Source organism: Triticum dicoccoides, chromosome 3A (assembly GCF_002162155.2).
Source record: "Triticum dicoccoides isolate Atlit2015 ecotype Zavitan chromosome 3A, WEW_v2.0, whole genome shotgun sequence".
Classification (NCBI taxonomy): domain Eukaryota; kingdom Viridiplantae; phylum Streptophyta; class Magnoliopsida; order Poales; family Poaceae; genus Triticum; species Triticum dicoccoides.
This window is the reverse complement of record NC_041384.1, coordinates 588,873,215-588,945,303: the sequence shown is the minus strand read 5'-3', so window position 1 is coordinate 588,945,303 and position 72,089 is coordinate 588,873,215. Positions and strand designations below refer to the sequence as shown.

At 45.5% G+C, this 72,089-nt stretch overlaps 2 protein-coding genes and 1 non-coding gene across 5 annotated transcripts; all 3 read right to left on the bottom strand.

The window, feature by feature from the left end:
* Window positions 1-14,352: 14,352 nt before the first annotated feature.
* On the bottom strand, window positions 14,353-16,367 carry LOC119269407. Its single transcript, XM_037551238.1, has 2 exons — window positions 16,076-16,367; window positions 14,353-15,889 (listed from the first exon to the last, which is right to left on the bottom strand). The coding sequence occupies exon 2, from the start codon at window positions 15,847-15,849 to the stop codon at window positions 14,494-14,496; it is 1,356 nt and encodes a 451-aa protein (XP_037407135.1). The 5' UTR covers window positions 15,850-15,889; window positions 16,076-16,367; the 3' UTR covers window positions 14,353-14,493.
* An 8,819-nt stretch (window positions 16,368-25,186) lies between these two features.
* Window positions 25,187-25,260, bottom strand: TRNAI-AAU. The gene has a single exon. It is a non-coding gene; the product is annotated as a tRNA-Ile (tRNA).
* A 3,493-nt stretch (window positions 25,261-28,753) lies between these two features.
* LOC119269405 (ubiquitin-conjugating enzyme E2-17 kDa-like) lies at window positions 28,754-33,999 on the bottom strand. Of its 3 annotated transcripts, XM_037551235.1 has the most exons (6): window positions 33,842-33,999; window positions 32,590-32,629; window positions 30,969-31,047; window positions 30,186-30,313; window positions 29,710-29,814; window positions 28,754-29,126 (listed from the first exon to the last, which is right to left on the bottom strand). In XM_037551235.1, the coding sequence occupies exons 1-6, from the start codon at window positions 33,997-33,999 to the stop codon at window positions 28,983-28,985; spliced, it is 654 nt and encodes a 217-aa protein (XP_037407132.1). In that variant the 3' UTR covers window positions 28,754-28,982. The 3 variants fall into 3 exon arrangements, with proteins under 3 accessions (XP_037407132.1, XP_037407133.1, XP_037407134.1); XM_037551236.1 differs by lacking the exons at window positions 32,590-32,629; window positions 33,842-33,999 and adding an exon at window positions 32,080-32,207 and having other exon boundaries at window positions 28,757-29,126; XM_037551237.1 differs by lacking the exons at window positions 32,590-32,629; window positions 33,842-33,999 and adding an exon at window positions 32,080-32,147 and having other exon boundaries at window positions 28,757-29,126; window positions 30,969-31,050.
* Window positions 34,000-72,089: the final 38,090 nt, after the last annotated feature.

The window sequence follows — 72,089 nt, the reverse complement described above, 5'->3', positions numbered from 1 at the left end:
GCGGGACCTGGATGCCCATATTGGCTCCTACATATTCTACGAAGATCTTTATCGGTCAGACCGCATAACAACATACGTTGTTCCCTTTGTCATCGGTATGTTACTTGCCCGAGATTCGATCGTCGGTATCCAATACCTAGTTCAATCTCGTTACCGGCAAGTCTCTTTACTCGTTCCGTAATACATCATCTCACAACTAACATATTAGTTGTAATGCTTGCAAGGCTTATGTGATGTGTATTACCGAGAGGGCCCAGAGATACCTCTCCGACAATCGGAGTGACAAATCCTAATCTTGAAATACGCCAACCCAACATCGACCATTGGAGACACCTGTAGTACTCCTTTATAATCACCCAGTTACGTTGTGACGTTTGGTAGTACCCAAAGTGTTCCTCCGGTAAACGGGAGTTGCATAATCTTATAGTCATAGGAACATGTATAAGTTATGAAGAAAGCAATAGCAACATACTAAACGATCGGGTGCTAAGCTAATGGAATGGGTCATGTCAATCAGATCATTCAACTAATGATGTGACCTCGTTAATCAAATAACAACTCATTGTTCATGGTTAGGAAACATAACCATCTTTGATTAACGAGCTAGTCAAGTAGAGGCATACTAGTGACACTTTGTTTGTCTATATATTCACACATGTATTATGTTTCCGGTAAATACAATTCTAGCATGAATAATAAACATTTATCATGAAATAAGGAAATAAATAATAACTTTATTATTGCCTCTAGGGCATATTTCCTTCATATGATGCATACCATAATGTCTCTTATCGAATTACCACTATCGTTCATGGGTTAGGCATTAGAGACAACCACATTCACTTTAAATAGGGCACCACGTAATTCCGATGAGATGACACCGTATGAATTATGGTTTAGAGAAACCTAAGTTGTCGTTTCTTAAAAGTTTGGGGCTGCGACGCTTATATGAAAAAGTTTCAGGTTGATAAGCTCGAACCCAAAGCGGATAAAATGCATCTTCATAGGAAACCCAAAACAGTTGGGTATACCTCCTAATTCAGATCCGAAAACAATATGGATTGTTTCTAGAATCGGGTCCTTTCTCGAGGAAAAGTTTCTCTCGAAAGAATTGAGTGGGAGGATGGTGGAGACTTGATGAGGTTATTGAACCGTCTCTTCAACTAGTGTGTGACAGGGCACAGGGAGTTGTTCCTGTGGCACCTACACCAATTGAAGTGGAAGCTTATGATATTGATCATGAAACTTCGGATCAAGTCACTCCCAAACCTCGTAGGATGACAAGGATGCGTACTACTTCAGAGTGGTACGTAATCCTGTCTTGAAGGTCATGTTGCTAGACAACAATGAACCTACGAGCTATGGAGAAGCGATGGTGGGCCCGGATTCCGATAAATGGCTTGAGGCCATAAAATCCGAGAGAGGATCCATGTATGAAAACAAAGTGTAGACTTTGGCAGAATGGCTCGATGGTCGTAAGGCTAATGAGTACAGATGGATTTCAAAAGGAAGACGGACAATGATGGTAAATGTCACCATTAAGAAAGCTCGACTTGTCGTTAAGATGTTTTCCGACAAGTTCAAGGAGTTGACTACGATGAGATTTTCTCACTCGTAGCGATGCTAAGAGTCTGTTGGAATTATATTAACGATTGTTGCATTTATGAAATCTGGCAGATGGATGTCAAGACAAGTTTCCTTACTAGTTTTCGTAAGGAAAGGTTGTATGCAATACAATCAGAAAAGTTTTGTCAATCCTGAGGATGCTAAAAGGTATGCTAGCTCCAGTGATCCTTCTAAGGACTGGAGTAAGCATCTCGGAGTTGGAATGTATGCTTTGATGATGATCAAAGATTTTGGGTTTGTACAAAGTTTATGAGAAACTTGTATTTCCAAAGAAGTGAGTGGGAGCACTATAGAATTTCTGATGAGTATATGTTGTTGACATATTGTTGATCAGAAATGACGTAGAATTTCTGGAAAGCATATAGGGTTATTTTGAAAGTGTTTTTCAATGGAAAGCCTGGATTAAGCTACTTGAACATTGAGCATCAAGATCTATAAGGATAGATCAAAATGCTTAATGGTACTTTCAAATGAGCACATACCTTGACATGATCTTGAAGGTGTTCAAGATGGACCAGTCAAAGAAGGAGTTCTTGCCTGAGTTGTAAGGTACGAAGTTAAGACTTAAAGCTCGACCACGGCAGAATAGAGAGAAAGGACGAAGGTCGTCCCCTATGCTTGAGACGTAGGCTCTTCAGTATGCTATGCTGTGTACCGCACCTGAGGTGTGCCTTGCCATGAGTCAGTCAAGGGGTACAAGAGTGATCCAAGAATGGCTCACAGGACAGCGGTCAAAGTTATCCTTAGAAATTAGTGGACTAAGGAATTTTTCTCGATTATGGAGGTGGTAAAAGAGTTCGTCGTAAAGGGTTACGTCGATGCAAGCTTGACACCTATCCGGATAGCTCTAAGTAGAGATACCGGATACATATAATGGAGCAACAATTTAGAATAGCTCCAAGTAGAACAGTTATTTGGAATAGCTCCAAATAGGGCGTGGTAGCTGCATCTAGGAGATGACATAGAGATTTGTAAAGCACACACGGATCTGAAAGGTTCAGACCCGTTGACTAAAACCTCTCTCACAAGCAACATGATCAAACATAAAACTCATTGAGTGTTAATCACATAGTGATGTGAACTAGACTACTGACTCTAGTAAACTCTTGGGTATTAGTCACATGGCGATGTGACCTGTGAGTGTTAATCACATGGCGATGTGAACTAGATAATTGACTCTAGTGCAAGTGGGAGACTGTTGGAAATATGCCCTAGAGGCAATAATAAAAGTATTATTATTATATTTCCTTGTTCATGATAATTGTCTTTTATTCATGCTATAACTGTATTATCCGGAAATCGTAATACACGTGTGAATACATAGACCACAATATGTCCCTAGTGAGCCTCTAGTTGACTAGCTCGTTGTGATCAACAGATAGTCATGGTTTCCTGGCTATGGACATTGGATGTCATTGATAACGGGATCACATCATTAGGAGAATGATGTGATGGACAAGACCCAATCCTAAGACTAGCACAAAGATCGTGTAGTTCGTTTGCTAGAGCTTTGCCAATGTCAAGTATCTCTTCCTTTGACCATGAGATCGTGTAACTCCTGGATACCGTAGGAGTGCTTTGGGTGTATCAAACATCACAACGTAACTGGGTGACTATAAAGGTGCACTACAGGTATCTCCGAAAGTATCTATTGTTTTATGCGGATCGAGACTGGGATTTGTCACTCCGTGTAAACGGAGAGGTATCTCTGGGCCCACTCGGTAGGACATCATCATATGCGCAATGTGACCAAGGAGTTGATCACGGGATGATGTGTTACGGAACGAGTAAAGTGACTTGCCGGTAACGAGATTGAACAAGGTATTGGATACCGACGATCGAATCTCGGGCAAGTAAAATACCGCTAGACAAAGGGAATTGTATACGGGATCGATTGAGTCCTTGACATCGTGGTTCATCCGATGAGATCATCGTGGAACATGTGGGAGCCAACATGGGTATCCAGATCCCGCTGTTGGTTATTGACCGGAGAACGTCTCGGTCATGTCTGCATGTCTCCCGAACCCGTAGGGTCTACACACTTAAGGTTCGATGACGCTAGGGTTATAAAGGAAGCTTGTATGTGGTTACCGAATGTTGTTCAGAGTCCCGGATGAGATCCCGGACGTCACGAGGAGTTCCGGAATGGTCCGGAGGTAAAGATTTATATATAGGAAGTCCTGTTTCGGCCATCGGGACAAGTTTCGGGGTCATCGGTATTGTACCGGGGACCACCGGAAGGGTCCCGGGGGCCCACCGGGTGGGGCCACCTGCCCCAGGGGGCCACATGGGCTGTAGGGGGTGCGCCTTGGCCTACATGGGCCAAGGGCACCAGCCCCAAGAGGCCCATGCGCCTGGGGAAACCCTAAAGGAAGAGTCCCAGCAGGGGAAGGCACCTCCTAGGTGCCTTGGGGGGGGGGGGGGAGGACTCCTCCCCTGGCCGCCGCCCCTTGGAGATTGGATCTCCTAGGGGCTGGCGCACCCCCCCTTGGGATCCCTATATATAGTGGGGTAGGAGGGCCTCCCAAATATACCTTATGCCTTTGGTGCAGCCCCTGCCTCTCTCCCAAGTTCTTCTCCTCTCCCGTGGTGCTTGGCGAAGCCCTGCGGGATTGCCACGCTCCTCCACCACCACCACGCCGTTGTGCTGCTGTTGGATGGAGTCTTCCTCAACCTCTCCCTCTCTCCTTGCTGGATCAAGGCGTGGGAGACGTCACCGGGCTGTACGTGTGTTGAACGCGGAGGTACCGTCCGTTCGGCACTTGATCATCGGTGATCTGAATCACGACGGGTACGACTCCATCAACCCCGTTCACTTGAGCGCTTCCGCTTAGCGATCTACAAGGGTATGTAGATGCACTCTCCTTCTACTCGTAGCTGGTTTCTCCATAGATAGATCTTGGTGTTACATAGGAAAATTTTTGAATTTCTGCTACGTTCCCCAACAATATGCCCTAGAGGCAATAATAAAAGCATTATTATTATATTTCCTTATTCATGATAATTGTCTTTATTCATGCTATAATTGTGTTATTCGGAAATCGTAATACATGTGTGAATAATAGACACCAACATGTCCCTAGTAAGCCTCTAGTTGACTAGCTCGTTGATCAACAGATAGTCATGGTTTCCTGACTATGGACATTGGATGTCATTGATAACGAGATCACATCATTAGGAGAATGATGTGATGGACAAGACCCAATCCTAAACATAGCATAAGATCGTATAGTTCGTTTGCTAGAGTTTTTCCAATGTCAAGCATCTTTTCCTTAGACCATGAGATCGTGTAACTCCCGGATACCGTAAGAGTGCTTTGGGTGTACCAAACGTCACAACGTAACTGGGTGACTATAAAGGTATACTACGGGTATCTCCGAAAGTGTCTGTTGGGTTGACACGGATCAAGACTGGGATTTGTCACTCCGTATGACGGAGAGGTATCACTGGGCCCACTCGGTAATACATCATCATTATGAGCTCAAAGTGACCAAGTGTCTGGTCACGGGATCATGCATTACGGTACGAGTAAAGTGCCTTGTCGGTAACGAGATTGAACAAGGTATTGGGATACCGACAATCGAATCTCGGGCAAGTAGCATACCGATTGACAAAGGGAATTGTATACGGGGTTGCTTGAATCCTCGACATCATGGTTCATCCGATGAGATCATCGAGGAGCATGTGGGAGCCAACATGGGTATCCAGATCCTGCTGTTGGTTATTGACCGGAGAGCGATCTCGGTCATGTCTACATGTCTCCCGAACCCGTAGGGTCTACACACTTAAGGTTCGGTGACGCTAGGGTTGTAGGGATATGTATATGCAGTAACCTGAATGTTGTTCGGAGTCCCGGATGAGATCCCAGACGTTAGGAGGAGTTCCGGAATGGCCCGGAGGTAAAGAATTATATATAGGAAGTGCTATTTCGGCCGTCGGGACAAGTTTCGGGGTCACCGGTATTGTACCGGGACCACCGGAAGGGTCCCGGGGGTCCACCGGGTGGGGCCACCTGCCCCGGGGTCCACATGGGCTATAGGGGTGTGCGCCTTGGCCTATATGGGCCAAGGGCACCAGCCCCAAGAGGCCCATGCGCCAGGAGATCAAGAAAGGAAGAGTCCTAAAGGGGGAAGGCACCTCCTAGGTGCCTTAGGGAGGAGGGATTCCTCCCTTGGCCGCCGCCCCCCTAGGAGATTGCATCTCCTAGGGACGCCCCCCCTAGGCTCCCTATATATAGTGGGGGAAGGAGGGCCTCTCACACCACGCCTTTGGTGCCTCCCTCTCCCTCTCCAACACATCCTCCTCCTCCATAGAGCTTGGCGAAGCCCTGTCGGAGTACTGCAGCTCCATCACCACCACGCCGTCATGCTGCTACTGGAGCCATCTTCCTCAACCTCTTCTCCCCCTTGCTGGATCAAGAAGGAGGAGACGTTACACTGACCGTACGTGTGTTGAACGCGGAGGTGCCGTCCGTTCGGCGCTAGGATCTCCGGTGATTTGGATCACGTCGAATACGCCTTCCTCATCCCCGTTCTTTGAACGCTTCCGCGTGTGATCTACAAAGGTATGTAGATGCAATCCGATCACTCGTTGCTAGATGAACTCCTAGATGGATCTTGGTGAAACCGTAGGAAAATTTTTGTTTTCTGTAATGTTCCCCAACAGTGGCATCATGAGCTAGGTCTATGCGTAGTTCTCTTGCACAAGTAGAACACAATTTGTTGTGGGCGTTGATGTTGTCAACTTTCTTGCCGCTACTAGTCTTATCTTGCTTCAACGGTATTGTGGGATGAAGCGGCCCGGACCAACCTTACACGTACGCTTATGTGAGACCGGTTCCACCGACTGACATGCACTAGTTGCATAAGGTGGCTGGCGGGTGTCTGTCTCTCCCACTTTAGTTGGAGCGGATTCGATGAAAATGGTCCTTATGAAGGGTAAATAGAAGTTGACAGATCACGTTGTGGCTTTAACGTAGGTAAGAAAACGTTCTTGCTAGAACCCTATTTCAGCCACGTAAAACTTGCAACAACAATTAGAGGACGTCTAACTTGTTTTTGCAGCAAGTGCTTTGTGATATGATATGGCCAAAGTTGTGATGAATGATGAATGATATATATGTGATGTATGAGATGTTCATGCTATTGTAATAGGAATCACGACTTGCATGTCGATGAGTATGACAACCGGCAGGAGCCATAGGAGTTGTCTTTATTTTTTTGTATGACCTGCGTGTCATTGAGAAACACCATGTAAATTACTTTACTTTATTGCTAAACCTGTTAGCCATAGTAGTAGAAGTAATAGTTGGCGAGCAACTTCATGGAGACACGATGATGGAGATCATGATGATGGAGATCATGGTGTCATGCCGGTGACAAGATGATCATGGAGCCCCAAGATGGAGATCAAAGGAGCTATGTGATATTGGCCATATCATGTCACTATTATTATTTGATTGCATGTGATGTTTATCATGTTTTTGCATCTTGTTTGCTTAGAACGACGGTAGTAAATAAGATGATCCCTCATAATAATTTCAAGAAAGTGTTCCCCCTAACTGTGCACCGTTGCGACAGTTCGTTGTTTCGAAGCACCACGTGATGATCGGGTGTGATAGATTCCAAAGTTCACATACAACGGGTGTAAGACAGATTTACACGTGCAAACACTTAGGTTGACTTGACAAGCCTAGCATGTACAAACATGGCCTCGGAACACAGAAGACCGAAAGGTCGAGCATGAGTCGTATAGAAGATACGATCAACATGAAGATGTTCACCGATGTTGACTCGTCCGTCTCACGTGATGATCGGACACGGCCTAGTTAACTCGGATCATGTTATACATAGATTACAGGAGGGATGTCTATCTAAATGGGAGTTCATTGAATAATTTGATTAGATGAACTTAATTATCATGAACTTAGTCTAAAATCTTTACAGTATGTCTTGTAGATCAAATGGCCAACGTAGTCCTCAACTTCAACGTGTTCCTAGAGAAAACCAAGCTGAAAGACGATGGCAACAACTACACGGACTGGGTCCGGAACCTGAGGATCATCCTCATAGCTACCAAGAAAGATTATGTCCTACAAGCACCGCTGGGTGACGCACCTGTTCTCCCTGCAGAACAAGACGTTATGAACACTTGGCAGGCACGTACCGATGACTACTCCCTCGTTCAGTGCGGCATGCTTTACAGCTTAGAGTCGGGGCTCCAAAAGCGTTTTGAGAGACACGGAGCATATGAGATGTTCGAAGAGCTGAAAATGGTTTTCCAAGCTCATGCCCGGGTTGAGAGATATGAAGTCTCCAACAAATTCTTCAGCTGTAAGATGGAGGAAAATAGTTCTATCAGTGAGCACATACTCACAATGTCTGGGTTACATAACCGCTTGACTCAGCTGGGAGTTAATCTCCCGGATGACGCGGTCATTGACAGAATCCTTCAGTCGCTTCCACCGAGCTACAAGAGCTTTGTGATGAACTTCAATATGCAGGGGATGGAAAAGACCATTCCTGAAGTATTTGCAATGCTGAAATCAGCAGAGGTAGAAATCAAAAAGGAACATCAAGTGTTGATGGTGAATAAAACCACTAAGTTCAAGAAAGGGAAGGGTAAGAAAATCTTCAAGAAGGACGGCAAGGGAGTTGCTGCGCCCGGCAAGCAAGATGCCGGGAAGAAGCCAAAGAATGGACCCAAGCCCGAGACTGAGTGCTTTTACTGCAAGGAAAGTGGTCACTGGAAGCGGAACTGCCCCAAATACTTAGCAGACAAGAAGGCCAGCAAAACGAAAGGTATATGTGATATACATGTAATTGATGTGTACCTTACCAGTACTCGTAGTAGCTCCTGGGTATTTGATACCGGTGCAGTTGCTCACATTTGTAACTCAAAGCAGGAGCTGCGGAATAAGCGGAGACTGGCGAAGGACGAGGTGACGATGCGCGTCGGGAATGGTTCCAAGGTCGATGTGATCGCCGTCGGCACGCTACCTCTACATTTACCTACGGGATTAGTTTTGAACCTCAATAATTGTTATTTAGTGCCAAGTTTGAGCATGAACATTTTATCAGGATCTCGTTTAATTCGAGATGGCTACTCATTTAAATCCGAGAATAATGGTTGTTCTATTTATATGAGAGATATGTTTTATGGTCATGCTCCGATGGTGAATGGTTTATTCTTAATGAATCTCGAGCATAATGCTACACATGTTCATAGTGTGAGTACCAAAAGATGTAAGATTGATAATGATAGTCCCACATACTTGTGGCACTGCCGCCTTGGTCACATAGGTGTCAAACGCATGAAGAAGCTCCATGCTGATGGACTTTTAGAGTCTCTTGATTACGAATCATTTGACACGTGCAAACCATGCCTCATGGGTAAAATGACCAAGACTCCGTTCTCAGGAACAATGGAGCGAGCAACCAACTTATTGGAAATCATACATACTGATGTGTGCGGTCCAATGAGTGTTGAGGCTCGCGGTGGCTATCGTTATGTTCTCACCCTCACTGATGACTTGAGTAGATATGGGTATGTCTACTTAATGAAACACAAGTCTGAGACCTTTGAAAAGTTCAAGGAATTTCAGAGTGAGGTTGAGAATCAACGTGACAGGAAAATCAAGTTCCTGCGATCAGATCATGGAGGAGAATACTTGAGTCATGAGTTTGGCACACACTTAAGAAAATGTGGAATAGTTTCACAGCTCACGCCGCCTGAAACACCTCAGCGTAATGGTGTGTCCGAACGTCGTAATCGCACTCTATTAGATATGGTGCGATCTATGATGTCTCTTGTCGATTTACCGCTATCTTTTTGGGGGTATGCTTTAGAGACTGCCGCATTCACTTTAAATAGGGCTCCGTCGAAATCCGTTGAGACGACACCGTATGAATTATGGTTTGGGAAGAAACCTAAGCTGTCGTTTCTGAAAGTTTGGGGATGCGATGCTTATGTCAAGAAACTTCAACCTGAAAAGCTCGAACCCAAGTCGGAAAAATGCGTCTTCATAGGATACCCTAAAGAAACTATTGGGTATACCTTCTACCTCAGATCCGAAGGCAAGATCTTTGTTGTCAAGAATGGATCCTTTCTAGAGAAGGAGTTTCTCTCGAAAGAAGTAAGTGGGAGGAAAGTAGAACTTGATGAAGTATTACCTCTTGAACCGGAAAATGGCGCAACTCAAGAAAATGTTCCTGAGGTGCCTGCACCGACTAGAGAGGAAGTTAATGATGATGATCATGAAACTTCAGATCAAGTTGCTACTGAACTTCGTAGGTCCACAAGGACACGTTCCGCACCAGAGTGGTACGGCAACCTTGTCTTGGAAATCATGTTGTTAGACAACGGTGAACCTTCGAACTATGAAGAAGCGATGGCGGGCCCGGATTCCGACATATGGCTAGAAGCCATGAAATCTAAGATAGGATCCATGTATGAAAACGAAGTATGGACTTTGACTGACTTGCCTGTTGAGCGGCGAGCCATAGAAAATAAATGGATCTTTAAGAAGAAGACAGACACGGATGGTAATGTGACCATCTATAAATCTCGGCTTGTCGCTAAGGGTGATCGACAAGTTCAAGGGGTTGACTACGATGAGACTTTCTCACCGGTAGCGAAGCTAAAGTCTCCGCATTCTATGATTATGAGATATGGCAAATGGACGTCAAAACGGCATTCCTTAATGGTTTCCTTAAGGAAGAATTGTATATGATGTAGCCGGAAGGTTTTGTCGATCCTAAGAATGCTAACAAGGTGTGCAAGCTCCAACGCTCGATTTATGGGCTGGTGCAAGCATCTCGGAGTTGGAACATTCGCTTTGATGAGATGATCAAAGCGTTTGGGTTTACGCAGACTTATGGAGAAGCCTGTGTTTACAAGAAAGTGAGTGGGAGCTCTGTAGCATTTCTCATATTATATGTAGATGACATACTTTTGATGGGAAATGATATAGAGCTTTTGGACAGCATTAAGGCCTACTTGAATAAGAGTTTTTCAATGAAGGACCTTGGAGAAGCTGCTTATATATTAGGCATCAAGATCTATAGAGACAGATCAAGACGCCTCATAGGTCTTTCACAAAGCACATACCTTGATAAGATATTGAAGAAGTTCAATATGGATCAGTCTAAGAAGGGGTTCTTGCCTGTGTTGCAAGGTGTGAAATTGAGCTCAGCTCAATGTCCGACCACGGCAGAAGATATAGAAGAGATGAGTGTAATCCCCTATGCCTCAGCCATAGGTTCTATTATGTATGCCATGCTGTGTACCAGACCTGATGTAAACTTTGTCGTAAGTTTGGTAGGTAGGTACCAAAGTAATCCCGGCAAGGAACACTGGACAGCGGTCAAGAATATCCTGAAGTACCTGAAAAGGACTAAGGAAATGTTTCTCGTCTATGGAGGTGACGAAGAGCTCGTCGTAAAGGGTTACGTCGACGCTAGCTTCGACACAGATCTGGATGACTCAAAGTCACAAACCGGATACGTGTATATTTTGAATGGTGGGGCAGTAAGCCGGTGCAGTTGCAAGCAGAGCGTCGTGGCGGGATCTACATGTGAAGCGGAGTACATGGCAGCCTCGGAGGCAGCACATGAAGCAATTTGGGTGAAGGAGTTCATCACCGACCTAGGAGTCATACCCAATGCGTAGGGTCCAATCAAACTCTTCTGTGACAACACTGGAGCTATTGCACTTGCCAAGGAGCCCAGGTTTCACAAGAAGACCAGGCACATCAAGCGTCGCTTCAACTCCATTCGTGAAAATGTTCAAGATGGAGACATAGATATTTGTAAAGTACATACGGACCTGAATGTAGCAGATCCATTGACTAAACCTCTCCCTAGAGCAAAACATGATCAACACCAGAATTCCATGGGTATTCGATTCATCACAATGTAACTAGATTATTGACTCTAGTGCAAGTGGGAGACTGTTGGAAATATGCCCTAGAGGCAATAATAAAAGCATTATTATTATATTTCCTTGTTCATGATAATTGTCTTTATTCATGCTATAATTGTGTTATCCGGAAATCGTAATACATGTGTGAATAATAGACACCAACATGTCCCTAGTAAGCCTCTAGTTGACTAGCTCGTTGATCAACAGATAGTCATGGTTTCCTGACTATGGACATTGGATGTCATTGATAACGAGATCACATCATTAGGAGAATGATGTGATGGACAAGACCCAATCCTAAACATAGCATAAGATCGTATAGTTCGTTTGCTAGAGTTTTTCCAATGTCAAGCATCTTTTCCTTAGACCATGAGATCGTGTAACTCCCGGATACCGTAGGAGTGCTTTGGGTGTACCAAACGTCACAACGTAACTGGGTGACTATAAAGGTATACTACGGGTATCTCCGAAAGTGTCTGTTGGGTTGACACGGATCAAGACTGGGATTTGTCACTCCGTATGACGGAGAGGTATCACTGGGCCCACTCGGTAATACATCATCATTATGAGCTCAAAGTGACCAAGTGTCTGGTCACGGGATCATGCATTACGGTACGAGTAAAGTGACTTGCCGGTAACGAGATTGAACAAGGTATTGGGATACCGACGATCGAATCTCGGGCAAGTAGCATACCGATTGACAAAGCGAATTGTATACGGAGTTGCTTGAATCCTCGACATCGTGGTTCATCCGATGAGATCATCGAGGAGCATGTGGGAGCCAACATGGGTATCCAGATCCCGCTGTTGGTTATTGACCGGAGAGCGATCTCGGTCATGTCTACATGTCTCCCGAACCCGTAGGGTCTACACACTTAACGTTCGATGACGCTAGGGTTGTAGGGATATGTATATGCAGTAACCTGAATGTTGTTCGGAGTCCCGGATGAGATCCCGGACATTAGGAGGAGTTCCGGAATGGTCCGGAGGTAAAGAATTATATATAGGAAGTGCTATTTCGGTCGTCGGGACAAGTTTCGGGATCACCGGTATTGTACCGGGACCACCGGAAGGGTCCCGGGGGTCCACCGGGTGGGGCCACCTGCCCCAGGGGCCACATGGGCTGTAGGGGTGTGCGCCTTGGCCTATATGGGCCAAGGGCACCAGCCCCAAGAGGCCCATGGGCCAGGAGATCAAGAAAGGAAGAGTCCTAAAGGGGGAAGGCACCTCCTAGGTGCCTTAGGGAGGAGGGATTCCTCCCTTGGCCGCCGCCCCCCTAGGAGATTGCATCTCCTAGGGCCGGCGCCCCCCCCCCCTAGGCTCCCTATATATAGTGGGGGAAGGAGGGCCTCTCACACCATGCCTTTGGTGCCTCCCTCTCCCTCTCCAACACATCCTCCTCCTCCATAGAGCTTGGCGAAGCCCTGCCGGAGTACTGCAGCTCCATCACCACCACGTCGTCGTGCTGCTGCTGGAGCCATCTTCCTCAACCTCTTCTCCCCCTTGCTAGATCAAGAAGGAGGAGACGTTACGCTGACCGTACGTGTGTTGAACGCGGAGGTGCCGTCCGTTCGGCGCTAGGATCTCCGGTGATTTGGATCACGTCGAGTACGCCTTCCTCATCCCCGTTCTTTGAACGCTTCCACGCGTGATCTACAAAGGTATGTAGATGCAATCCGATCATTCGTTGCTAGATGAACTCCTAGATGGATCTTGGTGAAACCGTAGGAAAATTTTTGTTTTCTGCAACATTCCCCAACACCATCAGCCACCCACCACCGCCAACCAACCACATAAGCCGTCGGTTACCACCCACAGTCAATGTCTCCAAGACGACGCCTCCAAGGAGGTAGCGACGTACACGACGCCGTCGTCGCCCGATCCAGCAAACCAGATCATGGACTTTCGTCCGGAGACCCCAGACTCGAGGGATTTGGGTGAATTAGACTCCTCAGGAACGCGCCTACAGGGAGGAGAACGACACCAAAAAGCATCGCGCGTCACCGGCATCGACCGAGGTCTCTGCAAGGTTTTCACCTGGAGCCAAACACAAATGCCTCGCCTCAAAATCCGAAGACCGGGTCACCTCTGGCCGCCGCAGCAGGCCCTGGGAGGGGAGAGGAGCACCCCCACTGCGCCACGAGAAGAGGGGCCGCAAGAGCCGCCGCCATGAAGCCTGGGACCCCCTCCACCTCCACCCTCACATGAGCTGGACCAGCCGGAGCCGGCAGCAGGCACCACCGGCGCAGAAGCGCGGGATGGCGGGAGGGAGGCCGTAGGACACGGTCGCTCGCCCAGATCTGGAGCCACGCAAACCCGCCAAATCTGGGCCAGATGTACGCGCGCCCGCACCAACCCAGGGCGAGCCCGGCTCCACCGCACGGGCCGCCCAGCAGCCAACACCGGCAAACCCCGAGCCGCCGCAACTCGAGAGCCAGCCTAGCCGGACAACCGCCGCGCACCACCGCGAGATCCAGCAGCCGCCAGCCGCCAGGAGCTCCCCGCGCGGATAAAAAGGGTTGGTCCCGCCGCCGCCAGCTGCCAGCGGGCTTTGCCCAGTGACGTGTGCCGGCGGCGGCGAGGGAGGAGCGGGAGGAGGGGGTGGGCTTCGGCGGCGGGGGTCGGGGGTCCGCCCGAGTCACCTCCAGAGGAGACGACGCGGGGGCGAGTGCGCGCCTCCTAGGACCTGGTGTTGGTTTGGTGCAATGCAATGGAACCCCCCAGTTTGATTTAGTAGTATGTACACTAAAATAGCAGTATTTTGATGAATCAAATAACTATTCATCCTGGCTTCCAAAAAAGAAGAGAGAAAAACTACTCATCCTCCTCATCGCCCCAAAAGAATCAGATCTCTTACACAATAACAAAAAAATGAAGAATGGTTGTAAATATCCACAATTCAATTGCATCTTTACGCGCCAGGAGAAGCGGAAGGCAAATGTTTGCTCAGCTGTCCTCGTCGTCGTACCGACGGCTCCGGAGAACCGAGCTCACCGAGCTGTAGCCGAGCACGTGGTGGAGTAGCCCATGGTCGGGGCCCTGCCGTAGCTGCTCGCCGCTCAAACGGCTCCTCGCAGTTGCACGCGTGTTCTGCTCCTCCGCGTCGTCGGCGCCAAAACCAGCTGGCTGCGGCGCGGAGAATATCTTCCTCGGCCGGTCCGTCGTCGAGCCGCCGCCCCTCGCCGGCAGCGTCACCTCGAGCATTTCGTCGCAGCCGCCGCACTGCAGCCTGGCGAATTTGTCTACAGATAGGCCGGCCGGTAGCAGCAGTATCTCCTCGCACTTGTCGCAGAGGACGAACGGCGTGCCGCCCATGACCGGGCGGCAGATTAGGTGCCTCGCCGACGCCCCGCGCCGGCTGCTCGATGCCGATGCCGGTTCCGACACCGGTGCCAATGCCGACGCCGACGCGGACATCCACGAAGACAATGACGACGAGGTGTTGGGCTTGCCAAGGCGCCGGCCGCTGTCGGTGGCCGGCAATGCCTGGGCGAGCTGCGACTCGAGGCGGCGCAGGATGCGGGAGTCGCGCCGCGTGACTTTCTGAGGGGCGCTGTTGCTGCCAAGCGCGCTCTTGGGAGGCACACCAGGAGCGAGCCGGGGCGCGTCGACTCTGAGCGGCTCCTCGACGGCGACGATGAGCTTCCGGAGGTTCTCGAGAGCGTGCAGGAGGTTCTGCTGGAACCCCGGGTCAGCCAGCGGCGATCTCGAGGCCACACCAGCGGCCGGTCCATCCCCCACCATGCCCATCGCTGCCTCGAGTTCCTGCGAGTTGAGCGGCGACGCCCGGCGGCCGTAGGACGAGGCCGACCTCGTCCGCGGCACGTCGAACTCGCCGCCTCCGTCCTTGGGCGCGTCGAGGTCAGCGCTCGCCGGCCGCCTGGTCCTCCGGGACGCCGGCCGGAGCTCGCTCACGCGGCTGTGGAGCGGCGACCCGCTTCGCCGAACCTGATCCGCTTCGTCGTGCCGGCCCAGATCGCCGCTCCTTGGACCGGTCCTGATCGCGCTGTAGGGCCGGTACGCGGACGAGGAGGACGCGACCCCGTTGTCCCGGCTGCCCGGCTCGAGGTTTCCGCCATTGGGCGGATCCGTCTCGTCGGAGTAGGTGGACATGGTGTCGAAGGAGAGGATCTCGAGCTGCGCCAGCGAGTACTCGGTGTCGTCCGTGGGCTCCGGGTTCTTGCCTCGGATGGGCGTGCGGCACTTGCTGCAGTAGTAGATGACGGCCTGCGGGTCCTGGTAGATCATGGCGCGGCAGTAGGGGCACCGCCCGAACCGCCGCTTCACCTGCTCGCTCTCCATGGCCCCCGTCGTCTCCGGCCTCCTCTTCTCACGACACGAGCTGCAGGAAACGAGTTGGGTTAGCAATCATAGCATCTGGCATGTCGAATCAGTGGGCAGCTAGGGTTGGAGAGACCACCATCCCCCATATGCATCGAGATTTCTACATGATCGCGTCCTCTGTTATCCAACCTACCCTAGTCGGCAAGAATTCATGAGCAGGACCAAGAACTGATGGAGGGTTTACCTCGATCGATGCCGGTCAAATTCTCAGTCTCAGATTCCTCGTCTCTTCGTCCACCGCTCGCTGATCATTCGCAGCCCGATCTCCCACGGGCGCAGAGCGAAGAAGATAAAATAGCTCTGCGTATTTTCTTTTCTGCAACGCGGATCCCAAAGCAAGCAAGCAACCAGTAGGAGCAGGACGACCGGGCGAGGAAGCGAAGCAGCAGAAAAGTCTCCCTCCAGCTCCCGTGACAGCGAGCGCGGAAGCAGCCAGCGGGGAGAAGAGATGTGAGGATGACAATTCTCGACGAGGCCAAATAAGAGGAAGGCACCACACGTTTAGGAAGGGGCCGGAGGCGGAGGCGGAGCGCGGATCGCTGCTTCCAAACCCCCGCGTTGACGGGCGCGTTAGAGCAACGAGTGAATTCATTCGGTAGGTGCACTGGCGTTGAAAGCGAAGAATAGGGGACCTGGTCCTGCCTGCGAGCGCTCCCCCCTCTCCCTGAAGAATTCAGAAGGCGACTTTCCCACTGCCAAGTGCTACTTGGATCCTGGGAGTGGTACAGACCAGGGCATCTAACCACGTGCATCAAACCACCCATAAATGTCCGGACACTTTAAGCCCTTCAACGCCCGTACGTATGTTTGAATTCTTGCGAACTAGAAGCAAATTTGAACGCTAGAAACAAATCTTGAGAAGGTTTGCGGCGTCTGGATAGCTGCCACGTCAGACTCCGACACCCTTGCCCACACAAAAAACTCACCCGGAGTCCCGCTTTTCTCACCCGGTTCCTTCGTCCTTGTTGTATACCGGCGTGATCAGTCGTCGCTGCTGTACTACCCCTCCGCCACCCAGGCCTTACTGGACCTCCGCCTCTCCACCCGGGTGCAAGCCAACTTGCCTACACCTCTCTTCTACCCTTGGTCCGGCCGCCGCGCAGGTACCTCTGCACTTGCACATTGTCGACCATGTCGCAAACCACACTCGACACTGCCAAATGCCATAGCCAAATTTATTGACCTTTTTGTTCTTTACTTTGAAGCAAACACTATGAATTCGGCCTCGGAATACTTCTACGCCAAGTTCATGGATTCATCATCTTCAGATGAGGATGAACATGAGGATGAAACGACGATGAAGCACACAGTTACCTATGATGCCCAACGTGTGGAGGAGCGTGTTCTCAGTTTCAAGGGATCAATCAAGGGGCATTGAGTGCTGAATCGAAAGTTGGCGCATGAGCATATGATGTTGATGGTTGACTACTTTGTCCCCGATGCGCAATTCGAGTCCTTTTTCTGTTGTTGGTTCTGGATGAGCCGAACTGTGTTCAATCGCCTCTGCAATGGTGTTCGGCATATGATGACTTTTTTTATCCTGAAGAAGCATGTCATTGGAAAAAATTGTATTTTTTGGTTACTAGAAGGTAACGACTGCCTTGAGGATGCTTGCCTAAGGCACGATTGTCGATTCGTGGGATGAATACCTCTGGATGTCTGAAACCGCATGTCCCGAAGCCATGGTGGTTTGCTACTGCGGTGGTCAAGGTGTTTGGAGTAGAGTACTTGTAAGAACCAAGACACCGCACGTCTCATGGTACTACCGGAAGCAAGAAGGTGGCCAGGTATGGCCGAACCCCCGAATTCCATGCACTAGCAAGCAATGGACAAGAAGGAGCGAGAAAGGATGTCGAGAGGGCACTTAGAGTGCTCCAAATCTGTTTTGCAGTTGTCCGGGGACTTACAAACACATGGGATTCAGAGACATTATGGGAGGTGATGACAACTTGTGTGATCATGCACAACATGATTGAATGAGGGTGAGGAGTATGCCATGGTTTGAAATTTGAGCAAATGGGTGATCCTATCAAACTTCCCGAGTAGAATTCAGCGACGTTCGAGAAATTTATCTAAATGCATCAAGATTCATAATCAAGCAACTCACGAGTAACTTCAGAATGATTTGATTGAGCATTTGTGGACGATTCGAGGAAGGGACTAAAAAATATGTTCAAACAAGTCGAGTTCAAATTTTAACTATTTTATTGCAAAATTCCAAGTTTGAATTATTGTTGCATTGGAATATTTGCTCAGTGTTACTATGACGAAGGTTATCTTACTTATTTTAAGTGTTTCGAATACAGGATAAAAACACAAAAAATTATTGTATAGTGTTGGATGGCCACCCTCATCTGTTGTTCGTGGATATATCTAGATGTGTCTTTAGACATTTAGGTTGTATGTTTTGATGGATATTAGAGATACCTTTTTTCGAGAGAAATTTTCAGTATATTTATCAATCATGATATTAGAGATATCCTTACAAACGCTTTGTGCAGAACGTCTCTCCCAACTGTTGATACTCTAATTGATTCAAGCTAATTACTACTCCCTCTGTCCCATAATAATAGAGCATTTTATCCCAGTCTGGCAGCACGGCTTCATTCAAAGGTCGGGCAGGCTTATTCTCGTCTCGTCAAGACGGTGATCGCAGCCAGACCGGTTCATCAGCTCCTGGTGCTTGACCCCCCGCTTGGGTTTTGGAGGACATTAAAAAATGGATGTGATCCTTCTTTTGGGCTGGTAAGGATAAGAGTCATGGAAGGCAATGCCTCGTCGCTTGGGAGACGGTATGTAGGCCGATGAGCTTTGGTAGTCTGGGAGTGAAGAATTTGGCAGTGCAAGCACTAGCACTCCGTGTGCATTGGGAATGGCTTAGGAGAACGGACCCGAACATGCCATGGCAAGGCCTTCATCTGATGGTTGATGAGCAAGCGCGCGCAATCTTTGATAGCCTGGTCAAGATCACCGTTGGAGAGGGATCGAAAGTCCTCTTTTGGAAAGATCGTTGGATCCACGAAGTTGCGGTGAAGGACATTGCCCCGATGCTCCTTCAACTAGTCAGCACAAGAGATAAAAACAGGAGAACGGTGTGTGAAGCGCTCCTCGACAACGCCTGGGCGAACGATGTCCATCGTGAGCTCTCGTTCATGGCTCTGCGATGCATCACGCAAATACACAGCCAACTCCACTTACAAGAGACCTTGCATCAGATACACCCGTTCCCCGACGGCCGGCTGCATTTGGCGAAGCTGGGCGCCGCTCAAATGCAAGATCTTCATGTGGTTGGCCTGTCAGTACCGGTTGTGGACTTCCGACCGTCGCGCTCGGCATGGCCTTCAAGATGCCCCATCCCCTTGCTACACTTTCCTTCAGAAGGAGGACAATGCGGACCACATCCTCGCACAGTGTGTCTATGCTCGTGAGGTGTGGCACTCCTGTTTCAGTTCATGGAGCATCACCATACACACGCCAGACGCAAATGTTACGTTCTTGCAATGGTGGCTTGACCAAAGGAGACGATTCACAGGGAGGACCAAGAGAAGCGTGGACTCAATCACGTGGGCACTTTGGAAGTAACGCAATGCACGAGTCTTCAACAATAGGTCGAGACATAGATCACCCCTGCAGCTTAGAGATGAAATTCAAGATGAGATTTGAGGATTGGAAGAAGGCCGGTCTCGGCGGTGTCGGAGCTTTAGATCCTTTTACGAGAGAGTAGTCTACGAACTCTAGGGTTTAGGAGTGGTGTGTGTCCCCCGACGACTTGTTCGCATCTCGTTCGGGCTTTTATATATAAACTTCTGCCTTCTATAAAAATACGGTTGCCATTGGCGTATTTTAAAAAAAACTTAGCTTGAGCTGTTGAAAGGATGACCAGGATTAGCCCTTTCTGGCGTTATTTTACTATATTACGTGTAAGCCGTGGAGCATTTCGGGGTGTCCACCCGTACTTGTTCGCAGCTATGCATTGACGTCAAAGGGAGGACCAGGACCAGGATCATGATCAGGCTGCCGTCCGCGTTAATTAATTCACTAACCAGCGTCGTGAAAAAGGTCAGGCTCGTGTGAGGGTTGAGGCCGCGTCATGCATGCTCTACGCGCTCCCACGGTTCGGACGCGCTCTCTGCTCTAAACTTCCCTACCTACTTGTGGAAACTGAAAATGTATGCATGGTTCATACGGACAAAGCAATGGCACTTCGTATAGTTTACTTGCACTTTCGGACGCGTTCCCACCTGAATATTCGTCCAAAGAGTAAAGTCTGCTATAATATTGGCTAAGGGACTTTGATGCGTTCTTCTACTATGTCTGGGGTGCTTTATACTTCTGATAAACTTTTGTACTACCTCCGTTTCAGTTTATAAGTCCTACACGTATATCTAAGTTGCCAATTTTATCACCTTAATATAAACTATATAACACAAAAATTATACGGTTTGAAAATAGAGCATCTAAAGTTTATATTGGTATATTTTTTATAATATATGACTTGTATTAAGTTGGTCAAATTAACGACCTAGGGGCACGCGCACGTCCTGTAAACTGAGAGAGAGGTAGTAGTAGATCTAAGTTTTTTTATAAAATAAAAACAAAACATCAAAGCCACACTTTCCTAAGTCAATGACATGTGGGGTCCAACGGGCTAGCTCGATTAAACTTGTCTAACTTGTGGTGGGAAAGTGTGGCAAGTTTAGTATGTCAACTGAACACGCCGCCACTACTGCAGAAATGGCTACCAGTGACGGGCAAGGCTCACAGGGCCGCCCGTCACTGACCTCCTGCCACTGCTAACATGGCATCAGTAGCGATCGCGCGCCCTCCAATGGTAAAGGCCTAGCATTGGTGGGATTTACCTAGCGCTCGCCACTAGTAATCCACTAACACTGTTAATGGCACAAACTACCAATGGCGGGCGTCAATATTCACCCACCACTGGCTGGGAAAAGTACTTGTGGCGGTCCTTATTTCCTGCCCACCATTGGTATGAAAAAATATGGACCTCCCGGCGCCGCAGCGGTGGCACTCCATGGTGCGGCCTTGCCCACCTCAGGAAATTGGCACACACGCACGCAACATCTAGGGTGGCAATGCCGCCACACGCTAGATCCACCGTCCCGTGTCGCCTCCGTGCGCACGTCTGCACTCCATCCACTGCGCGCCGCTCCACTTCCACGACATCGATGCTCCCGTTTTCAAGCAGGTTGCACGTGACCTCGACACTGCTATCGGAGCATCATCTCCCACGTGGAATGGCTTCACCATTGAGCTTGCATACATGGACATGAGCACCATTGCATCTGCACGGATAAAGGCAAATAGAGTTAGCTGATGCAGCATCGGAACGAGACAATCGATGGTGCGGTCTGGTGGGGAAGAGAGAGGAGAGTGAGGCGGCACTGGAGCGTGCTTGGTGCCAGGGGAGATGGCCGGAGCCGGCCGGAATCGACCGGTGAAGATGAAGGCAAAAAGGGGATCGGAGCTTCGATCGAGCAAGAGAGAGAGAGAGAGAGAGAGAGAGAGAGAGAGAGAGGTGGATGTAGCCGGTGACCTGTGTGGCTCCTCTCCTCTCCACCATTCAAAAGAAGCGCGGATGGGAGCCACGTCATCAACCGGTGGGAGGGTTGTTTCTACCAATCAGAAGGAAGCATTTTGTCCACACCAGATCGCGAAAGTACTTGTGTACCCGCCACTTGTAACTGTATTAGCAGTGGTCGGCAAGCCAGTGCACCCGCCACTGCTATCTTTTTGCCTGTTTTTCTACTCTATGGCTTTTCCACGGTTACCACATTTTCGCTATTGCCATTTATTGGGTAAGGCACCACGTGGCAATCGTGGGAAAGTTGCAGAGTGAGTAATTTGGCATTTGGGCGTGAAATATTTTCCACAATCAACACACATCATTACATGTATCATTTCCAAATTTGGTAATTTTTGGGGTCCGTTTGCTATCTTTAAACCATTAAATGCATCTCTAGGCATTTAATGGATATAATCCAAATTTGAACTGCATGTACACTAAATAATAGCAAGGCACGAGCTGAAAAATCTTATTGGTGGTCTTTAGTATATATTTAGTCCTTGTGTAAGAAAAAAATAAGAAGTCTCATACACCATGTGACCGAGATGGTGTATATGTTTAGTATATGTCATACAACATGGTGGTTATTGGCATTTTATTTCGGAAAAATTCAAATGATGCCAGCAAATCATAAAACTTGGCATGGTATCATGATATGACCTATAGAGGCTGTGGTAAAAAATTGAGAATATTTCGTAAAAGTAGTCATGTAGACTACTTACAAACCGGACCATCTCTGAAGAAGAAATTAGGTTTCAAGAGGGAACGAGTCAGGTGCATGTAAATTGAGTGTTGCTTTGTCAGCTGACCTAAAAATTATTTCCGCACTCAACACACACCATTACATATATCATGTTAAAATTAGGCATTTTCCAGCATCAGTTTGCTATATTTAAGCAACTAAATGCATTTCTAGAAATTTTAAATAGACTGGTTTGCATGCGAACTGATAGCTCCTTTCTCAGTTAGTGTTCAAGCTTTTTCCACACTCAACATACACCATCACATGTGATATGCCAAAATTTAACATTGTTTTCAAGTCTTATCTGCAATATTTAAGCCTTGAAGTGCATGTACCTTCATTAAATACATTAAAAAAAATCTATGTAATGTCCTAAAAATAGCGGATAAACACTCGAAAGGGCCAAACTTTTACATGAAACTGTAAATGATGTACCTTTAATGTAGAATTTTTTTTCGGCCCTTAAGACTAAACCTAAAACACTAAAACCCTTCCATTATAAAAAATGGTAGAAAAAATACCGGCACAAAAAAAACTCCCGCCACTGGTAGAAAAAAGTTGCAGTGGCGGGCATAAAACTGTGCCTGCCACTGCTACTTGAGTTACTAGTAACGAGCACGTACTACTGCCTGCAATTGGTATTTTCTGAAAGATTTGCCTCGGGATAGAAAACACCAGTGGCAGACACGTATTGCTGCCCACCACTGGTAACATTTGTCCCAACTCAAATCTGGACACCTGCTACCAGTGTTAGGTGCAATTTGTCGTCCGCCACTAATAATTTTTCAGATTACCAGCGGCAGGCGCTATACTATGCCCGCAACTAATGTAAGTTCACCTATAAGCGAAATTGCATAGGAGCACCTACGGGCTCAACCCCCTGATATCCCACCATTGAATATGCATTGGGATTCACACCACTATATGTATTCATCATTTTTGTTGCATGTATGTTCTGAATTAGAGATGTATAACACTCTATTCTCTACATGCACTGGCCTACTCTACAACACGCTCCTGCTCTAGCCGCCAACATCCAACAACTAAAACTACATTTACTCAAGCAATGGTCACATCATCAGTTAATGCCTTTTCCATTGATTCCATCTATCCCCTTTCATCTTTCTTCAACTCTTTCGTCTCAAAGTTAAAAGCCATTTCACGAAATCAAACATTTCTACGGACAGGGGCACAAGTGAGTCCTTTGGTTTGAACTCCAAGAACAGATTCCAAGTCAAAGTTATCAAAATCCACTTTCTGGCCATTCCTTTGTATGAGTTTCTCTAAACCTTGGTACTTTTGAATATATTCTTTCCGATACTGCCAAGCTACTTAGGGTTATTCATACTTGGAGATTAAACCGAGTTTCAACAGTTCAAAACCACCATTACATTTGTTCCGGAACTGCCGACCTCAAATTCCACTTTGTCCAACCTTCTGTTGGTACTTCTGAGCATACATTTTCAGTGGCACTTCAGAGCTATCTCGAATCAGGATATAAGTTTGGTACATCCGCTTCTTTTCGTCCGGAACTTCTAAGCTACGACTTAGCTCTATTCTGCAGATTTTTTCAGTCTAACAGTTGCTCTGTTTTATGTGGTACTAACAAGAATTTGGTTTTACCGATACTTCTGAGTTGTTCTATCCTCACAAAAAAAAAAGTGCTACCTTTTTTTGTTTGGAACCATCGCTCATTCTCCCATTGGTACTTTTTGGGTTTCTGAACACTGTAGTGGCCATTCAATTTTTTTTTGAATTGTTCGATAGTTTCGCTAGTTTACTACTGGTGTTTTCGGGCCTTATTTACTTCTTCAATATCAAATTTTGAACTCTATATATATTCTCTTCCATACCCCTTTGCGGCTGAAATCACCACTCACCACCTCCATCTCACTCACAACATTCATCATTGTGAGCCACCACCCACATCCCATTCCACACAGTTCAATCCATCTACCACATAGAGAAAGAGAGATCCAAGGTTCATATGTTAATCGATTTATTTTGTTTGTTCGCTTTAGTGGGTGTTATGAAACCCTGGCTAACTTAACTATTACTCCCTCTGTTCTAAATTACTTGTCTTAGATTTATTCAGATACGGGCATATCTAGCTTAGATGGAGGTAATATTATTCCTTTTTGCCTAACCTCAGCTAAGCAACAGATGATAATAAGCAACATATGGAACAAATACATATGTGTCCATCAAAGTCGATTTGAGCCAGGTTTAACACGTCTGACCACTAAGCTACCAATTTAACATAAAGAAACTGATTCTGACAGCAACACTCGGTGAATAATTAATAAAATAGTTGCATGCATCGTTCAGATGCAGAGGCCGGGGTCATCCTCTTAAAAAAACCTGTGCAATTGGATTCAACAAACACTTGAACTAAGCAATAAAAAAATAGATGATAAATAGCCTCTTGTTCAGAGCAACAAATAAATAGCCTCTTGTTCAGAGCAACAAATAAATAAATCATCATATATTGTCTGACGAATGTTGATATTACGAGAAGTCATCATTAAGAACACATGAATTCCAGCTGAAACGGCAATCATCCATAAATCAGTGAACAAGAGGCCGGGGTCATCCTCTTAAAAAACCCTGTGCAATTGGATTCAACAAACACTTGAACTAAGCAATAAAAAAATAGATGATAAATAGCCTCTTGTTCAGAGCAACAAATAAATAGCCTCTTGTTCAGAGCAACAAATAAATAAATCATCATATATTGTCTGACGAATGTTGATATTACGAGAAGTCATCATTAAGAACACATGAATTCCAGCTGAAACGGCAATCATCCATAAATCAGTGAACAAGAGGGCGGTAACTTGTTTTTGCTTCTGTTCAAGACGCTGCGTGCTGAGTTACTGAGTAGAGCCGAGAGAGTAGTGGGTTGTGTGTACTTGCTCAAGGCATGTCAAACTTGTAAAGGAAGGAAAAATAGAGGCAAAAATTGCAATTGGCCCATGCAGGTCTCGAACCTGCGACCTTCGCGTTATTAGCACGACGCTCTAACCAGCTGAGCTAATAGGCCAGTTGACGACAAAAAATTCCAATTGGCCTACTTATATCATGTATTTAAGGACATGTAGCGAAACCCAGAATCTTTAGATGCCTTGCCTACTAAACAAGATTTCAAAATACTGGGATTTTATAAGAGCTGCCTTTAGATGGTGCATAGGAGGGAAAAAAAAGAGGTGTGGGCTCATGTTTGATATTCCTATAGAATGAAAAGTAATAGGAACATCTGAATCTGAATGGTCCAAAAGGCTTAGAAATTCCTACAGTCCAAAGAGGCGCTTAGTAAATCCAGGACTCCCAACGCAGACATGGTTGAGTCGATTTGTAGAATTCGGACAAATCAGGGTCCACTTAAATTTTGACCTTTTTAGAAAATCTTTCCCTACTAATAAAGCAAATAGTGCTTCTGCCCGTCCGTCATAAAAAATACCCTCGAAGTTGGCAAAATTTACCCACCAATGCCACCCGTAAGTGGCAAAAAACGGTTCACGCATCGCACTGTTAGTTCGGGTTTATATAAGCCGAGATCACCTAATATAACACGAAGATGGTTCAGCGCAGTGGCCAGTGTTGCACGCTTCCACCACAGAGACCAGGGTTCGATCCCCGCCTGCCCACCTTTTATCTCTTCTTTTTCGTCTCGCAAGCGCGCCTACTCCTCCCGCACACATAGGCCGGCCCATGTGCAGGTTGCAACGCCCCTGCTTTTATTTCATTTTTTGCCTTTCACGTTCTTATTTCTGTTTTAGTTTTTTCTTCTTTAAATTTATTCGTGATTTCCAGGAAAAAAATATTTCAAAAAAAGTCTTAAAAAATTATAAACTGTTTGTGAATTAAAAAAAACATTCGGAAAATCATAAAATGATCATGATTTCAAAAAATTGTTCACATATTATAAAAAACTATCACGGTTTCAAATAAATTTTCAGGAAATAAAAAATGTTCATGATTTTTTAAAAATATCCAGTATTCAAAACATATTAGGGAATTTAAAAAATGTCCATTAAAGTTTGGAATATGTTCACAAAAATTAAAACAGATCCATAAATAATGAACATAATGAACCATCGCAGGAGATCTGTAGGGGGCGCTTCATGATTGTATTCAGTCCCTCGATTTGGATAAAAAAAAGTTTTCCATATCTTGTACACCGTTGAACCCTCAAAAATTGACACAACTTTCTAAGGGTTAATTTTTGTAAGCTATATAAAAATGACTAAATTTCTATTTTGCCTTCATACACAGCTATATTTTTTATACCACATTACTAATTATTATAAACACCTAATATAACACGAAGATGGCTCAGCGCAGTGGCCAGCGCTGCACGCTTCCACCACAGAGACCAGGGTTCGATCCCCGCCTGCCCACCTTTTATCTCTTCTTTTTCGTCTCGCAAGCGCGCCTACTCCTCCCGCACACATAGGCCGGCCCATGTGCAGGTTGCAACGCCCCTGCTTTTATTTCATTTTTTGCCTTTCACGTTCTTATTTCTGTTTTAGTTTTTTCTTCTTTAAATTTATTCGTGATTTCCAGGAAAAAAATATTTCAAAAAAAGTCTTGAAAAATTATAAACTGTTTGTGAATTAAAAAAACATTCGGAAAATCATAAAATGATCATGATTTCAAAAAATTGTTCACATATTATAAAAAACTATCACGGTTTCAAATAAATTTTCAGGAAATAAAAAATGTTCATGATTTTTTAAAAATATCCAGTATTCAAAACATATTAGGGAATTTAAAAAATGTCCATTAAAGTTTGGAATATGTTCACAAAAATTAAAACAGATCCATAAATAATGAACATAATGAACCATCGCAGGAGATCTGTAGGGGTCGCTTCATGATTGTATTCAGTCCCTCGATTTGGATAAAAAAAAGTTTTCCATATCTTGTACACCGTTGAACCCTCAAAAATTGACACAACTTTCTAAGGGTTAATTTTTGTAAGCTATATAAAAATGACTAAATTTCTATTTTGCCTTCATACACAGCTATATTTTTTATACCACATTACTAATTATTATAAACACCGCTACGCTAGGTCAAGGCAAGGCACTCACTCATCGGTCTAGCTCATGCAGTGTCCATCAATGCAGTTTTATCACCGACATTTTTTTCGTTATGACGCGCCTACTCCTCCCGCACACATAGGCCGGCCCATTTGCAGGTTGCAACGCCCCTGCTTTTATTTCATTTTTTGCCTTTCACGTTCTTATTTCTGTTTTAGTTTTTTCTTCTTTAAATTTATTCGTGATTTCCAGGAAAAAAATATTTCAGAAAAAGTCTTGAAAAATTATAAACTGTTTGTGAATTAAAAAAAACATTCGGAAAATCATAAAATGATCATGATTTCAAAAAATTGTTCACATATTATAAAAAACTATCACGGTTTCAAATAAATTTTCAGGAAACAAAAAATGTTCATGATTTTTTAAAAATATCCAGTATTTAAAACATATTAGGGAATTTAAAAAATGTCCATTAAAGTTTGGAATATGTTCACAAAAATTAAAACAGATCCATAAATAATGAACATAATGAACCGTCGCAGGAGATCTGTAGGGGTCGCTTCATGATTGTATTCGGTCCCTCGATTTGGATAAAAAAAAGTTTTCCGTGTCTTGTACACCGTTGAACCCTCAAAAATTGACACAACTTTCTAAGGGTTAATTTTTGTAAGCTATATAAAAATGACTAAATTTCTATTTTGCCTTCATACACAGCTATATTTTTTATACCACATTATTAATTATTATAAACACCGCTATGCTAGGTCAAGGCAAGGCACTCACTCATCGGTCTAGCTCATGCAGTGTCCATCAATGCAGTTTTATCACCGACATTTTTTTCGTTATGACGCGTTAGAAAATCAAGTCGTGATGAGACCATCACATTTTTTATTTTTAAAATGACTTTTTAAAAGTCTCTTATCTCGTCATGACATCACCCAGACATACTTTATGAAATTACATTCTAAAAGTCCTTATCTCATCCTGGCATTTGGTTCATAATTTTTTTCTATCTATCGCACGTGCATAATCTAATAGCTTTTCTCCCGTTGCAACGCACGGGCATATTTGCTAGTAGAGATCATGCGCATAGATATTGATTAAAAACTTGCACAGGTTTTCACAAAATAAAATACTTCCTTCGTCTCATTATCATATTAATTGACGCTGAAATGGAACGGAGGGAGTATAAACTTTGTGACCTCGGCCAAGAGTGCTACAAAAGTTTTGAAGCTATAACTTTGTGACCTTACCTTTCCCGTCATTTTCATGCGATTCACAAATGGTACTATTGTTTTATGATTTTTTTTTGCTAACTTATATAAAAAGTATGCCCCAGAATCAGGATCTTTCTTAGTATTTTGCTGATGCCTAAGTTCACACTACAGCCAATTCGGAACCAACAATAGAGCAGTAACATGACCAGAGAGGAGACAAAAGCACCCAAAGTGGGCACATAACAAACATTTCCAGCCACGGGCACCATTTAGCGAATGGGAGAACCAACACTAGCATAGTTATCACGAGAAGCATATGTCAATTTCATTATGGACTTTGGCAATGATACGTTGATGTTTTGACTACGACGCGATCCTACATGGATCAGGGAGACACACGCGACCGACAAGTAATCAAAGAAAATAATGGCCCAGAGATAGTTTCTCGGGACAGCAACACAATCTTCTGCATGCAAGCAGTGGATACGAGCATGGGCTTCGGATCATCCCATGGCATACTTCTGCGTCCAGCTGCGGGCTGTCGTCTCGTACTTGGACCGATCCGTCTTGTACATGTGGGCAATCTCAGGGACGAGAGGGTCGTCCGGGTTAGGGTCGGTAAGCAGTGAGCAGATTGAAAGCAGAACCTGGTGAAAATAACATTACTGGGAGTTAGTAGTGCAGCTACATTCTGCATATGCAATGCACCAAATGGTAACTGTATTCTGTTCAAAAAATAAATAAATGGTAACTGTAGATTACTAGACCTCAAGGAGAGGGCTGTCAGATGTTTTTATCCCAACTGTACAGTTTTTATTAGGATGGTTTGCAATGTTTTGAGCCCCAAAAAAGTAACTGAGCTTAATATCTGCTAACAATATGATAGCATCAACATGAGGCAACACCAAATGACTGCATTTGGACAAACAATTAAGACTCCGGCCAAAAGGTCATGACAAGGCACGCAGCAACGTTCTAGAACCAGATGGCAAAACATTTAAAACTTTTTGTAGCGTCCATCAAATCACATCAAACATTTACTCCCTCCATAAAGAAATATAAGAGCGTTTAGATCACTATAGTTGAGATTATAAATGGTGTAATGAAGCAATGCAGAGAACTGTAGCTCATCAAGAGTGCTAGACTGCTAGGGCATGTAAATAATTCGTTTACTATGTATATACAGCATATCAGCAAAAGGTGTAAAGGACTGAATTGTTGTGAGAGCACCTTAGAGATTGTCAAAGCAGGACTCCATTGCTCCTTCAGAATGTCGAGGCATATGCTTCCATTGCTATTGATGTTCGGATGGAAGACCTTTGTCTTGAACGATACCTGAAAGAAGAGATACTTGAGAACACAAAGGACGAAAAGGGAAGATTAAAAACAACAACAGGTAGACCCACAAAGTTGAACCTATCATAGAATGTGGTGTTAAAAAAAGATAAGATTCAGCAACAGAATTTTTCTTTTAAAATTAAGAGGTGATATAATAACGATTTCTGCAAACAAATGAGGCATAACAAGATACAGTTGATCCTTAATATCAAAATGCAGGGATGAACATAAATCACAGGATCGAACACTGAAACATCAATGGAACATGAAGAGAGGAGACATACTGACAGTTTGACAAGATCCATCTTTCAATAAAGATGACAAAGATGCAAGGAAATTTGTTTGGCTCAATATTGTTCAGCACTAACCTTCGGAGGCTTGAAGGGGTAGTCCGGGGGGAAATGGATATTCACTAAGAAAACACCTCCAGCATAGGGACTATCAGGAGGACCCATAATGGTTGCCTGCCAATGGAACATATCCTCGCCAGAAGGACCTAAATAAATAGAAACCTATAATAAATTAACACAATCATTTGTGCAAGCAAGGGAATAGTAAGCACTAAGCAGCAGCACGACATAATCCTGATTATAGAAGAACTGATGGTCAATTGTAGTGGTTGTTGATGGCTGCTCATCACTTACTAAGTTGAAATATACTTTAAAGCACAGGAAGACTATATGCTACTAGATACCTTAAATAAAAAAATCAATTTAGCTAGTCAACCGCAAAAAGGACACTGACAAGACAGAAGCTGATATATTGATACATTCTCTTTGGGCAAGAACAGCGAATGAAACTGTGTATTATAATCCAATTTCCTGGATAAGTGACTCAGCAAAATGAAATCCATTCAATGAAATAATACATTTTATCAATGGGTCGATGCCATAAATAGTTCCAGTGGAGTTATGGTCACGCTCAGAAATAATTGACAGCAAGGATATTTGTAGACATTGTGCATAATAAATAGCCTGCTAAAGGCTAACCTTGATGGACATAGCCCTGTAATTTCACCAGAGATGGAAGGTGAATTACTGGTGAATTACGATACACAAAGTTGAAAGCTCACATGACCACAGCACATATCAGTGCTAAGATGCAGACAACGTGGCTAACAGTCATAACTGAATCATAGATCTGGCTCGTACCTGCACTGCATGATGTCGGAGGATCTTTCTGCAAGTCCTTGAGTTCCTTCAGGATACGTTTTGAAGCCATGATAAGCTCCTGCTTTGAATTTTATTTACATGTTTATTAGACTGAAGAATAAGTCATTAACTCTAGAGTTTAAACATGTTTTTGTTCACCACATACTGCAATAAGTTGGCAGCATAAAAATAAACAAAAGGTAAAACAATACAGGTTTATTGCCTCGAAGTATTTAGCCTGACACTGAAGTAACTTCACTACTGACACGTATATATTGCTCCAAAGTAACCTAGAACATAAAGCTTCGATCAAGTAATGATTGGGTGGTAACCTTAACATATTCGTTCAATTACACCAACACAACAAGTTATTTCAAAGCTGGCAAAATTAAACAAACTAGCATAAAACTCATCCTGGGACAAATAATTAAAAAAATAATGTGGTTGTCAAATTAGCATTAACAGATAACGACCTTTAGACAACAGGCTGCCAAACTACATTAACAGGCAAGGCATATCCCACCAGATGAATCCCACAGGTTCACAAATCCATCTGGACATACAACAGATCACTGGCTACGCTAGACACGACGCTCTCCACGCACAGGAAAAAAAGTTGTGACGAGTTGCACTTTTCTGAATCGATGGAGCCTTGAGAAAATCTCAGTCGATTGAGACCTAGCAAGACCGTTTAGCCTGCATCACTGCACACACGATAAAAGGGACAACAAAAATACCTCGCCTCGACAGCCCGCAACTAGACGATCCTAACGAATCACATCATGCAACAGATCGAGCCTGACGATCCAACGGATTGAGCAGGCACACATCCAATCGACAGGCCGATGGACGAATCGCCACCGGCGCACAACAAATCTACGCGCATCACAGGCCATACTACAAGAGAGGCCCCGCCAGGCACCAGGCCACGGATCTACCAAAACAAAATATCAATCCAGTCACGGCCAACGGAATTGGGGGAAAATTACGCGAAGGCCGGGACGGAGACAGATCGGGGTCGGACCCCGGGCTTACCGGCGCCGATCTGCCGGAATCGAGGGAGGGGCGGCGAGGGGGAAAGGCGGGAGGGGATCGGGGGCGGAGGTGCTACCTTTTCTTCGCGGCGGCCACGAGAGGTCGGGATGGAGAGAGAGGCCCTCGCTCCTTTTCCGCTCGGGGTCTTTGCTCCCTCTGTTTTTGTTGGGTGCGCGCACCCGATGCACGGCGTTATATTTTCCTTTCCTGAAATAATTACGGGAAGGAAATCTAGCAGGGGACGAGGCGTTCGGAATACGGTTCTCCTGTGTGAAGGCGATGTCGACACAGTGAGGGCAGAACGGGGAATTTCGGTGGTCCAAGTTACGAACGGGTCAAATTATTCAACTGTATGGAACCTTACCGGTGCATCACATAAATATAGTTAGATTCTTCCGCCTCTTTCTTTTTTCTCCAGTGGTATCACAATTTCTGTACTACCACTTCCGTCTCGAATTATTTGTCTGACATTTGTCTAGATACAAATCTATCTGATAATAAAACGTGTTTAGACACATCCACCGATGTATCTAGACAAAACTAAAACAAATTATTTGGGATGGGGCGAATACACTGTGCTACTTACTTTCTTCGTCAGAACTGACTTGTCGCTGAAATTCCATGTTCTGCGACAAGTAATTCCGAACGGAGGAGTACTTACAAAAGTTTTTGTCGCGCAAGAGGCTTCGTCCAAATTTACGCACGTTCTTTTTTCTCTATTCATTATGATTTTCTTCCTCATGATTTATATTTTGTGGGTAATATTATCCGTCCATCGGATGAAAAAACGCGGATCTGGAAGCATTGAAAACTGCCACGTCAAGCGTGTGCACCTGCCGTTGGGAGCGAGCCTCGCACAAACGATTCCATCTCATAGAAGCTTATCCATCCATCTTCCTCGCCATTCCACAGCCCCCCACTACTCTCACGCCCTTCCCATCTCCATCCAACCCAACCATGAACGGCGCACGCGGGATCGTGCAGCTACCGACGACGAGACCAGGATGTCGTGGTTCCGGGAACAGGGCGGCGCACCCTGCAGCCACCAGTTCGTGTCGCACGGCGCGTGGGGAAGCACTGTCGGGCCGCGTCAGCCACGCGACCAGGAACACTAGGGGCCACGACGACCGTGCATGAAGGGGAATCTCGTCGTTGTGGACGTTCTGATACGGGACGTCTCGGGAACGATCTTTCACGGTGCCAAAGAACTCACAAGGAGCAGCAACTATCTCTCTCAAATGGCAAGGAGCAAGAGGAAAACTCTCAAATATATTACAACGGATAACTAGCTTGGTTTACAAGGATGCAATTCAAACCATGAAACTTGTGAACCTATGAAGAATCACAAGAGAGAACCACAAGGATCCTATATGAATTGAGGACAGGCCCTCCAATCCACACACACGAGATAACACTCAACGATACTAGTGCTCACAGCACAAACACAACCTCACCGGCTGTCTACGAACATAATCTCAGAAATCTCATCCCCCTTCACATGGAACAACTGGGGAGTACTTATACTAGAAGCACCTACTAGTTAGGCGTGAAAACAACTCAAAATGAAAGGTAAATTCATGAGCCCCAAGCTGTAGCAGGAGCAAACTTGTTGAGCCTCTCGCTGTAATTAATTCCTGGACAACTTGCATGGAAACTTGCACAACTTTTAACTCAAGACCTCAAATGATGCACCATTTTTTTGAATAAAAGCTGACTTAAAAGACCATCTTTTCCAGCCTCTAAAACGTGCTAGACCCTTCTAGAATTAATTAGGTTTAGATGGGAAGTTGCAGCTGGAAATCTTATGTGTCATTTCTCCCAAAATAGGCACTGAAAACTTCCCCACTAAGATAATGGTTTTGCCCATGTTCTTCTTTGGCTGCTCTAATGGTTTAACATTTGTGTTAGCATGAACCTCAAACTTTGATGACATGTTCATGATCTGGTCCACATCACGTCTGTTGTGTCGACGCGCGTGGACGAGCACCGATGCCATGTCGGCCACGCGAGTAGGAACACCAGGGGCCGTAGTGTCTACACATGGAGAGGCACCTCCCTATCGCAGCCGCCCGGTTGGTCGACACACGTGGACGAGCCCCTGGTGTTGTTGCTCGTGTTGCCAATGTGCCCAAAATAAAAAAAATGAGAGAAAAGAGAGAAGAGGCAATGTTACTATCCTTTTTTCAGACTTGTGCTTCAAAGTAGCACCAAGATCTTCATGATAGAGAGTTTCCTATTTTGTCACTTATACTGGTGGAAATTTTTTATTATAAAACTTGGCTTGTATATTCCAATGATGGGCTTCCTCAAATTTCCCTAGGTCTTCGTAAGCAAGCAAGTTGGATGCACACCCACTATGTTTCTTTTGAGCTTTCATACACTTATAGCTCTAGTGCATCCGTTGCATGGCAATTCATACTCACTCACACTGATATCTATTGATGGACATCTCCATAGCCAGTTGATACGCCTAGTTGATGTGAGACCATCTTCTTATTTTTATCTTCTCCACAACCACCATATTCTATTCCACCTATAGTGATATATCCATGTCAGACGCTCATATATTGCGTGAAAGTTGAAAAGGTTTGAGAACATCAAAAGCATGAAACAATTGCTTGGCTTGTCATCAGGGTTGTGCATGATTTAATACTTTGTGTGATGAAGATGGAGCATAGCCAGACTATATGATTTTCTAGGGATAACTTTCTTTGGCCATGTTATTTTGAGAAGACATGATTGCTTTGTTAGTATGCTTGAAATATTATTGTTTTTATGTCAATGTTAAACTTTTGTTTTCAATCTTATGGATCTGAATATTCATGCCACAATAAAGAAAAATTACATGGATAAATATGTTTGGTAGCATTCAACATCAAAAATTCTATAGGTAAATACGTCTCCAACGTATCTATAATTTCTGATTGTTTCATACTATTATATTATCTGTTTTGGATGTTTTATATGCATTAATATGCTATTTATATTATTTTGGGACTAACCTATTAACCTAGAGCCTAGTGCCAGTTTCTGTTTCTTCCTTGTTTTTGAGTTTTACAGAAAAGGAATATCAAACGGAGTCCAAACGGAATAAAACTTTTGCGATGATTTTTCTTGGACTAGAAGACACCTACGAGACTTGGAGAGGAGGTCAGAAGACCTACGAGGATACGACAAGCCGTAGGGGTGCGCCCCAGGGGGGCACCCCCTGGCTTGTGGTCCCCCTGGAGGCCCTCTAACCCTAATCTTCAGACTATAAATTCAGAAATATTCCCAAACCATCAGAGGCATCCACGAAAAAACTTTTCCACCTCCGCAAGCCTCTGTTCTCGTGAGATCCCATCTTGGGGCCTTTTCCGGCGATCTGCCGGATGGGGATTCGATCACGGAGGGCATCTACATCAACCCTATTGCCCCTCCGATGATGCATGGGTAGTTTATCTCAGACCTATGGGTCCATATCTAGTAGCTAGCTGGCTTCTTCTCTCTCTTTGACCTTCAATACAAAGTTCTCCTTGATGTTCTTGGAGATCTATCTGATGACCATACAGGAGTTACAGAATGAACAGAGACTAGTTAAGGGTGAGGTGACGATGTGTGTTGGAAGTGATTCTAAGGTTGATAAGATCACCATAACACATTCCCTCTACCTTCGAGATTAGTGTTGGACCTAAATAAATGTTATTTGGTGTTTGCGTTGAGCATGAATAGGATTGGATCATATTTATTGCAATACGGTTATTCATCTAAGTCAGAGAATAATTGTTGTTCTGTTTACATGAATAAAACCTTCTATGGTCATACACCCAATATAAATGGTTTATTGAATCTTGATCGTAGTGATACACATATTCATAATATTGATGCCAAAAGATGCAAAGTTGATAATGATAGTGCAACATATTTGTGGCACTACCGTTTAGGTCATATTAGTATAAAGCACATGAAGAAACTCCATGCAGATGGCTTTTGGAATCACTTGAATATGGATCATTTGATACTTGCGAACCATGCCTCATGGGCAAGATGACTAAAACTCCATTCTCCAGAACAATGGAGCGAGCCAATGGCTTATTGGAAATAATACATACCGATGTATGCGATCCAATGAGTGTTGAGGCACGCGGCGGGTATTGTTATTTTCTGACATTCACAGATGATTTGAGCAGATATGGGTATATCTACTTGATGAAACACAAGTATGAAACATTTGAAAGTTTAAAGAATTTTAGACTGAAGTGGAGAATCATCGTAACAAGAAAATAAAGTTTCTACGATCTGATCACGGAGGCGAATATTTGAGTTACGAGTTTGGACTTCATTTAAAACAATGTGGAATAGTTTCACAACTCACGCCACCTGGAATACCATAGCATAATGGTGTGTCCGAATGTTGTAACCGTACTTTATTAGATATGGTGCGATCTATGATGTCTCTTACTGATTTACCACTATCGTTTTGGGGTTATGCATTAGAGACAGCTGCATTCACGTTAAATAGGGCACCATCTAAATCCGTTGAGACGACACTGTATGAACTATGGTTTGGCAAGAAACCTAAGCTGTCATTTCTTAAAGTTCGGGGTTGCGATGCTTATGTGAAAAAGCTTCAGCCTGATAAGCTCGAACCCAAATCGAGAAGTGCATTTTCATAGGATACCCAAAAGAAACTATTGGGTACACCTTCTATCACAGATCCTAAGGCAAGATATTTGTTGCTAAGAATGGATCCTTTCTAGAGAAGGAGTTTCCCTCGAAAGAAGTGAGTGGGAGGAAAGTAGAACTTGATGAGGTAATTGTACCTTCACTCGAATTGGAAAGTAGCTCATCACAGAAGACCGTTCCCATGATGCCTACACCAACTATAGAGGAAGCTAATGATAATGATCGTGAAACTTCATATCAAGTTACTACCGAACCTCGTAGGTCAACCAGAGCATGTTCCGCACCAAAGTGGTACGGTAATCCGGTTCTGGAAGTCATGTTACTAGACCATGATGAACCTATGAACTATGGGAAGCGATGATGAGCCCAGATTCCGCAAAATGGCTTGAGGCCATGAAATCTGAGATAGGATCCATGTATGAGAACAAAGTATGGAATTTGGTGGACCTGCCCGATGATCGGCAAACCATTGAGAATAAATGGATCTTCAAGAGGAAGACAAACACTGATGGTAGTGTTACTGTCTACAAAGCTCGACTTGTCGCAAAAAGGTTTTCGACAAGTTCAAGGTGTTGACTACGATGAGATTTTCTCACTCGTAGCGATGCTTAAGTCGGCCCGAATCATGTTAGCAATTGCCACATTTTATGATTATGAAATTTGGCAAATGGATGTCAAAACTGCATTCCTTGATGGATATCTTAAAGAAGAGCTTATCACACTCGATCATCACGTTGGCAAATGGATGTCAAAACTGCATTCCTTGATGAAATTTGGCAAATGGATGTTTAACCCGAGTATTCTGGTTGTGTAAAACTGGCTTGCACCCGCTGTATGTGAACGTAGAGCTTATCACACCCGATCATCACGTGGTGTCTCGGCAAGACGAACTGTAGCAACGGTGCATACTTAGGGAGAACACTTGTTTGAAATTTAGTGAGAGATCATCTCATAATGCTACGCCGCACTAAGCAAAATAAGATGCATAAAGGATAAACCTCACATGCAATCAAATAAGTGATATGATATGGCCATCATCATCTTGTGCCTTTGATCTCCATCTCCAAAGCACCATCATGATCACCATCATCACCGGCTTGACACCTTGATCTCCATCGCAGCATCGTTGTCGTCTCGCCAACTATTGTTTTTACGACTATCGCTACCGCTTAGTGATAAAGTAAAGCAATTGCATGGCGATTGCATTTCATACAATAAAGCGACAACCATATGGCTCCTACCAGTTGCTGATAACAGTGCTACAAAACATGATCATCTCATACAACAATTTATATAATCACGTCTTGACCATATCACATCACAACATGGCCTGCAAAAACAAGTTAGACGTCCTCTACTTTGTTGTTGCAAGTTTTACGTGGCTGCTACGGGCTTAGCAAGAACCGTTCTTACCTATGCATAAAAAAACACAATGCGGTATAGTGATTGCTTTTTGATCTTCAGAAAGAACCCTGTTCATTGAATCCGATTCAACTAAAGTTGGAGAAACTGACACCCACTAGCCACCTGTGTGTGAAGCACGTCGGTAGAACCAGTCTCGCGTAAGCGTACGCGTAATGTCGGTCTGAGCCGCTTCATCCAACAGTACCGCTGAATCAAGAATCAACTAGTGACGACAAGCAATATGTATATACCCACACCCACAACTCCTTTGTGTTCTACTCGTGCATATAACATCTACGCATAGACCTGGCTCGGATGCCACTGTTGGGGAACACAGTAATTTCAAAAAAAAAATCTACGCACACGCAAGATCCATCTAGGTGATGCATAGTAACGAGAGGGGAAGAGTATGTCTATGTACCCTCGTAGACCGAAAGCGTAAGCATTATGACAACGCGGTTGATGTAGTCGTACATCTTCACGATCCGACCGATCTTAGTACCGAACGTACGGCACTCCGTGTTCAACACACGTTCAGCTCAATGACGTCCCTCGTACTCTTGATACAGTTGAGTACGAGGGAGAGTTTCGTCAGCACGACGGTGTGGGGACGGTGATGATGAAGTTATCGGCGCAGGGCTTCACCTAAGCACTACGATGATATGACCGAGGTGGGATATGGTGGAGGGGGGCACCATACACGACTAAGACAACTGTCAACTTGTGTGTTCTAGGGTGCCCCCTTGCCCTCGTATATAAAGGAGCAAGGGGGACGCCGGTCGGCCCTATAGTGGCGCGCCCCAAGTAGGATTCCTACCAGGAATACTATTCCTATTAGGTTTCCAACAAGGGAAGAGAGAGGGGAAGGAAGGAGAGGGAGAGAGGGAGAAGGAAAGGGGGGCGCCACCCCCTTCCCTAGTCCAATTCGAACCCAAAGGGGAGGGGGCACGCGGCCTGCCCTAGCCGCCCCCTCTCTCTCTCCACTAAGGCCCATGAGGCCCGTTAGTTCCCCCGGGGGTTCCGGTAACCCTCGGGCACTCCGGTTTTATCCGAAACTTCTCCGGAACATTTTCAGTGTCCGAATATAGTCGTCCAATATATCAATATTTATGCCTCGACCATTTCGAGACTCCTCGTCATGTCCGTAATCACATCCGGGACTTCAAACATCTTTGGTACATCAAAACACATAAACTCATAATACCGATCATCATCGAACGGTAAGCGTGCGGACCCTACGGGTTTGAGAACTATGTAGACATGACTGAGACACTTCTCCGGTCAATAACCAATAGCGGAACCTGGATGCTCATATTGGCTCCTAAATATTCTACAAAGATCTTTATCGGTCAAACCGCATAACAACATACGTTGTTCCCTTTGTCATCGGTATGTTACTTGCCCGAGATTCGTTCGTCGGTATCTCAATACCTAGTTCAATCTCATTGCTGGCAAGTATCTTTACCCGTTCCATAATGCATCATCCCGTAACTAACTGATTAGTCACATTGCTTGCAAGGCTTATAGTGATGTGCATTACCAAGAGGGCCCAGAGATACCTCTCCGACAATCGGAGTGACAAATCCTAATCTCGATCTATGACAACTCAACAAACACCATCGGAGACACCTGTAGAGCATCTTTATAGTCACACAGTTATGTTGTGACGTTTGATAGCACACTAAGTGTTCCTTCGGTATTCGGGAGTTGCATAATCTCATAGTCATAGGAACATGTATAAGTTATGAAGAAAGCAATAGCAATAAACTAAACGATCATAGTGCTAAGCTAACGGATGGGTCAAGTCAATCACATCATTCTCTAATGATGTGATCCCGTTCATCAAATGATAGCTCTTTGTCCATGGCTAGGAAACTTAACCATCTTTGATTAACGAGCTAGTCAAGTAGAGGCATACTAGTGACACTCTGTTTGTCTATGCATTCACACATGTACTAAGTTTCCGGTTAATACAATTCTAGCATGAATAATAAACATTTATCATGATATAAGGAAATATAAATAACAACTTTATTATTGCCTCTAGGGCATATTTCCTTCGTTGATAAGGTGATCAAAGCATATGGTCTTATACATACTTATGGTGAAGTCTGTATTTACAAGAAAGTGAGTGGGAGCTCTGTAGCATTTATGATATTATATGTGGATGACATATTGTTGATTGGAAATGATATAGAATTTCTGGATAGCATAAAAGGATACTTAAATAAGAATTTTTCAATGAAAGACCTCGGTGAATCTACTTATATATTGGGCATCAAGATCTATAGGGATAGATCGAGACGCTTAATAGGACTTTCACAAAGCACATACCTTGACAAGATTTTGAAGAGGTTCAAAATGGATCAGTCAAACAAGGAGTTCGTGCCTATATTGTAAGGTGTGAAATTGAGTAAGACTCAAAGCCCGACCACGACATAAGATAGAGAGAGAATGAAAGTCATTCCCTATGCCTCAACCACAGGTTCTATAAAGTATGCCATGCTGTGTACCAGACCTATTGTGTACTTTGCCATGATTTTGGCAAGGGGGTACAATAGTGATCCAGGAGTAGATCACTGATAGCGGTCAAAACTATCCTTAGAGGACTAAGGAAATATTTCTCAGTTATGGAGGTGATAAAGAGTTTGTCGTAAAGAGTTACGTTGATGCAAGCTTTGACACTGATCTGGATGACTCTAAGTCTCGATCTGGATACATATTGAATGTGGGAGCAATCAGCTAGAGTAGCTCCATGCAGAGCATTGTAAACATAAAAATTTGCAAAATACATACGGCTCTGAATGTGGCAAACCCATTGACTAAACTTCTCTCACAAGCAAAACATGATCACACCTTAGTACTCTTTGGGTGTTAGTCACATAGCGATGTGAACTAGATTATTGACTCTAGTAAACCCTTTGGGTGTTAGTCACATGGCGATGTGAACTAATCACATAAAGATGTGAACTATTGGTGTTAAATCACATGACGATGTGAACTAGATTATTGACTCTAGTGCAAGTGGGAGACTGAAGGAAATATGCCCTAGAGGCAATAATAAAGTTGTTATTTATATTTTCTTATATCATAATAAATGTTTATTATTCATGCTAGAATTGTATAAACCGAAAACTTGATACATGTGTGGATACATAGACAAAACACAGTGTCCCTAGTAAGCTCTACTAGACTAGCTCGTTAATCAAAGATGATAAGTTTCCTAACCATAGACATGTGTTGTCATTTGATGAACGGGATCACATCATTAGGAGAATGATGTGATGGATAAGACCCATCCGTTAACTTAGCATAATGATCGTTAAGTTTTATTGCTCTTGCTTTCTTCATGACTTATACATATTCCTTTGACTATGAGATTATGCAACTCCCGAATACCTGAGGAATACCTTGTGTGCTTTCAAACGTCACAACGTAATTGGGTGATTATAAAGATGCTCTACAGGTATCTCCGAAGGTGTTTGTTGGGTTGGCATAGATCGAGATTAGGATTTGTCACTCCGAGTAACGGAGAGGTATCTCTGGGCCCTTTCGGTGATGTGAAGGAAATATGACCTAGAGGCAATAATAAAGTTGTTATTTATATTTCCTTATATCATGTTAAATGTTTATTATTCATGCTAGAATTGTATTAACCGGAAACTTAGTACATGTGTGAATACATAGACAAACCGAATGTCACTAGTATGCATCTACTTGACTAGCTCGTTGAATCAATGATGGTTATGTTTCCTAACCATAGACATGAGTTGTCATTTGATTAACAGGATCACATCATTAGAGAATGATGTGATTGACTTGACACATCCATTAGCTTAGCACAATGATCGTTTAGTTTGTTGCTATTGCTTTCTCCATAACTTATACATGTTCCTATGACTATGAGATCATGCAACTCCCGAATACCGGAGGAACACTTTGTGCGCTACCAAACGTCACAACGTAACTGGGTGATTATAAAGGTGCTCTACAAGTGTCTCCGATGGTGTTTGTTGAGTTGGCATAGATCGAGATTAGGATTTGTCACTCCGATTGTCGGAGAGGTATCTCTGGGCCCTCTTGGTGCACATCAATATAAGCCTTGCAAGCCATGTGACTAATGAGTTAGTTGCGGGATGATGCATTACGGAACGAATAAAGAGACTTGCCGGTAACGAGATTGAACTAGGTATTGAGATACCGACGATTGAATCTCAGGCAAGTAACATACCGATGACAAAGGGAACAACGTATATCGTTATGCGGTTTGACTGATAAAGATCTTCATAGAATATGTGGGAGCCAATATGAACATCCAGGTTCTGCTATTGGTTATTGACCGGAGACGTGTCTCGGTCATGTCTACATAGTTCTCGAACCCGTAGGGTCCGCACGCTTAACGTTCGGTGACGATCAGTATTATGAGTTTATATGTTTTCATGTACCGAAGGTTGTTCGGAGTCCCGGATATGATCACGAACATGAGGAGGAGTCTCGAAATGGTTGAGACATAAAGATCGATATATTGGATGACTATGTTTGGACATCGGAATGGTTCCGAGTAAGTTCGGGCATTAACCGGTACCGGAACCCCCCCGGGGAGTATATGGGCCCTAATGGGCTTTAGGGGAGAGAGGGAGGGGCTGCCTAGGGCAGGCCACGCTCCCCCAAGGCCTAGTCCGAATTGGACTAGGGGGGAGGGGCGGCGCCCCCTCCTTCCTTCTCTTCTCTCTTCCCTTTTCTTCTCTCCTACTACTACTACATGGAAGGGGGCGAATCCTACTCGCGGTGGGAGTAGGACTCCCCAGGGCGCGCCATAGTAGAGGGCTGGCCCTCCCCCTCCTCCACTCCTTTATATACGGGGGAGGGGGGCACCCCATAAACACAAGTTGATCATTGATCTCTTAGCCGTGTGCGGTGCCCCCCTCCACCATAATCCACCTCGGTCATATCGTAGCGGTGCTTAGGCAAAGCCCTGTTCGGGTAGCATCATCATCATCGTCATCACACCGTCGTGCTGACGAAGCTCTCCCTCGACACTCTACTGGATCGTGAGTTAATGGGACATCACCGAGCCAAACGTGTGCAGATCGCGGAGGTGACATACTTTCGGTACTAGGATCGGTCGATCGTGAAGATATACGACTACATCAACCGCGTTGTCATAATGCTTCCGCTTACAGTCTACGAGGGTACGTGGACAACACTCTTCCACTCTCATTGCTATGCATCACCATGATCTTGCGTGTGTGTAGGATTTTTTTGAAATTACTATGTTCCCCAACAGTGGCATCCGAGTCAGGTTTATGTGTAGATGTTATATGCACGAGTAGAACACAAAGGAGTTGTGAGCATCGGTATATACATATTGCTTGCCATCACTAGTTGTTTCTTGATTCAGCGGTATTGTTGGATGAAGTGGCCCAGGCCGACATTACACGTACGCTTACGTGAGACTGGTTCTACCGACGTCCTTCGCACATAGGTGGCTAGTGGGTGTCAGTTTCTCCAACTTTAGTTGAATCGGATTCAATGAACAGGGTTCTTTCTGAAGATAAAAAAGCAATCACTATACCACATTGTGGTTTTTGATGCGTAGGTAAGAACAGTTCTTGCTCAGCCCGTAGCAGCCACGTAAAACTTGCAACAACAAAGTAGAGGACGTCTAACTTGTTTTTGCAGGCCATGTTGTGATGTGATATGGTCAAGACATGATGCTAAATTTGATTGCATGAGATGGTCATGTTTTGTAACACAGTTATCGGCAACTGGCAGGAGCCATATGGTTGTCGCTTTATTGCATGAAATGCAATCGCCATGTAATCACTAAGTGGTAGCGATAGTCGTAGAAGCAATAGTTGGCGAGACGACAACGATGCTTCGATGGAGATCAAGGTGTCAAGCCGGTGACAATGGTGATCATGACGGTGTTTTGGAGATGGAGATCAAAGGCACAAGATGATTATGGCCATATCATATCACTTATATTGATTGCATGTGATGTTTATCCTTTATGCATCTTATTTTGCTTAGTTCGATGGTAGCATTATAAGATGATCTCTCACTAAATTTCAAGGTATAAGTGTTCTCCCTCGGTATGCACCGTTGCTACAGTCCGTCGTGCCGAGACACCACGTGATGATCGGGTGTGATAAGCTCTACGTTCACATACAACGGGTGCAAGCCAGTTCTGCACACGTGGAATACTCGGGTTAAACTTGACGAGCCTAGCATATGCAGATATGGCCTCGGAACACTGAGACCGTGATGTCTACTACACAACCTTCTTCTTTTAGACGTTGTTGGGCTTCCAAGTGCAGAGGTTTGTAGGACAGTAACAAATTTCCCTCAAGTGGATGACCTAAGGTTTATCAATCCGTGGGAGGCGTAGGATGAAGATGGTCTCTCTCAAACAACCCCGCAACCAAATAACAAAGAGTCTCTTGTGTCCCCAACACACCCAATACAATGGTAAATTGTATAGGTGCACTAGTTTGGCGAAGAGATGGTGATACAAGTGCAATATGGATGGTAGATATAGGTTTTTGTAATATGAAAATATAAAAACAGCAAGGTAACTAATGATAAAAGTGAGCGTAAACGGTATCGCAATGCTAGGAAACAAGGCCTAGGGTTCATACTTTCACTGGTGCAAGTTCTCTCAACAATAATAACATAATTGGATCATATAACAATCACTCAACATGCAACAAAGAGTCACTCCAAAGTCACCAATAGCGGAGAACAAACGAAGAGATTATTGTAGGGTACGAAACCACCTCAAAGTTATCCTTTCTGATCGATCTATTCAAGAGTCCGTAGTAAAATAACACGAAGCTATTCTTTCCATTCAATCTATCATAGAGTTCGTACAAGAATAACACCTTAGGACACAAATCAACCAAAACCCTAATGTCACCTAGATACTCCAATGTCACCTCAAGTATCCGTGGGTATGATCATACAATATGCACCACACAATCTCAGATTCATCTATTCAACCAACACAAAGAACTTCAAAGAGTGCCCCAAAGTTTCTATCGGGGAGTCAAGACGAAAACATGCGCCAATCCCTATGCATAAGTTCACGAGGTCATGGAACTCGCAAGTTGATCACCAAAACATACATCAAGTGGATCACGTGATATCCCATTGTCACCACAGATAAGCACATGCAAGACATACATCAAGTGTTCTCAAATCCTTAAAGACTCAATCCGATAAGATAACTTCAAAGGGGAAACTCAATTCATCACAAGAGAGTAGAGGGGGGAAAACATCATAAGATCCAACTATAATAACAAAGCTCGCGATACATCAAGATCGTGCCAAATCAAGAACACGAGACAGAGAGATCAAACACATAGCTACTGGTACATACCCTCAGCCCCGAGGGTGAACTACGCCTCGTCATCATGGAGAGCGCCGGGATGATGAAGATGACCACCGGAGAGGGATTACCCCCTCTGGCAGGGTGCCGAAACGGGTCTAGATTGGTTTTCGGTGGCTACAGAGGCTTGCAGCGGCGGAACTCCTGGTCTAGGTTATGTTCTGGAAGTTTGGGTATATATAAGAGGTGTTGGAGTCGGGAACAAGTCAGGGGGGTCCCCGAGGCGGCCACGAGATAGGGGGGAGCGCCCAACGGGGTAGGGTGCGCCCCCACCCTCATGGTGGCCTCGGGACTCCTCTGGTCCATCTCCGGTACTCCATGGGCTTCTTCTGGTCCAAAAACAATCTCCGTGAATTTTCAGGCCAATTGGACTCCGTTTGGGTTTCCTTTTCTGCGATACTCAAAAACAAGGGAAAAACTGAAACTGGCACTGGGCTCTAGGTTAATAGGTTAGTCCCAAAAATCATATAAAATATCATATAAATGCATATAAAACATCCTAGATGGATAATATAATAGCATGGAACAATAAAAAATTATAGATACGTTGGAGACATATCAAGCATCCCCAAGCTTAATTCCTGCTCATCCTCGAGTAGGTAAATGATAAAAACAGAATTTTTGATGTGGAATGCTACCTAACATAATTGTCAATGTAATTTTCTTTATTGTGGCATGAATGTCCAGATCTAAAAGATTCAAGACAAAAGTTTAATATTGACATAAAAATAATAATACTTCAAGCATACTAACCAAGCAATTATGTCTTATCAAAATAACATGGTCAAAGAAAGCTATCCCTACAAAATCATATAGTCTGGCTATGCTCTATCTTCATCACACAAAATATTTAAATCATGCACAACCCCGATGACAAGCCAAGCAATTGTTTCATACTTTTGATGATCTCAAACTTTTTCAATCTTCACGCAATACATGAGTGTGAGCCATGGATATAGCACTATAGGTGGAATAGAATGGTGGTTGTGGAGAAGACAAAATGGAGAAGATAGTCTCACATCAACTAGGCATATCAACGGGCTATGGAGATGTCCATCAATAGATATCAATGTGAGTGAGTAGGCATTGCCATGCAACGGATGCACTAGAGCTATAAGTGTATGAAAGCTCAAAAAGAAACTAAGGGGGTGTGCATCCAACTCGCTTGCTCATGAAGACCTAGGGCATTTTGAGGAAGCCCATCATTGGAATATACAATCCAAGTTCTATAATGAAAGATTCCCACTAGTATATGAAAGTGACAACATAGGAGACTCTCTATCATGAAGATCATGGTGCTACTTTGAAGCACAAGTGTGGTAAAAGGATAGTAGCATTGCCCCTTCTCTCTTTTTTCTCTCATTTTTTTTTGTTTTTTGGGCCTTTTTTATGGCCTCTTTTTTCTCTCTTTTTTCGTCTGAAGTCTCATCCCGACTTGTGGGGGGATCATAGTCTCCATCATCATTTCCTCACATGGGACAATGCTCTAATAATCATGACCATCACACTTTTATTTACTTACAACTCAAGAATTACAACTCGATACTTAGAACAAAATATGACTATGTGTATGCCTCCGGCGGTGTACCGTGATGTGCAACGAATCAAGAGTGACATGTATGAAAGAATTATGCATGGTGGCTTTGCCACAAATACAATGTCAACTACATGATCATGCAAGGCAATATGACAATGATGAAGCGTGTCATAATAAACGGAAGGGTGGAACGTTGCATGGAAATATATCTCGGAATGGCTATGGAAATGCCATAATAGGTAGGCATGGTGGCTGTTTTGAGGAAGGTATATGGTGGGTTTTTGGTACCGGCGAAAGCTGCGCGATACTAGAGAGGCTAGCAATGGTGGAAGGGTGAGAGTGCGTATAATCCATGGACTCAACATTAGTCATAAAGAACTCACATACTTATTGCAAAAATCTATTAGTTATCGAAACAAAGTACTACGCGCATGCTCCTAGGGGGATAGATTGGTAGAAAAAGACCATCGCTCATCCCCGACTGCCACTCATAAGGAAGACAATCAAAAAATAAATCATGCTCCGACTTCATCACATAACGGTTCACCATACGTGCATGCTACAGGAATCACAAACTTTAACACAAGTATCTCTCAAATTCACAACTACTCAACTAGCATGACTCTAATATCACCATCTTCATATCTCAAAACAATCATCAAGTATCAAACTTCTCATAGTATTCAATGCACTTTATATGATAGTTTTTATTATACCCATCTTGGATGCCCATCATATTAGGACTAGTTTCATAACCCAAGCAAACTACCATGCTATTCTAAAGACTCTCAAAATAATATAAGTGAAGCACGAGAGTTCATCTATTTCTTCAAAATAAAACCACCGTCGTGCTCTAAAAGGATAAAAGTGAAGCACTAGAGCAAATGACGAACTACTCCGAAAGATATAAGTGAAGCACAATGAGTAGTTGAATAATTATGTAACTATGTGAAGACTCTCTAACATTTAAGAATTTCAGATATTGGTACTTTATTCAAACATCACGCAAAGCAAAAGAAAATAAAATGATGCTCCAAGCAAAACACATATCATGTGGTGAATAAAAAAATAGCTCCAAGTAAAGTTACCGATGAATGAAGACGAAAGAGGGGATGCCATCCGGGGCATCCCCAAGCTTAGGCTCTTCGTTTTCATTGAATATTACCTTGGGGTGCCTTGGGCATCCCAAAGCTTAGGCTCTTGCCACTCCTTATTCCATAGTCCATCGAATCTTTACCCAAAACTTGAAAACTTCACAACACAAAACTTAACATAAAACTCGTAAGCTCCATTAGTATAAGAAAATAAATCACCACTTAGGTACTGTTGTGAACTCATTCTAAATTCATATTTGTGTAATATCTACTGTATTCCGACCTCTCTGTGGTTCATACCCTCCGATACTACTCATAGATTCATCAAAATAAGCAAACAACACAATGAAAACAGAATCTGTCAAAAACAGAATAGTCTGTAGCAATCTGGAGGTTTCGAATACTTCTGTCACTCAAAAAATTCTGAAATAAATTGGTGGACCTGAGGAATTTGTCTATTAATCATCTGTAAAAAGATAAACCTAAACGCACTCTCCAGTAAAAAATGGCAGCTAATCTTTGTTGGAAATATGCCCTAGAGGCAATAATAAAATGATTGTTATATTTCCTTGTTCATGATAATTGTCTATTATTCATGCTACAATTGTATTATCCGGAAATCGTAATACATGTGTGAATACATAGACCACAATGTGTCCCTAGTGAGCCTCTAGTTGACTAGCTCGTTGATCAACAGATAGTCATGGTTTCCTGGCTATAGACATGGGGATGTCATTGATAACGGGATCACATCATTAGGAGAATGATGTGATGGACAAGACCCAATCCTAAGCTTAGCTCAAAGACTGTAGTTCGTTTGCTGTAGCTTTTCTGAGTGTCAAGTATCATTTCCTTAGACCATGAGATTGTGCAACTCCCGGATACCGTAGGAGTGCCTTGGGTGTGCCAAACGTCACAAGGTAACTGGGTGACTATAAAGGTACATTACAGGTATCTCCGAAAGTGTCTGTTGGGTTGGCACGAATCGAGGCTGGGATTTGTCACTCCGTATGACGGAGAGGTATCTCTGGGCCCACTCGGTAATGCATCATCACAATGAGCTCAAAGTGATCAAGTGGTTGATCACGAGATCATGCATTACGGTACGAGTAAAGTGACTTGCCGGTAACAAGACTGAACGAGGTATTGGGATACCGACGATCGAGTCTCGGGCAAGTAACGTACCGATTGACAAAGGGAATTGTATACGGATTGATTGAATCCTCGACATCGTGGTTCATCCGATGAGATCATCGTGGAGCATGTGGGAGCCAACATGGGTATCCATATCCCGCTGTTGGTTATTGACCGGAGAGGCTTCTCGGTCATGTCTACATGTCTCCCGAACCCGTAGGGTCTACACACTTAAGGTTCGGTGACGCTAGGGCTGTAGAGATATGAGTATGCAGTAATCCAAAAGTTGTTCGGAGTCCCGGATGATATCCCGGACGTCACGAGGAGTTCCGGAATGGTCCGGAGGTAAAGAATTATATATAGGAAGTGCAATTTCGGCCATCGGGAGAGTTTCGGGGGTCACCGGTATTGTACTGGGACCACCGGAAGGGTCCCGGGGGTCCACCGGGTGGGCCACCCATCCCGAAGGGCCCCATGGGCTGAAGTGGGGAGGGGAACCAGACCCTGGTGGGATGGTGCACCCCCCCTTGGGCCCCCCATGCGCCTAGGGTTGGGAACCCTAGGGGAGGGGGCGCCTCCACTTGCCTTGGGGGGTACTCCACCCCCTTGGCCGCCGCCCCCCTAGGAGATCCCATCTCCTAGGGCTGGCGCACCCCCCTAGGGGGCCTATATAAAGGGGGAGGGAGGGCAGCTACACCTCAAGTCTTGGCGCCTTCGTCTCCCCTACTACACCTCTCCCTCTCGCAGAAGCTCGGCGAAGCCCTGCTGCGATCATTGCTGCATCCACCACCACGCCGTCGTGCTGCTGGATCTTCATCAACCTCTCCTTCCCCCTTGCTGGATCAACAAGGAGGAGACGTCATCCGCTCCGTACGTGTGTTGAACGCGGAGGTGCCGTCCGTTCGGCACTTGGTCATCGGTGATTTGGATCACGGCGAGTACGACTCCATCATCCCCGTTCTCTTGAACGCTTCCGCTCGCGATCTACAAGGGTATGTAGATGCACTCTCCTCTCGTTGCTAGTTGACTCCATAGATTGATCTTGGTGAAACGTAGGAATTTTTTTTGTTTTCTGCAACGTTCCCCAACAGTGGCATCATGAGCTAGGTCTATGCGTAGTTACTATGCACGAGTAGAACACAAAGTAGTTGTGGGCGTCGATATTGTCAATTTGCTTGCTATTACTAGTCTTATCTTGATTCGGCGGCATCGTGGGATGAAGCGGCCTGGACCAACCTTACACGTACGCTTACGTGAGACCGGTTCCACCGACTCACATGCACTAGTTGCATAAGGTGGCTGGCGGGTGTCTGTCTCTCCCACTTTAGTCGAATCGGATTCGATGAACAGGGTCCTTATGAAGGGTAAATAGAAATTGGAAATTCACGTTGTGGTTTTGGCGTAGGTAAGAAAACGTTCTTGCTAGAACCCTACTTCAGCCACGTAAAACTTGCAACAACAATTAGAGGACGTCTAACTTGTTTTTGCAGCAAGTGTCATGTGATGTGATATGGCCAAAGTTGTGATGAATGATATATATGTGATGTATGAGATCATGTTCTTGTAATAGGAATCACGACTTGCATGCCGATGAGTATGACAACCGGCAGGAGCCATAGGAGTTGTCTTTATTTTTGTATGACCTGCGTGTCATTGAGAAACGCCATGTAAATTACTTTACTTTATTGCTAAACGTGTTAGCCATAGTAGTAGAAGTAATAGTTGGCGAGCAACTTCATGGAGACATGATGATGGAGATCATGATGATGGAGATCATGGTGTCATGCCGGTGACAAGATGATCATGGAGCCCCAAGATGGAGATCAAAGGAGCTATATGTTATTGGCCATATCATGTCACTATTATTTGATTGCATGTGATGTTTATCATGTTTTTGCATCTTGTTTACTTAGAACGACGGTAGTAAATAAGATGATCCCTCATAATAATTTCAAGAAAGTGTTTCCCTAACTGTGCGCCGTTGCGATAGTTCGTTGTTTCGAAGCACCACGTGATCATCGGGTGTGATAGATTCCAACGTTCACATATAACGGGTGTAAGACAGATTTACACATGCAAACACTTAGGTTGACTTGACGAGCCTAGCATGTACAAACATGGCCTCGGAACATAGAAGACCGAAAGGTCGAGCATGAGTCGTATAGAAGATACGATCAACATGAAGATGTTCACCGATGTTGACTAGTCCGTCTCACGTGATGATCGGACACGGCCTAGTTAACTCGGATCATGTTATACTTAGATGACTGGAGGGATGTCTATCTAAGTGGGAGTTCATTGAATAATTTGATTAGATGAACTTAATTATCATGAACTTAGTCTAAAATCTTTACAATATGTCTTGTAGATCAAATGGCCAACGTTGTCCTCAACTTCAACGCGTTCCTAGAGAAAACCAAGCTGAAAGACGATGGCAGCAACTATACGGACTGGGTCCGGAACCTGAGGATCATCCTCATAGCTGCCAAGAAAGATTATGTCCTACGAGCACCGCTAGGTGAAGCACCTGCTTTCCCTGCAGAACAAGACGTTATGAACGCTTGGCAGACACGTGCTGATGATTACTCCCTCGTTCAGTGCAGCATGCTTTACAGCTTAGAACCGGGGCTCCAAAAACGTTTTGAGCGACACGGAGCATATGAGATGTTCGAAGAGCTGAAATGGTTTTCCAAGCTCATGCCCGGGTCGAGAGATATGAGGTCTCCGACAAGTTCTTCAGCTGTAAGATGGAGGAAAATAGTTCTGTCAGTGAGCACATACTCAAAATGTCTGGGTTGCATAACCGCTTGACTCAACTGGGAGTTAATCTCCCGGATGACGCGGTCATTGACAGAATCCTTCAGTCGCTTCCATCGAGCTACAAGAGCTTTGTTATGAACTTCAATATGCAGGGGATGGAAAAGACCATTCCTGAAGTATTTGCAATGCTGAAATCAGCAGAGGTAGAAGTCAAAAAGGAACATCAAGTGTTGATGGTGAATAAAACCACTAAGTTCAAGAAAGGCAAGGGTAAGAAGAACTTCAAGAAGGATGGCAAGGGAGTTGCCGCGCCCGTTAAGCAAGCTGCCGGGAAGAAGCCAAAGAATGGACCCAAGCCCGAGACTAAGTGTTTTTTATTGCAAGGGAAGTGGTCACTAGAAGCGGAACTGCCCCAAATACTTAGCGGACAAGAAGGCCGGCATCACGAAAGGTATATGTGATATACATGTAATTGATGTGTACCTTACCAGTACTCGTAGTAGCTCCTGGGTATTTGATACCGGTGCGGTTGCTCACATTTGTAACTCAAAGCAGGAGCTGCGGAATAAGCGGAGACTGGCGAAGGACGAGGTGACGATGCGCGTCGGGAATGGTTCCAAGGTCGATGTGATCGCCGTCGGCACGCTACCTCTACATTTACCTACGGGATTAGTTTTAAACCTCAATAATTGTTATTTAGTGCCAGCTTTGAGCATGAACATTGTATCAGGATCTCATTTAATTTGAGATGGCTACTCATTTAAATCCGAGAATAATGGTTGTTCTATTTATATGAGAGATATGTTTTATGGTCATGCTCCGATGGTGAATGGTTTATTCTTAATGAATCTCGAGCGTAATACTACACATATTCATAGTGTGAATACCAAAAGATGTAAGGTTGATAATGATAGTCCCACATACTTGTGGCACTGCCGCCTTGGTCACATAGGTGTCAAACGCATGAAGAAGCTCCATGCAGATGGACTTTTGGAATCTCTCGATTACGAATCATTTGACACGTGCGAACCATGCCTCATGGGTAAAATGACCAAGACTCCGTTCTCAGGAACAATGGAGCGAGCAACCAACTTATTGGAAATCATACATACTGATGTGTGCGGTCCAATGAGTGTTGAGGCTCGCGGTGGCTATCGTTATGTTCTCACTCTCACTGATGACTTGAGTAGATATGGGTATGTCTAATTAATGAAACACAAGTCTGAGACCTTTGAAAAGTTCAAGGAATTTCAGAGTGAGGTTGAGAATCAACGTGACAGGAAAATCAAGTTCTTGCGATCAGATCGTGGGGGAGAATACTTGAGTCACGAATTTGGCACACACATAAGAAAATGTGGAATAGTTTCACAACTCACGCCGCCTGGAACACCTCAGCGTAATGGTGTGTCCGAACGTCGTAATCGCACTCTATTAGATATGGTGCGATCTATGATGTCTCTTACCGATTTACCGCTATCATTTTGGGGCTATGCTTTAGAGACTGCCGCATTCACTTTAAATAGGGCTCCGTCGAAATCCGTTGAGACGACACCGTATGAATTATGGTTTGGGAAGAAACCTAAGCTATCATTTCTAAAAGTTTGGGGATGCGATGCTTATGTCAAGAAACTTCAACCTGAAAAGCTCGAACCCAAGTCAGAAAAATGCGTCTTCATAGGATACCCTAAAGAAACTATTGGGTATACCTTCTACCTCAGATCCGAAGGCAAGATCTTTGTTGCCAAGAATGGATCCTTTCTAGAGAAAGAGTTTCTCTCGAAGGAAGTAAGTGGGAGGAAAGTAGAACTCGATGAAGTATTACGTCTTGAACCGGAAAGTGGCGCAACACAGGAAAATGTTCCTCAGGTGCCTGCACCGACTAGAGAGGAAGTTAATGATGATGATCATGAAACTTCAGATCAAGTTGCTACTGAACTTCGTAGGTCCACAAGGACACGTTCCGCACCAGAGTGGTACGGCAACCCTGTCTTGGAAATCATGTTGTTAGACAACGGTGAACCTTCGAACTATGAAGAAGCGATGGCGGGCCCGGATTCCGACAAATGACTGGAAGCCATGAAATCCGAGATAGGATCCATGTATGAAAACGAAGTATGGACTTTGACTGACTTGCCCGTTGATCGGCGAGCCATAGAAAATAAATGGATCTTTAAGAAGAAGACAGACGCGGATGGTAATGTGACTGTCTATAAAGCTCGGCTTGTCACTAGGGGTTATCGACAAGTTCAAGGGGTTGACTACGATGAGACTTTCTCACCTGTAGTGAAGCTGAAGTCTGTCCGAATCATGTTAGCAATTGGCACATTCTATGATTATGAGATATGGCAAATGGACGTCATAACGGCATTCCTTAATGGTTTCCTTAAGGAAGAATTGTATATGATGTAGCCGGAAGGTTTTGTCGATCCTAAGAATGCTGACAAGGTGTGCAAGCTCCAACGCTCGATTTATGGGCTGTTGCAAGCATCTCGGAGTTGGAACATTCGCTTTGATGAGATGATCAAAGCGTTTGGGTTTATGCAGACTTATGGAGAAGCCTGCATTTACAAGAAAGTGAGTGGGAGCTCTGTAGCATTTCTCATATTGTATGTGGATGACATACTGTTGATGGGAAATGATATAGAATTCTTGCAAAGCATAAAGGCCTACTTGAACAAGTGTTTTTCAATGAAGGACCTTGGAGAAGCTGCTTATATATTAGGCATCAAGATCTATAGAGATAGATCAAGACGCCTCATTGGTCTTTCATAGAGCACGTACCTTGACAAGATATTGAAGAAGTTCAAAATGGATCAGTCAAAGAAGGGGTTCTTGCCTGTATTGCAAGGTACGAGATTGAGCACGGCTCAAAGCCCGACCACGGCAGAAGATAGAGAAAATATGAGTGTCATCCCCTATGCCTCAGCCATAGGGTCTATCATGTATGATATGCTGTGTACCAGACCTGATGTAAACCTTGCCGTAAGTTTGGTAGGAAGGTACCAAAGTAATCCCGGCATGGAACACTGGACAGTGGTCAAGAATATCCTGAAGTACCTGAAAAGGACTAAGGACATGTTTCTCGTTTATGGAGGTGATGAAGAGCTCGTCGTAAAGGGTTACGTCGATGCTAGCTTCGACACAGATCTGGATGACTCTAAGTCACAAACTAGATACGTGTATATTTTGAATGGTGGGGCAGTAAGCTGGTGCAGTTGCAAGCAAAGCGTTGTGGCGGGATCTACATGTGAAGCGGAGTACATGGCAGCCTCGGAGGCAGCACACGAAGCAGTCTGGGTGAAGGAGTTCATTACCGATCTAGGAGTCATACCCAATGCGCCGGGCCCGATGACTCTCTTCTGTGACAACACTAGAGCTATTGCCCTTGCCAAGGAGCCCAGGTTTCACAGGAAGACCAGGCATATCAAGCGTCACTTCAACTCCATTCGTGAAAGTGTTCAAAATGGAGACATAGAGATTTGTAAAGTACATACGGACTTGAATGTAGCAGATCCGTTGACTAAACCTCTCCCTAGAGCAAAACATGATCAACACCAGAACTGCATGGGTGTTCGATTCATCACAATGTAACTAGAATATTGACTCTAGTGCAAGTGGGAGACTGTTGGATATATGCCCTAGAGGCAATAATAAAATGATTATTATATTTACTTGTTCATGATAATTGTCTATTATTCATGCTACAATTGTATTATCCAGAAATCGTAATACATGTGTGAATACATAGACCACAATGTGTCCCTAGTGATCCTCTAGTTGACTAGCTCGTTGATCAACAGATAGTCATGGTTTCCTGGCTATAGACATGGGGATGTCATTGATAACGGGATCACATCATTAGGAGAATGATGTGATGGACAAGACCCAATCCTAAGCTTAGCTCAAAGATCGTGTAGTTCATTTGCTGTAGCTTTTCTGAGTGTCAAGTATCATTTCCTTAGACCATGAGATTGTGCAACTCCCGGATACCGTAGGAGTGCCTTGGGTGTGCCAAACGTCACAACGTAACTGGGTGACTATAAAGGTACATTACAGGTATCTCCGAAAGTGTCTGTTGGGTTGGCACGAATCGAGGCTGGGATTTGTCACTCCGTATGACGGAGAGGTATCTCTGGGCCCACTCGGTAATGCATCATCACAATGAGCTCAAAGTGATCAAGTGGTTGATCACGAGATCATGCATTACGGTACGAGTAAAGTGACTTGCCGGTAACGAGACTGAACGAGGTATTAGGATACCGACGATCGAGTCTCGGGCAAGTAACGTACCGATTGACAAAGGGAATTGTATACGGATTGATTGAATCCTCGACATCGTGGTTCATCCGATGAGATCATCGTGGAGCATGTGGGAGCCAACTTGGGTATCCAGATCCCGCTGTTGGTTATTGACCGGAGAGGCTTCTCGGTCATGTCTACATGTCTCCCGAACCCGTAGGGTCTACACACTTAAGGTTCGGTGACGCTAGGGTTGTAGAGATATGAGTATGCAGTAATCCGAAAGTTGTTCGGAGTCCCGGATGATATCCCGGACGTCACGAGGAGTTTCGGAATGGTCCGGAGGTAAAGAATTATATATAGGAAGTGCAGTTTCGGCCATCGGGAGAGTTTCGGGGGTCACTGGTATTGTACTGGGACCACCGGAAGGGTCCCGGGGGTCCACCGGGTGGGGCCACCCATCCCGGAGGGCCCCATGGGCTGAAGTGGGGAGGGGAACCAGCCCCTGGTGGGCTGGTGCACCCCCCCCCCTTGGGCCCCCCATGCGCCTAGGGTTGGGAACCTTAGGGGAGGGGGCGCCTCCACTTGCCTTGGGGGGTACTCCACCCCCTTGGCCGCCGCCCCCCTAGGAGATACCATCTCCTAGGGCCGGCGCACCCCCCTAGGGGGCATATATAAAGGGGGGGAGGGAGGGCAGCTACACCTCAAGTCTTGGCGCCTCCATCTCCCCTACTACACCTCTCCCTCTCGCAGAAGCTCGGCGAAGCCCTGCTGCGATCATTGCTGCATCCACCACCACGCCGTCGTGCTGCTGGATCTTCATCAACCTCTCCTTCCCCCTTGCTAGATCAACAAGGAGGAGATGTCATCCGCTCCGTACGTGTGTTGAACGCGGAGGTGCCGTCCGTTCGACACTTGGTCATCGGTGATTTGGATCATGGCGAGTACGACTCCATCATCCCCGTTCTCTTGAACGCTTCCGCTCGCGATCTACAAGGGTATGTAGATGCACTCTCCTCTCGTTCCTAGTTCACTCCATAGATTGATCTTGGTGAAACGTAGGATTTTTTTTGTTTTCTGCAACGTTCCCCAACAATCTTGTGAGCGCAAAAGTTTCTGTTTTTTACAGCAAGATCGCAAAGACTTCACCCAAGTCTTCCCAGAGGTTCTACTTGGCACAAACACTAATTAAAGCATAAGACAACATCTAAACCGAGGCTAGATGAATTATTTACTACTAAACAGGATCAAAAATCAAGGATCAAAAATAAAATTGGGTTGCCTCCCAACAAGCGCTAACGTTTAACGCCCCTAGCTAGGCATGATGATTTCAATGATGCTCACATAAAAGATAAGAATTGAAACATAAAGATAGCATCATGAAGAATATAACTAGCACATTTAAGCCTAACCCACTTTCTATGCATAGGTATTTTGTGAGCAAACAACTTGTGGGAACAATAATCAACTTGCATAGGAAGGTAAAACAAGGATAACTTCAAGATTTTCAACACATAGAGAGGAAACTTGATATTATTGCAATTCCTACAAGCATATGTTCCTCCCCCATAATAATTAAAGGTAGGATCATAAGCGAATTCAACAATATAGCTATCAAAAAACATATTCTTAACACGATCCACATGTATGCAAAGTTGACACTCTTCCAAAATAGTGGGATTAACGTTAACTAAAGTCATGACCTCTCCAAACCCACTTTCATAATTATCACAATAAGATTCAACACCCTCCATAATAGTGGGATCATTACTTCCTAAAGTTGACACTCTTCCAAACCCACTTTAATCAATATAATCATCATAAATAGGAGGCATGCTATCATCAAAAAAAATTGCTCATCAAAACTTAGGGGACAAAAATATCATCTTCATCAAACATAGCATCCCCAAGCTTGTGGCTTTGCATATCATTAGCATCATGGATATCCAAGGAATTCATACTAACAACATTGCAATCATGCTCATCATCCAAATATTTAGTGCCAAACATTTTAATGCATTCTTCTTCTAACACTTTGGCACAATTATCGGAATCCTTATTTTCACGAAAGACATTAAAAATATGAAGCATATAAGGCAACCTTAATTCCATTTTTTGTAGTTTTCTTTTATAAACTAAACTAGTGATAAAACAAGAAACTAAAATATTCAATTGCAAGATCTAAAGATATACCTTCAAGCGCTAACCTCCCCGGCAACGGTGCCAGAAAAGAGCTTGATGTCTACTACACAACCTTCTTCTTGTAGACGTTGTTGGGCCTCCAAGTGCAGAGGTTTGTAGGACAGTAGCAAATTTTCCTCAAGTGGATGACCTAAGGTTTATCAATCCATGGGAGGCGTAGTATGAAGATGGTATCTCTCAAACAACCCTGCAACCAAATAACAAAGAGTCTCTTGTGTCCCCAACACACCCAATACAATGGTAAATTTTATAGGTGCACTGGTTCGGCGAAGAGATGGTGATACAAGTGCAATATGGATGGTAGATAAAGGTTTTTGTAATCTGAAAAAAATAAAAACAGCAAGGTAGCAAGTGGTAAAAGTGAGCGTAAACGATATTGCAATGCTAAGAAACAAGGCCTAGGGTTCATACTTTCACTGGTGCAAGTTCTCTCAACAATAATAACATAATTGGATCATATAACAATCCCTCAACATGCAACGAAGAGTCACTCGAAAGTCACTAATAGCGGAGAACAAACGAAGAGATTATTGTAGGGTATGAAACCACCTCAATGTTATCCTTTCTGATCGATCTATTCAAGAGTCCGTAGTAAAATAACACGACACTATTCTTTCCGTTCAATCTATCATAGAGTTCGTACTAGAATAACACCTTAAGACACAAATCAACCAAAACCCTAATGTCACCTAGATACTCCAATGTCACCTCAAGTATCTGTGGGTATGATCATACAATATGCATCGCACAATCTCAGATTCATCTATTCAACCAACACAAAGAACTTCAAAGAGTGCCCCAAAGTTTCTATCAGAGAGTCAAGACGAAAACATGTGCCAACCCCTATGCATAAGTTCACGAGGTCGCGAAACTCGCAAGTTGATCACCAAAACATACATCAAGTGGATCACGTGATATCCCATTGTCACCACAGATAAGCACATGCAAGACATACATCAAGTGTTCTCAAATCATCAAAGACTCAATCCGATAAGATAACTTCAAAGGGAAAACTCAATTCATCACAAGAGAGTAGAGGGGGGAAAACATCATAAGATCCAACTATAATAACAAAGCTCGCGATATATCAAGATCATGCCAAATCAAGAACACGAGAGAGAAAGATCAAACACATAGCTACTGGTACATACCCTCAGCCCCGAGTGTGAACTACTCCCTCCTCGTCATGGAGAGCGCCGGGATGATGAAGATGGCCACCGGAGAGGGATTCCCCCCTCCAGTAGGGTGCCGGAACGGGTCGAGATTGGTTTTCGGTGGCTAGAGAGGCTTGCAGCGGCGGAACTCCCGATCTAGGTTATGTTCTGGAAGTTTGGGTATATATAAGAGGTGTTGGAGTCGGGAACAAGTCACGGGGTCCACGAGGAAGCCACGAGATAGGGGGGCGCGCCCAGGGGGTAGGGCGCGCCCCCACCCTGATGGTGGCCTCGGGACTCCTCTGGTCGATCTCCGGTACTCTATGGGCTTCTTCTGATCCAAAAACAATCTCCGTGAATTTTCAGGTTAATTGGACTCCGTTTGGTTTTCCTTTTCTGCGATACTCAAAAACACGAAAAAAACAGAAACTGGCACTGGGCTCTAGGTTAATAGGTTAGTCCCAACAATCATATAAAATATCATATAAATTCATATAAAACATCCTAGATGGACAATATAATAGCATGGAACAACAAAAAAATTATAGATACGTTGAAGAGGTATCAGACCGAAAGGTCGAGCGTGAATCATATAGTAGATATGATCAACATAGCGATGTTCACCATTGAAAACTACTCCATCTCACGTGATGATCGGACATGGTTCAGTTGATATGGATCACGTGATCACTTAGATGATTAGAGGGATGTCTATCTAAGTGGGAGTTTTTAAATAATTTGATTAATTGAACTTTAATTTATCATGAACTTAGTACCTGATAGTATTTTGCATGTCTATGTTGTTGTAGATAGATGGCCCGTGCTATTGTTCCATTGAATTTTAATGCGTTCCTAGAGAAAGCTAAGTTGAAAGATGATGGTAGCAACTACACAGACTGGGTCCGTAACTTGAGGATTATCCCCATTGTTGCACAGAAGAATTACGTCCCGGAAGCACCGCTAGGTGACAAACCCGCTGCAGGAGCAACGCCAGATGTTGTGAACACCTGGTAGAGCAAAGCTGATGACTACTCGATAGTTCAGCGTGCCATGCCTTACGGCTTAGAACCGGGACTTCAACGATGTTTTAAACGTCATGGAGCATGTGAGATGTTCCAGGAGTTGAAGTTAATATTTCAAGCAAATGCCTGGATTGAGAGATATGAAGTCTCTAATAAGTTTTACAGCCGCAAGATGGAGGAGAATAGTTCTGTCAGTGAACATATACTCAGAATGTCTGGGTACCACAACCAATTGACTCAATTGGGAGCTAATCTTCCTGATGATAGTGTCATTGACAGAGTTCTTCAATCACTGCCACCAAGCTACAAGAGCTTCGTGATGAACTATAATATGTAAGGGATGGATAAGACAATTCCTGAGCTCTTCGCAATGCTAAAGGCTGCGGAGGTAGAAATCAAGAAGGTGCATCAAGTGTTGATGGTTAACAAGACCATCAGTTTCAAGAAAAAGGGTAAAGGGAAGAAGGGGAACTTCAAGAAGAACATCAAGCCAGTTGGTGCTCAAGTGAAGAAACCCAAGTCTGGACCTAAGCCTGAGACTGAGTGCTTCTACTCCAAATGAACTGGTCACTGGAAGCGGAACTGCCCCAAGTATTTGGCGGAGAAGAAGGATGGCAAAGTGAAAGGTATATTTGATATACATGTTATTGATGTGTACCTTACTAATGCTCGCAGTAGTGCCTGGGTATTTGATACTGGTTCAGTTGCTAACATTTGCAACTCGAAACAGGGGCTACGGATTAAGCGAAGATTGACTAAGGACGAGGTGATGATGCGCGTGGGAAATGGTTCCAAAGTCGATGTGATCGCTGTCAGCACGCTACCTCTACATCTACCTTCAGGATTAGTTTTAGACCTAAATAATCGTTATTTGGTGCCAGCGTTGAGCATGAACATTATATCTGGATCTAGTTTGATGCGAGACGGTTATTCATTTAAATCAAAGGATAATGGTTGTTCTATTTATATGAGTAATATCTTTTATGGTCATGCACCCATGATGAGTGGTCTATTTTTACTAAATCTTGATAGTAGTGATACACATGTTCATAGTATTGAAGCCAAAAGATGCAGAGTTGATAATGATAGTGCAACTTATTTGTGGCACCGCCGTTTAGGTCATATTGGTGTAAAGCGCATGATGAGCCTAGATTCCGCAAAATGGCTTGAGGCCATGAAATCTGAGATGGGATCCATGTATGAGAACAAAGTATGGACTTTGGTTGACTTGCCTGATGATTGGCAGGCCATAGAGAATAAATGGATCTTCAAGAAGAAGACTGCCGCTCATGGTAATGTTACTGTCTACAAAGCTCGACTTGTTGCGAAAGGTTTTCAACAAGTTCAAGGAGTTGACTACGATGAGACCTTCTCACCTGCAGCGATGCTTAAGTCCGTCCAAATCATGTTAGCAATTGCCGCATTTTATGATTATGAAATTTGGCAAATGTATGTCAAAACTGCATTCCTTAATGGATATCTTAAAGAAGAGTTGTATATGATGCAACCAGAAGGTTTTGTCGATCCAAAAGGTGCTAACAAAGTGTGCAAGCTCCAGCGATCCATTTATGGACTGGTGCAAGCCTCTCGGAGTTAATATACACTTTGATAGTGTGATCAAAGCATATCGTTTTATACAGACTTTTGGAGAAGCCTGTATTTACAAGAAAGTGAGTGGGAGCTCTGTAGCATTTCTGATATTATATGTGGATGACATATTGTTGATCGGAAATGATACTGAATTTCTGAATAGCATAAAAGGATACTTGAATAAGAATTTTTCAATGAAAGACCTCGGTGAAGCTGTTTATATATTGGGCATCAAGATCTATAGAGATAGATCAAGACGCTTAATTGGACTTTCACAAAGTACATACCTTGATAAAATTTTGAAAAAGTTCAAAATGGATCAAGCAAAGAAAGGGTTCTTGCCTGTGTTACAAGGTGTGAAGTTGAGTCAGACTCAATGCCCGACCACTGTAGAAGATAGAGAGAAAGTGAAAGGTGTTCCCTATGCTTCAGCCATAGGCTCTATCATGTATGCAATGCTGTGTACCAGACCTGATGTGTGCCTTGCTATCAGTGTAGAAGGAAGGTACCAAAGTAATCCAGGAGTGGATCACTGGACAACGGTCAAGAACATCCTGAAATACCTGAAAAGGATTAAGGATATGTTTCTCGTATATGGAGGTGACAAAGAGCTCGTCATAAACAGTTACATCGATGCAAGCTTTGACACTGATCCGGATGACTCTAAGTCACAAACCGGATACATGTTTCTATTAAATGGTGGAGCTGTCAGTTGGTGCAGTTCCAAGCAGAGCGTCGTGGCGGGATCTACGTGTGAAGCGGAATACATAGCTGCTTTAGAAGCAGCAAATGAAGGAGTCTGGATGAAGGAGTTCATATCCGATCTAGGTGTCATACCTAGTGCATCGGGTCCAATGAAAATCTTTTGTGACAATACTGGTGCAATTGCCTTGGCAAAGGAATCCAGATTTCACAAGAGAACCAAGCACATCAAGAGACGCTTCAATTCCATCCGTGATCAAATCAAGGAGGGAGACATAGAGATTTGCAAGATACATATGGATCTGAATGTTGCAGACCCATTGACTAAGCCTCTCTCACGAGCAAAACATGATCAGCACCAAGACTCCATGGGTGTTAGAATCATTACAATGTAATCTAGATTATTGACTCCGGTGTAAGTGGGAGACTGAAGGAAATATGCCCTAGAGGCAATAATAAAGTTGTTATTTATATTTCCTTATATCATGATAAATGTTTATTATTCATGCTAGAATTGTATTAACCAGAAACTTAGTAAATGTGTGAATACAAAGACAAATAGAATGTCACTAGTATGCCTCTACTTGACTAGCTCGCTGAATCAACGATGGTTACGTTTCCTAACCATAGACATGAGTTGTCATTTGATTAACGGGATCACATCATTATAGAATGATGTGATTGACTTGACCCATCCATTAGCTTAGCACGATGATCGTTTAGTTTGTTGCTATTGCTTTCTCCATAACTTATACATGTTCCTATGACTATGAGATTATGCAACTCCCGAATACCGGAGGAACACTTTGTGTGCTACCAAACGTCACAACGTAACTGGGTGATTATAAAGGTGCTCTACATGTGTCTCCGATGGTGTTTGTTGAGTTGGCATAGATCGAGATAAGGATTTGTCACTCCTATTGTCGGAGAGGTATCTCTGGGCCCTCTCGGTAATGCACATCAATATAAGCCTTGCAAGGAATGTGACTAATGAGTTAGTTGCGGGATGATGCATTACAGAACGAGTAAAGAGACCTGCCGGTAACGAGATTGAACTAGGTATTGAGATACCAACGATCGAATATTGGGCAAGTAACATACCGATGACAAAGGGAACAACGTATATCATTATGCGGTTTGACCGATAAAGATCTTTGTCGGAGTAATTGGACACGGATACCCCGAAGACGGTGAGACGATATTTAAAGACATCGGGGCTAGCAAAGCCCCTTAGTCCGACTGCCCGGCCGCTTCTGCCGACTCCCCATCTGATTGCTCTGTCCGGCCGACTGCTGACTGCAACGACCAGCCGGCTGCCGACTGCAGCCCGAAGCGACATCGACAAGACACCGACGAGACAATCGTACCCGAGCACTATTCACGTGTCATCTCAGCCATCATGTATAGTGTCACTTGTCCCCTGGCACTATTTATGAAGTGACCCAGGGGACAAGGATGACATGCACCATGCTTTACCCATGCCCACTACCAAGCTTACATCCTAAACTACCCTCTCCTATATAAAGGGGTATCCATCCATCCATCCAGGGATGGACTCTCACGCACACACACAAGCAAATAGCTAGCAAGCTAGTTAGCTATCCATCCATCCACGGAGGAGACTCACGCATGAGCTCACACACATCCATTCGGCCATAGGCCATGGGCATAGCCGGCCACTAGAGCATGCCTCATACAGGCATACACCAAGTCAGATACCCGTGGTACTGATCCCAGATACAGCTCTAGGAGCACTCTGTACTAGATATATCAAATACACTCAAACATGCAGCAGTAGGAGTATTATCTCTCCGGAAAGCTCTGAAGCTGGGTAAACCACCGCGTGCTACTCGCATACCCGCTCCCGGTCCTATCAGCAGCAGTCTTACCCTCACACTAAGCCCTTGTGGCATCTGTCGACTCGCAAGCCCCCCGTGAGAATACCACGACAGTTGGCGCCCACCGTGGCGTGGTACTACTACTACGCTACCACGCTGCTGCTGGTTTCGCAGTCCGGGCGGGACCATCTTCGTCATCTCCGCCATGGCGTCGCCACGTCTCTCCAGTAGTGCTCGGGGGCTCGACTTCGACCCGCCCCCGGAGCGACCGTGCGGGACGACACGTCCTCGTCGTCGGCCTCGCCGCCTTCGTCATCACCACCGTTGCAACGCCGGCCGCCCGTCCACGCACGCCACGCGCGGTGCCTTGCTTCGGTCGGCCGCATCCATCCACGCACTCCCTCCGCGTTGCGCCTTGCTCCGGCCGAAACGCGTGTTCACTCCTCCATATAGCATCTATGCAAGCTAGCTAGATGCACATACAATAGTCAAACCATTAGCCAAACACACATAAGACAATGGCCATATACATCCCAGATACATGGCAGGCATCGCATGTACAACACCCAGATAAGGGTCATACAATGGCCATGCACGCCTAGCCATGCACGCCTAGTCAGACACTGGCTTGCCTTCGCTCCGCTCCACCCAAGCGCCTTCGCCATGCGCGACGTGCCCGCTGCTCGAGCGCTACTGCTCCCTCCATTGCTGCTGTCGCTACCTCTTACTGCTTTCAGTATCGCCTGCTCGAGCATAGTTGTTGATTCTGCTTGCCGAACGCCTCTGTTCCCCGCTACATCTTACATGCGCGCATCTCGCCACCGCCTCGCAGCGGCTCCCGACACCGCGTGCCCTGCCGGCGCGCCGCGCCTGGCTCCTCCGCGGCGAGCCCCTCGCATCGTGCCTTCACCCTGCTCCTCATCCGAGCGCATGCGGCGCTCTTCGGTTCCAGCGCGGCCCGAGCGCCTCCCCTCTGCCGCGGCTCGGCGCTCTTCGGTTCCAGCGCGGCCCGAGCGCCTCCCCTCTGCCGCGGCTCCGCTCTCCCCTGCAAGCTGGTACCATGGCGCGCTGACGCACCTGCGCGGGGTTCCCTCGATCCCCTCTGCACCTCGTCCCCACCAACTGCGCAGCGTCCGCCTTCGCCTGCGCCGGGCCGCCAGGTCCCCTTGCGCCGGCTCCATCCCGAGACGCTCCACGTCCCGCACCGGCTGGGTCGCCGCTGCCGACTCCGTGCATCGCGCCGGCTCCGCGCTCGGCCCTGCCTGCTCCGCGGGCCGTCCCTCCGCAACGCCTCGCCTGACGGACTCCGGCCGCCCTGCGCGCCGCGTCGGGCCATCCGCGCCGTCCGCGTCCGGCTCCTCCCGTGCCTGCGCTGACCGGCTGCCGCACGTCTGCCTGCTCCCGCGCCGGCTGCGGCTGGGCCGGCCGGCTCCCGCCTGCTCTGTGGCCGGCTCGCCGCTTGCCAGCCGCGTCGCCTCCGCTCCGCGCGCTCGGCCAGGGCCGGCTCCTGCGCCGCCCGCCGGATCCCACCCCCGACATCGCCCGCATCTGCCCGCCTCCTCGCTCGGCTGGCCGGCTCCCACGCGCCTGTTGGCCGGGTTGCCGCTCCCAGCCGGCGTCCACCTCCGCACCCGGCCACCCCCGCGGGCCGGCTCCGTCTGCTCGCCGCCCCACGCCTCCAGCTCCTCCCCGCGGGCGCCCCCGCGGCCGGCTCTTCGCTCCAACCCCACGCGCGTGTCAGCCGGCTACGTGTGTGCGCTCTCGGGCCAGCTGGAGACGAAAGAAAGAAAAGTCAACAACCAGCTATTAGCCCCAAGAAAAGAAAAAAAGAGGCCGAGTGCCCAACCCGGCTGAGAAGAGGTCGGATGCCCAGCCAGCTGACTAAAAAAATGTGTACATCCGCTTGCCAGCCGGCTGAAGAAGAAAAAAAAGAAGACAAAGTAGTTGCCATGAGATCCGGTCCGACTGCTCAGCAGTCGGCCCGAATCTCGGGGGCTACACCCAGCGGGTGCGCTGACGCGTCCCCGCGAAGAAGAAGACAAGGTAGTTGCCGGAAGATTTGGTCCGACTGCTCAGCAGTCGGCCCGAATCTCGGGGGCTACACCCTTTGGGTGCACTGGCGCGCCCCTACGGAAGATTGCAGACAAGAGAAAAGTTTTGTCCGGCTGCCATCAGCCGGTAGAAGAGAAAAAGAAGAAGAAAGGGAGCTGCAAGTCGCCTCACCACCTGGCCGGTCGAGCCTGACCGGCCGGGACCCCCCTTCGAGCACCCAGAGGCTCGAAGGCTGCACCCAGTGGTTGCACCAGCGCGCTCCGCGAGCGCCGAGCCGCGCCAGCTGTCTTCGGCAAACTCCGCCTCGGCTACACGAAAACCAATGTGAGCTTTTCACCCGCATATTTTTGCACTACGCAAGCATGGATAACCCCGAGCGATGCTCGGGGAACTATCTCCGCATTTCATTACAGTTGCATCACTGTTCGCCCCGGCGCCAGCCAGAGTTGGCCCGGGGGCTGGCCGCTTGGCCTGAGACGTTTGTTCCCACAGACGGCTTAGTAGCGTGCGCAGTACCAAAGGCCCACTCTTAGCCACAGACCGCAGAGCGGCTGTCCGACTAGCAAGAGTAAATGTTGGAGGCCACCCACGCGAAATAACGTCCGGGAAGAAAAACGGTTCGGGCGACCCGGCCGTCTTCCTTTACAAGTATCTACTTGGTTGAATCTGCTCCCAGACTCTGAGTACTGTACACTCCGCTTCACGGCCCACTCTCAGCCACAGACCGCAGAGAGGATGTCCGGCGAGCGAGAGCACAAGCCAAAAAGCGGAGGGAACATGAAAAAGATTAAGGGGGCTCGGACGAAACCGAGTCGGCACCCTCCGCATAAAACTTGCAATGCTAAAAGCAAACATTTGATATATCTGCATGGACTAACTTTGTCTTTTTTCATGATCATTTCCATGAACAGTCGCCTAAAAAACCTCCGCCCAACTTTGCCAAGTTGCCCGGAGGCTTGGGGGCTACTGTCGGAGTAATTGGACACGGATACCCCGAAGACGGTGAAACGATATTTCAAGACATCGGGGCTAGCAAAGCCCCTCAGTCCGACTGCCCGGCCGCTTCTGCCGACTCCCCATCTGATTGCTCTGCCCGGCCGGCTGCCGGCTGCTGACTGCAACGACCAGCCGACTACAGCCCGAAGCGACATCGGCAAGACACCGACGAGACAATCGTACCCGAGCACTATTCACGTGTCATCTCAACCATCATGTATAGTGTCACTTGTCCCCTGGCACTATTTATGAAGTGACCCAGGGGACAAGGATGACATGCACCATGCCTTACCCATGCCCACTACCAAGCTTACATCCTAAGCTACCCTCTCCTATATAAAGGGGCATCCATCCATCCATCCAGGGGATGGACTCTCACGCACACACACAAGAAAATAGCTAGTAAACTAGTTAGCTATCCATCCATCCATCCTCTGGGGATGGACTCTCACGCACACACACAAGCAAATAGCTACCAAGCTAGTTAGCTATCCATCCATCCATCCACAGAGGAGACTCACGCATGAGCTCACACACATCCATTCGGCCATAGGCCATGGGCATAGCCGGCCACTAGAGCATGCCTCATATAGGCATACACCAAGTCAGATACCCGTGGTACTGATCCCAGATACAGCTCTAGGAGCACTCTGTACTAGATATATCAGATACACTCAGACATGCAGCAATAGGAGTATTATCTCTCCGGAGAGCTCCGAAGCTGGGTAAACCACCGCGTGCTACTCGCATACCCGCTCCCGGTCCTATCAGCAACAGTCTTACCCTCACATTAAGCCCTTGTGGCATCTGTCGACTCGCAAGCCCCCTATGAGAATACCACGACAATCTTCGTACAATATGTGGGAGCCAATACGAACATCCAGGTTCCGCTATTGGTTATTGACCGGAGACGTGTCTCGATCATGTCTACATAGTTCTCGAACCCGTAGGGTCCGCACGCTTAACGTTCAGTGACGATCGGTATTATGAGTTTATATGTTTTGATGCACCGAAGGTTGTTCGGAGACCCAGATAAGATCACGGACATGACGAGGGGTCTCGAAATGGTCGAGACATAAAGATCAATATATTGGATGACTATGTTTGGACATCGGAATGGTTCGAGGTAAGTTCGGGCATTAACCGGAGTACCGGGGGTTACCGGAAACCCCCGGGGAGTATATGGGCCCTAATGGGCTTTAGGGGAGAGAGGGAGGGGCTGCCTAGGGCAGGTCGCGCGCCCCCATGGCCTAGTCCGAATTGGACTAGGGGGAGGGGCGGCGCCCCCTCCTTCCTTCTGTTCTCTCTTCCCTTTCCTTCTCTCCTACTCCTACTACATGGAGGGGGGGGGGAATCCTACTCCCGGTGGGAGTAGGACTCCCCAGGGCGGGCCATAGTAGAGGGCCGGCCCTCCCCCTCCTCCACTCCTTTATATACGGGGGAGGGGGGAACCCCATAGACACAAGTTGATCATTGATCTCTTAGCCGTGTGCGGTGCCCCCCTCCACCATAATCCACCTCGGTCATATCGTAGCGGTGCTTAGGCGAAGCCCTGTTCCGATAGCATCATCATCATCATCGTCATCACGCTGTCGTGCTGACGAAGCTCTCCCTCGACACTCTACTGGATCGTGAGTTCATGAGACATCATCGAGCCGAACATGTGCAGACCGCGGAGGTGCCGTACTTTCGGTACTAGGATTGGTCGACCGTGAAGACGTACGACTACATCAATCGCGTTGTCATAACGCTTCCTCTTACGGTCTACGAGGGTACGTGGAAAACACTCTTCCCCTCTCGTTGCTATGCATCACCATGATCTTGCGTGTGCGTAGGAATTTTTTTGAAATTACTGCGTTCCCCAACATAATGCACATCATAATAAGCCTTGCAAGCAACGTGACTAATGAGTTAGTTGCGGGATGATGTATTACGGAACGAGTAAAGAGACTTGCCAGTAACGAGATTGAACTAGGTATGAAGATACCGGCGATCGAATCTAAGGCAAGTAACATACCGATGAGAAAGGGAGTAACATATGTTGTCATTACGGTACAACCGGTAAAGATCTTCGTAGAATATGTGGGAACCAATATGAGCATCCAGGTTCCACTATTGGTTATTGACCGGAGAGGTGTCTCGGTCATGTCTTCATAGTTCTCAAACCCGTAGGGTCCGCACGCTTAACGTTCGATGACGATTTTGTATTATATGAGTTATGTGATTTGGTGACCGAATTTTGTTCAGAGTCCCGGATGAGATCACGGACATGACGAGGAGTCTGTAAATGGCCGAGAGGTAAATATTCATATATATTACGATAGTATTCGGACACCAGATGTGTTCTGGGGGTACCGGGTACGTATTGGGTCACCGGAAGGGGTTCCGGGCAACCCCCAGCAAGCTATATGGGCCTAATGGGCCAAGAGTTGGACAGACCAGCCCCAAAAGGGGCTGGTGCGCCCCCTATAGGCCTATTAGGAGGAGAAGGAAAGGAAGAGAAGGGATAAGGAAAGGGGAGGATTCGGCCTCCCCCTTTCCTTCCCCTCCTCCCTCTCTTTCCTTCCCCCTTCGATGGATATGGAAGGCGGGAGGCCGACTTGGAGGAGGCGCGCAAGTAGGATTACTCCTACTTGGGGCGCCCCTTGCAGCCCCACTCCCTCTCCCCACCTATATATATGTGGCAGGGGGCACCGCTAGAACACACAATATTGATTCCTAGCCGTGTGCGGCACCCCCCTCCATAGTTTACGCCTCCGGTCATATTGTCGTAGTGCTTAGGCAAAGCCCTGCGCGAATCACTTCACCATCACCGTCACCACACCGTCATGCTGACGAAAATCTCCCTCGATACTTAGCTGGATCAAGAGTTCAAGGGACGTCATCGAGCTGAATGTGTCCAGAACTCGGAGGTGTCGTACATTCGGTGCTTGATCGGTCGGAACAAGAAGAAGTTCGACTACATCAACCGCGTTGTGAAACGCTTCCGCTTTCGGTCTACGAGGGTACGTGGACACACTCTCCCCCTCTCGTTGCTATGCATCTCCTAGATAGATCTTGCATGACCGTAGGATTTTTTTTGAAATTGCATGCTATGTTCCCAACAACCTCTTCCATGAGCAAAACATGATCAGCACCAAGACTCCATGGGTGTTAGAATCATTACAATGTAATCTAGATTATTAACTCTAGTGCAAGCGGGAGATTAAAGGAAATATGCCCTAGAGGCAATAACAAAATTGTTATTTATATTTCCTTATATCACGATAAATGTTTATCATTCATGCTAGAATTGTATTAACCGGAAACTTGATACATGTGTGGATACATAGACAAAACACTGTGTCCCTAGTAAGCCTCTACTAGACTAGCTCGTTAATCAAAGATGGTTGAGTTTCCTAACCATAGACATGAGTTGTCATTTGATGAACAGGATCACATCATTAGGAGAATGATGTGATGGACAAGACCCATCCGTTAGCTTAGCATAATGATCGTTAAGTTTTATTGCTATTGCTTTCTTCATGACTTATACACATTCCTTTGACAATGAGATTATGCAACTCCCGAATACCCGAGGAATGCCTTATGTGCTATCAAATATCACAACGTAATGCTACCTCTTGAGCACTGCGTTGGTTTTCCCCGAACAGGAAGGGATGATGCAACAAAGTAGCGTAAGTATTTCCCTCAGTTTTTGAGAACCAAGGTATCAATCCAGTAGGAGGCTACGCGTCAGTCCCTCGCACCTGCATAAAACAAATAAATCCTTGCAACCAATGCGATAAGGGGTTGTCAATCCCTACACGGCCACTTACGAGAGTGAGATCTGGTAGATATGATAAGATAATATTTTTGGTATTTTTATGATAAAGATGCAAAGTAAAATAAAAGCAAAGTAAAAGGCAAAGGAAATAACTAAGTAGTAGGAGATTAATATGATGAAGATAGTGTTGGAGAACGTTGCAGAAAACAAAAATTTTCCTACGGTTTCACCAAGATCCATCTAGGAGTTCATCTAGCAACGAGTGATCAGATGCATCTACGTACCTTGTAGATCGCGAGCGGAAGCGTTCAAAGAACGGGGATGAGGGAGTCGTACTCGACGTGATTCGAATCACCGAAGATCCTAGCACCGAAAGGACGGCACCTCCGCGTTCAACACTTGTACGGAACATCCACGTCTCCTCCTTCTTGATCTAGCAAGGGGGAAGGAGAGGTTGAGGGAGATGGATCCAGCAGTAGCACGACGGCGTGGTGATGATGGAGCTGCAGTACTCCGGTAGGGCTTCGCTAAGCACTATGGA

Bases quoted from the DNA above. Each gene is read 5' to 3' on its own strand.
- LOC119269407 (XM_037551238.1), bottom strand. From the start codon at position 15,849: ATGGAGAGCGAGCAGGTGAAGCGGCGGTTCGGGCGGTGCCCCTACTGC.
- LOC119269405 (XM_037551235.1), bottom strand. From the start codon at position 33,999: ATGGCATCGGTGCTCGTCCACGCGCGTCGACACAACAGACGTGATGTG. The intron at 31,048-32,589 runs GTAAGTAGCACA...AATTCAAAGCAG, and splicing joins AGTCAGTTCTGACGAAGAAA to GAGCTTATCATGGCTTCAAA. The intron at 29,815-30,185 runs GTTAGTGCTGAA...CTCTTCTTTCAG, and splicing joins ACCCCTTCAAGCCTCCGAAG to GTATCGTTCAAGACAAAGGT.